Source organism: Anopheles ziemanni, chromosome 3 (assembly GCF_943734765.1).
Source record: "Anopheles ziemanni chromosome 3, idAnoZiCoDA_A2_x.2, whole genome shotgun sequence".
Lineage (NCBI taxonomy): Eukaryota > Metazoa > Arthropoda > Insecta > Diptera > Culicidae > Anopheles > Anopheles ziemanni.
The window spans coordinates 47,931,364-48,003,452 of NC_080706.1; the positions used below are offsets into that span (position 1 = coordinate 47,931,364).

The 72,089-nt window shown below is 41.9% G+C and overlaps 1 protein-coding gene across 1 annotated transcript; it reads left to right on the forward strand.

The window, feature by feature from the left end:
* The first annotated feature begins 28,076 nt into the window (after positions 1-28,076).
* On the forward strand, positions 28,077-50,557 carry LOC131288018 (protein sidekick-2-like). The gene is made up of 13 exons (XM_058317115.1): positions 28,077-28,164; positions 36,470-36,636; positions 37,068-37,194; positions 37,315-37,438; positions 37,783-37,964; positions 45,146-45,333; positions 47,067-47,181; positions 48,045-48,251; positions 48,340-48,617; positions 48,683-48,799; positions 48,881-49,026; positions 49,932-50,154; positions 50,258-50,557. The coding sequence occupies exons 1-12, from the start codon at positions 28,077-28,079 to the stop codon at positions 50,116-50,118; spliced, it is 1,926 nt and encodes a 641-aa protein (XP_058173098.1). The 3' UTR covers positions 50,119-50,154; positions 50,258-50,557.
* Positions 50,558-72,089: the final 21,532 nt, after the last annotated feature.

The window sequence follows — 72,089 nt, forward strand, 5'->3', positions numbered from 1 at the left end:
GGGATGCGGGATGGGGGTTCGCCGGGTGGTTTGGATCGCAGTCAAATAGGGGTTTGTCAGCTTATGGCCTCTCAAGCGGCTTTGGGGCGCGGTGGGCGGTTGGTCGCGCCTTGCTTCCTGCTGCATTTTTAATCTTTTCGGTACGGTTTTACCAGCCGGAAAGCTTGACGCACTTAAACCAGCGTCGCAATTTACTTAACAGTTTCCTACCGATTTTTGTTGACGCTTTGTATAATACATGGCAAAGTAGCGGCTTGAATTAATGAGCGTGAGAGTTCATTATTTAGATTCATTCGCGATGGAAGGAAAACGTTTACATACCTTTCGCATCTAAAGTTGAGCCTCGGATGATATAGACCTGCAGGGGAAACATTCTTAGAGTGGAACCATTGTGGGATCTTGGCCATTTTTTAGATGTGAGACCTCTTTGGCAAATAATTTTCTAGTAGAATCAATATAGATGTTGATGAATGTTGTGGTCTGCTTTGTTGTAGCGCAAGTTTCATTCATAGGTGTTATTTTAAGTTATCTTTATAGATGAGCAATCTAACGACTGTTAAAACAAAGTCTATCAAAGAGACTGGAAACAGATGAATCTGCTAAGACATTTTTCGGATGTTACGAGGTTAAAACTTAATATTGTGAAACAAGTTTGCGGTTACTTGTTGACATTTGGAACAATCTTTTTAGGAATAAAGGAATTTTAAGGAATGAATTTGATTTTAAAACCTTTTCAAATATATAAATAAATGTGGCATTCAACGTTGGATTTGCAAATTCATTTGTTAGGCTTGGTTTTGAAATTTCAGGAAATACTATTTATAGGTAGAGCAATATTAGCCATTTTGTGAAACCGTTTGAATGCTAAAAGAACATTCTTGCAGTTGAGTGCCCCTTTCAGAGGAATTTTATATCCTCATTAAGAGCGGTACATTAGTAATTGCGAGAGTGTGATCGCGGAAAATCTGACTTTCCTAGAAGCACCGATTTTTTCTGATGTATGTTTATGCTAAATATCCCATAACCTAATACCCCATTCACCTATGGTCGAACTCGAATGACAGCTGTAATTATTAATATTCAGTAAGAGAATGAAGTTGTACCCGTCAAATGGAAGCTTAGTCGTAATATCTGCCACTCAGTTCGTTTTAGTACCGGTCCTAGTTCTCCTAACCTATAACAATCGATGAATTTAACTTCCGTACGTTGGTGAATTAACTCCGAAAATAATTCGGGACTTTGTTTTACTCGCATAGTGTTGACTTGTTTTGTTTTATTCGGGGTGGTATATGTACTGCATTCACGTTTAAATATACGTCACGTCATTCGAAATGTGTATTGTTGTGCGGTATATAGTGCAACATTTTTCAACTCTTCAGTTCCATTGACTTAAGGGCTAAACATAGCATTCGTAGACCATGTATAGTATTCTATTTTTACAGTTAAATGTCCCGGGTGTTACATTTAGGTCAAATTGAGGTCCATTGTCAGCTCATTTTTACGGTTCTAGTTATTTTGATATCGTCTCTATCTGTTTCGGTCTAGAAAAAGAAACAGAACTCATAAATAGACACACATTCACATGCAATTGGCACATTCATAGTAATGTTAACGTAAAAAAATGTTCCTAGCGCACACCTTATTCGCGGTACTCACCATGTTCGAGTCAACCAACTTTCTTTAATTAGAAAAGGCACGCCAACAGTTGGCGTATTCCTCCGAGACATCCTCCGACAACATTCCTTGCGAACCTCATCTGAATACCGTAGAACCACTCGAGTCTGCGGTAGAGCTGGCAGGATATAAATTGCCTCCCTTTCTTTGCGTGTTGTATTTGCTTAAACCATAGAGCTTGGTGACTGAAAGCCGTAATTTAAAGGGAGGGAATAAATGAACGGCTTAACTTTAAGTTGATCTTTTTTTTCATTTCCAATAGGAATGGTTTATTTGTATTGGAATTTTGATATACAAAAGAATTGATGTGAAAGTGTTTAAGGGATAGCAATTCGACGCTAAGAAAGAAACATAAATAGCTGCTTTCTTGAAAGATTACTTAGAAAACCAATGATCAGATCTTCAAATTAGTCCAGTTTTGAAGTTCAGGTGACGTTATTCCCAGTATCATACTGAAATGTATGTAAAGGCATCAAATCAATAATGAAATACCAATCTGAATAACCCTGTTTGATGTTGAAAATTGAAATTCCTGAAAAGTGCATGCTGTCGAAAAAGGAACAGATCAATGTGAATAAATGCATTAATGCGAATCCACTTCTAAGCAGCTTGAAAGACGGAAAACACGACCGAATAGCTCTCGCGAAGAAAAACTACTCGAAGTGGCAAGATAAACGACCACCGCTAACGGTGGGAAACCTTTCAATCGCTTACTTCCGCCGCTTGTGAATGACGTGCCTTCCGATTTGTATCGAAGGTAAGAAAGCAAGAGCTCAACCGAAAGTTTCCCCTTCCCCACTCGCTCAAGCTGAGGCTAAATTGCATAGCAAGCGAAGATATTTGACCCAGGAATACTATTCGCCAGCACTTACTATTCCATCGGGACCTCGCTGCAACCCAGACCTCGTCTCAATGACGGGGGAGAATAATGAAAAATTATTGGTTGCAAGAATCGGTTTGCCCCGATTCCATGAACGGTTCCATTATTTTTTGCTTGCCAGAAATTGCTGCCGCTGCTTACCCAAAAGAAAACCCACGAAGACGATGTAAGAGCATCGCCCAGAAATATAACAGTGGCATTTGAAATATTTATTCCTTCGGGTTTGGTAGCGTACTTATTTTTTTGCTGTGGGGGTATATTCTTAGTGCCTTTCCCGTTCCTTTTCTATGGTACCGAATTCCTTTTCATCGGTGCACTTTCAGATGCGATGGAGTGGAGTCCTTGGGAGCATTCATCTTCTCTCGATCCGTCCGGCTAGCGGTGGTTTTTCCTCTGGTTCGCTTTCAACCGCTTCTTCCCCGCCGGGATGGCATCGGAAAAGCGCAGTGCATTCGAATGACGCGCCTGATTGCATCGGAAAAGGTTGCCTTCGGACAAGATATTCAAATTTACAGATTCAGAACGGCGGAAGAGCGCGAGAAGGCTGGACACCGAATCGGGGCGAGTCTGGCGGCGCTCCCGGCCTCCAGCCCCACAATGTTCACCCGATGGTGTGCCTTTCCTTGTTTTAGACATCCCTCCGGAGAGCTACTTTAGCTTGGAGAAATATTTTGATAAATTTCATCTTTATCCTACGGGAAGCATGTTCCTGTGGGTTGGGTTGCCAGGGCGAAGCTTCTTCCCATTGTTTGGGCAGCCACTTTCGCAGGAGGTTCTGGGACCGGGACGTTCTTCTTGGACGTCCGGTGGAATGTTGCAGTTCAGCTTTGGGCTGCCGAAATGTGGCACGGGTGCAAAATAAACACATTGAAGCCGCACCAGAGCGAAAACGGGACGACGGAATTACATCGGACAGGCACACAACGGGACCACATTGCTGCTGTGGTGAGGTGAAAATATTCCATTTATTTAAATTGCATATTGCTTATTGCCGGGGTTGGGGATGGTTACCGGAGGTGGACGCTCCGTTTCGGGGGAAGGGAGAAAGGGCCGAGCAATTCCACATCGAGCCGCCCCATCGTGGTCGCCCCGTTTCGACGGAACGGGCGAACCCATTTTCCAATTTACACTCGAGACTTCTTGTCAGAATTTCGAGCTGCTAACTCATAAATCTCGCCCTCAACAACGGTACCCGGTTCGCTGCGTCCTTCGTCCTGGCCACAAAGAAACTGATTCCTTGGGCCCGCAGCTTGTTTATGCTCGCATGGATGTATGCCGTCGGAGTGCGACTGCTTTGACAACGGCACAAGAGCAAAAGTCCACAAACAGTTGTAGGCTCGTTAGGTGACACGTGGAAATTAGATATCACGGGAAGCGTTTTACTACTGTGAGTGCTTATCTTGATTTGACATGAACAGGAACAATATTTGTCAACGAACAGAAGATACATGTTGGTATTTTCTTGTGGCTCAATAAACGAGGATGTGTTTTTCCTTTTATGGTCAAGAAAAGTGAAAAACAGAGGTCTGGTGTTAGTCAATATCAAAAAATAATCTCATTTGGTTTTTTTTAGTGTTTCATGTTGTTTTAAACTTGAATGAACTAAATTCATTCAACTATTTCTTTTAATAATTAATTAAAACAACTCATCCAACTCAACAAAATTATGTTTTCCATAACAAAATTTATCTACACGCCACGTCTGTTACGTACTGTAGAAAGGAAGCTAGTAGATCTTAACGTTCACCACCCGGCTGCACGCCACAACCGGAACCTTCCGCCATGCCCCCATATTTCCATCACCGAAGGGGATGTAAAAGAAATAATTCTTCACAGTCGAAAGCGAAGAAATTACAACCAGGAGTGCACAACACACATGAGCGCACACACTCGCTGGAAGCGTTACTCTCGGGACACAAGGGCATTCTGGCCCGGCATTTCAGTGTTACGATCACATTAAAAATGACGCTAAGGTTACTTTATTTCCTTTCCAACTTCAGCCGGGAGCCAGCCCGGGCTGACGGGAGGGCAGCGGTAGGAAATGATAGCATAAATAACCGGAATATTTCCACTGTCACCGGAGGAGCGCCGGTGTAGCGTTTCGCATACGGTTACCGAAATTGTTCGGTACGCCACGGGAACGCCACGGAGCGCAAACCTCCCTTAAATCATACCCGCTTCGTTACGTGGTGGAACGCGTTAAGCAAATTTTAGCGAGCGACATTTTCGATGGCGAAAGCCGACGAGGTGAAGAGCGTGTGCGAAGGCGAGCGGCAAGACTAATGAACGCAATTTTCCGAGGAGCAAAATGTCCTCCCACTATTTACACTGCTGTCATCGGTCGCCATTCGTCAAAGGTCAAAAGTGAATGCAGTGATGCACCCAGCGAGTGATTGCGTGGTTCCCGGGCAAATGTGTGCTTAACGAAAGCTCGCATATTTCCTTCGACCGACTGGACCGGTTTCGGCTTGGTTTGGCACTCGGGTCGACCGTTGGGATTGCGTGTTCCGAGAGCCGATCGGCTCCCCTGACTATGCTCTTTCCTCTTTACGGGCGGGTTTTTGGTGTGGCTCCGGGGGTCGTTCAGGGACTGCTTCTGAAGAGCACGTACCGAGCATGAACTGTGTATTTGTAGCGTTCTCTCTGATTGGAATGTCATTCCGAGCTGACCCTGCAGTCAACTGCTCCCTCGGGCAAGAGGGGGCGCAAAATGTACAAAATGCATCCGAGTGCATCGCTCGGCGAAAAAGTGAACACACTATCAGCGGGTCCGGTAGCGAACCTCACTTTCGATTTGCGGTGACGATACCGAAGCGCCGAACGACTGCTGATGCACTTTGATGCAGCGCCAATGCATCACCCGTCGGCTGCGAACGGAAAACGCTTCCTAACAAATGCACTAATCAATCGTTTGGCTTTTCCCGGCACTCGATTCCAGTCCACCCTCCTGCCCGCATCCGTTCCGTTACGGGCAGGAAATGAAGGAGTCATTTTCAATGAATGACGAGGTTATTTGTACATCGAGAGCGCGTGCAGATTGGGAACCGATATTGCGGTGGTTTTCTTTCACCCGACACGAGAAAAGACCCGTCGGCGCTTTGCTGCAATCATCAATCCAACCGGCAGAGAGGGGCAGGCTGAGGATGGCCATTGAACGATCGTGACCGTTTGCGTAGAGCCTGTTGATCGGTTTGAATGTGGTTTGAACCTGATGATGCTTAGTGCTCCGATGGTGCTTGGTAGGGTTGCGATGGGCTGGAGGGTTGACTAAAAATGAGAAAAATAAAAAAAAGTTAACAAGATACAAGAGAACCTTTTCTAGAGTTTGGTATTAATAAGCACTATGTAGGTTTGGTTCAAGTAGATCGAAAACAAAAGTGATGTGTCAAAAAATGATTAGCTCAATGTAAGACAATGTCATTAACTCTTTAAAAATATGTGCATATCTTTATAAATAATGCGGAAACTCTTTCTTTACAATCATAGCGTGGTATTTTTATTACATGCACAAACCAATTTGAATGAACCTTCTTGAATAAAATTTTTTGAAATGGCTGAGGACGAGACATTCATCGTAGCAAAAGTGAAGTAAATGATAAATTTATTAATTATATTATAGAAATTGAATCACACCTGTATTAGAATGTGTGCAGTAAGGAACTTAAATTAGAGTGCTTTTTCCATTTTATTTCTTTCCAATTTATGAATTTAGCTGGCTTCATGGCCTATATAAATTATATAGATAGACTTAAAATTAAAAAATTGTTTAATTTAAGAGATTAAATTACATTTTTAGATTAAAAGACGATTGGCCGAATCAGGAGACATATTAAAGTCCAAGTTGGAACATACTCATTATAAGCGATGGCCATCCAGGGCAATGGATCACGAGTGCAGAAAAATTACGACGTAAAGACATGCTTAACATAGACCCGAACCTGAAGGCTCTACTTGGTGCATAGAAGGCGATTTCAGATTTAAAAGACGGAGCATCAATTTGGCCAGTTAATAATGTTTGTAAAAGTACAATCTCAGAAATCGTACTCCAAGCGTACCAGCGTGTTAATGCCAAGTAGGAGGCACCGAGTCGGGTAGTCAGGCAGGGACGAGCCGTTCCACCAGAGCAGACGGGCAATGTGTAGATACGCGAGTAAAACTACGCTGGACAGCTTCCAACCGATCGATTCTATTTCTATGCACGGGTGACCAAACCACAGACGCGAATTCAATAAGGGTAATACTAGACTCCAGTACAATGATTTAAGACACAAAGGAACGTCACGGAATTCATTACACACTAGTGTCGCAAAGCTTGCAGTTGTGATGTGATGTGAGACTTCTTTTGCGTTAAAGCGATTTCAGAACATTTAGGAACAATTAGTGACAAAGAAGTCATTTGGGTCTCGAATAATCAAGTTTGATACCTTAAACTTATATTTTACTTAAAAGTCATTACAAATGCTTGTTCTGTGTAATACATTATAGCATTTGACAATATTGAACATCGTTTCTTATTTTGATCGATATGATTCTGCTAGAAAAAAACGAGTCCTAATTGTATTCCATCTGATCGGGTAACTACATCCAGTTTTCCATCACGAAATATTCCACGATAAGGCTAGTTTTTCATTACGGCAAAAAGCAAACCCGACGACCGTTATTACAAAAATCATGACACGGAACATACCTTCAGTTGTTCACACTGTGCACTGCAAATCCTCTTAATGAAATGGTAAAGAAGTGGTGTTTCTGTCACACTTCAAAAAACACCGTTCTCATCTTCGAGATTCGTTGGCCGCCACCGACGTTGCGCTGCCCGTGAAAAGGGTCAAGCGAAACCGAAACGGTTGAGCCAAATCCTTCGCGGCGGGCTTGAAATTATGAACCCACATAATGAGGGTAGGCGCAATGGCGGCGAGCCGGGCTTACGGAGAGTTTTAGCAGATTGGTCTCCGGTGTGCTTGTTCGCTTCGAGATAGAATAAAATTACCATTTGACCAACCCGTACATTGGAGGCAGGTCCGATCGGGCTGGTAGCAGTTTGGAGTTGATGAAAAAACTAAACATCTACCGAGTTGATTGCCGATCCTTTCGGCTGAAGCAAACAAAAATTCGGCAGAAAATAGCGGCGATGTTACCTCTGGGTAATTTGAGAGCATTTCGTACTCTTGAAAAATGTTGCTCTTTGAGGGGTATTATTGGAATGAAAAATAAAAGTCCACACTTCCAACGTTTTTGCAGATGTCAAATCATTGAAACTTGTTATAGAAACATTTTATCTCTACAGTAATTGGGATTCTATGGGTAGTTCAAAAGTGTACCTTTAATTAGATTTTCTCACTCACAACAAAAAATCAGACAGTAATGGCTTTAAGTTATCTTTTCTTGATACCTCTATTGATACGTATAATATATTAAACTTTAAACTTCAAACAATGCAACTATATTCTTTTTCTGTTTTGATATTTCTGAAACAAACGAGATGCAGGTAGAACAAAACCACGTCTAAACATATATTTAACTAACTACTGAGCCAGCCAAAACAGTCGCTCGATTATTGGAACTTAACTCAGACGCAACCGCTCGAAACATTTCCAATGTGCAACAAATTATCAAACGAGCAATTCAATTTCAGCAGCCAAAAGTTTAGCCCAAAATTTGCCTCACGGTTTTGCTTGTGAATATCCGGCTGTGAATACACCGGCATTGGTGAAATCTTCCAGGCGGGGCCGCTCCGCCAGAGGCACAAACTTTCGGCAGCTGTTCGGTGGAAGTTAATTTGTATCTCTAATTTACTTAATTGATTTAGTGCCGTCGCAAATGCAAATTGGCGAAAAACAGCAAGCCCTCGGGCGAAAACGGTGAAACCGAGCAGGGCGAGGGGACCGGGAGAAGCGGAAGCGCAGTGTCTCGGTGATAGGTTATGTGGGAAAAAGTACACAGCTTTCCCGAAACCTATTCATGCACAACCGCCGAATTGTTTTCGTCACGGTGTGAAAAGTTGTTGGGCGGGAAAGTTTCCTTCCGGCCCTTTTGCCACTGTAGCTACATTTGCTGGGTTTTTGCATGCATAGTAGAGTGGAAAGTTTTAATATGTTAATTTTGGGGCGGGGAGTTTAGTGTATGCTTTACCATGTCAAATAACTGTGCTTTAAATATGTCAGTATATTTCGTTCAAAAGTTAACAATGAACAATAAGGCTGGTTTGGCGTGGGATAATCCTAGGCTGAATCGTATATGAAAATACTGCTAGAGTACGTCTTTTGTTTTCGTTTTGATAGACACATTTACCTTCCGGGGCTAAAAGAGTTTATAAAAAAATGCACCATGTACGTTTCAGTGTTTTGTTTTATTTTACTCTCCATCGAATATGCATATAAAACTGAAAGATATCTCAGCACATTCTCTGCTGTCATATGTTGGGCGAGAATCGTCGAAAATTCTAAGCCCCTAATGGATGTTTTGGCAGCAACTTCTTTAGTTATCACAAAAAGTTGAGGAGGCTCTGCCAAAAGTTTCCTGTTCTCTTCGCCGCCGCAATGTCCGCCTTAGGGTTATTATTATTAGCAGATCCGAAACGATTCTCGGCATAAAACCGTACGGTCCATTACGAATTTTCCAACCCCGGTGCCAGCGGGGTGGGCTCCCGGAGTTCACTTTTGCCAGTGTGAAAACTCCATCATTACCCGGGTTGGTTGACGTGCAGACGGGACGCTCCCAGGCCACGAGCAGCGGTGCCAACGGGCGAGTGGGGGCAAATCCTAAGCAAACATAACTTCCGTCTGTTATGAACCACGACTCCTTTCTACCATGCTTCCAGCCGTTCGGTAAATATTCACCCGAGCGGAATAATTCTTTCGGCTGGCTCATATTCCTTCCCATCGCTGGGGGGCCGGGGCACCGGAAGTCGGCCGGTTCCGCAGGATGCAAAGGAACCTATGCCGATCATTCCAATAAAGTGCACTCCGGTGCTTTTCCGATACAGCTTATCGATTCCCGGCTATATTTTACGGCCGGTCCCTCGGCGTAGAGCTCGGATGGTAAAATCGGAGAATAATATGAGCACTAAAGGGCGGATTAGTGAAAAGCGCACGACCCGGCCAAATCGTACCGTATTTGCAATTGTTTTACCGGTCTATCCCCTCGCTCGAAGTAGGTGATTTGAAGAAAGGTTAAGGTAATGTGAATGTACGAGAAAAGGGAAAACAAAAGAACAATAATGCTACAAAGAGAGATGATAGAGAAAGTGCCACGTTGATCCTTTAACAGTAAACAACGATATCTTCCACCACGAATCACTGAACTACTTTAATTATGTTTCTTTGTAACAGCCATAACATCTCGATTAAGTTGAATGATTATAAGTATTCACCATCATTTATTTAAATAGCGCCCGATGAACGAAAATAAATTAGTTTACGTCTATTCCTTTTGAAGTGCTGTTGTGACAGAGAAACGAAAGATGAAATAGTAGGAAAATGTGTTCGCATGTGAAACATTGATTTTTGAAAGCTTTGCTGATGAGTTATTCTAAGTGGAACCTATGCATTTGTTACACTGAAGCTATCTAAGTCTTTCAATATACATGAAGTATTCTTAATCATGTGGAGAGTATCCTTGTTTTAATGAACCGATCAAACTGCTGCCCCGGCCTTGTGCGTGATTTCCGTGCATAACGCGTGATGAAGTACGCACATAAATCCTACCCCATACACACATACACACACACACACAGGTGCCCATCACTGCTTTCCATTCGCTCCAGTGGTTTCAAGTGATCAGCCTCGGATGAGATTCCAAAATAAACAATCCCAACCGGACCGAAACCATGCGGATGCAAAAGGAGATCGCCTTGCACGATTCGTGGCCACATCCACATCTTTTGGTGTGCCTCTCACGCTCCACCGCGACTGGCATCCGGTCGCCGCAATATTTATGACACAACCATGGTGGATTTGCTGTCCGGCTCGAATGCATCTCAAATAGTTCGCCGCGGAACACAGGAGCACAAATACACTCACCTATGCCGACGCTGGTGTCTTCTAGTGCGCCGGAAAGCACATGTCGCATTGAGCCTGGGCGGGTATGGGTGGACACCGGGCATGGTTGAAGGGGTCGGGAATGAATTTAATTAAATGTCCCGCCATTTAAACCGCCTCCACCCGTTTGCAGTGCCATCGTGGACCCGGCTGCTCCAATTAGGCGGGTCGTTACCGAGGTGCGTGGGGTTGTTTGGGGGGGAGGAGGAGTGTGGGTGAAGAAATTATGTTCATTATAATGTTTGCATGCGCGACATGACAGCTGTGACAGTTGTCCAGGGTATAATTGGGCGCCTCAATTATAGTCGTCATGGTACATCGTCAAATCGATTAGCAGGTCACATTTGCTCGTTCAAAAATAATTCGTCATTCGTGCGATTGCCATTGTATTGTCCAGGGCGATTTGCAGCCTCTGATCGCCAAGCTTTCACAATGCGATGTAAACATTTAGAAAGTGTAAACTGTATCTTTATGTCTACGTTTGAGATGAATGTGTGTCAAGATTATCTATTTTCTTCGTTGATTAATGCTTCTGGTTTTTGGGTAAACAGATTTAAAAAAAATTAAATAAATTTTTCCTTTAACCTTTTATGTGTTTTTTTGTTATTCAATGTAGTAACGCTTGGAAAGAGCTATTTAAAAATCGTAAATTGGGTATTTTCTGCACGCAGTAAACCGGTGTTGGTCAATTTCCCAACAACACTCTAACCTTACCATATTTTAGTTCAAGTGGGAAAAATATGGCATGACTAAAGAACATCAAAGTGCGCATGCTAGTGCCCGAACGATGGGGTGTGAAAATATGTCCTGTGTTGCCGTCGCATCATCAAAGGGGCTTCTCTAATCGTTCCGCTTCCAGTGTTGACAAACTTTTGAATAGTTTTTCCTTCCGTTTGGCCGCGGGAGGTGCACAGCACGCGCGGATAATCAGCGATGCACCCAACGCGATGTGTAGACAAGGGCGACTGGGACGTGCGCTTCAGCTGGGAACCATCCCGGAAGCGATTCCGGCGAAAGAAAAGTAGGTATCGCTCAACACGTTTCACGGCGCATGGAGTGTGCCCTGAACACACCGAATCAACAGAAGACCCCCGAGCATTTGCGCTGCTGCGTGGAAGCGTGTCACAAGTTTCTCATCAGGCTCCGGTGGCGTTGGCTGGTGGGCTTGAGCTGATTTTTCTTTCTTTTTATCCGGCAACCGACACAGTTATCAGCACCTATATCCGACGGGCATACGGTAATGGGAAAAAATTGGACACTATCAAGTCACTTTTTCCGACGCACGGAAAATGAGCTCACGCTTCCGGTACTCTGGGACGGGCGTTTGATGTTCCACGGGTACGGACTATGCTGTACGCTATGGAATTGCGTGAAAATCAGTGTGAAATGTTTGCTGCACCAACATAAACATTCCAAGGACAACATAATGACGTCGAATTATTTTCTTCCTTTAAAACACTTTGCTCCTTTACATAAGTTACCGGCATATACTCAAAGAAACGATATTTTTAGTACTTTCCGTTGAAAAATAGAGCATCATCAAGTTTTGTTTCTTATCTGAAAACGAAAATGCACAGCGAAAAGTAATTAAATTTAAACTGAAACTCTTCTCTTTAATTCACACTGCAATCCTAGTCAGTTAGATTGAAAATTCTTTTCCTCAGCCGGTCCAGCATGTCCTGCCGGAGCAATCAACCCATACCATTCCCGCAGGACCGTCAATCATTTCGTTACCCTGGACATCAGAAAAACGTGAGATGACTTGGGGATACAGCTCGTTAGTGTTCGTGTCCGGCGATGAGAGTGACATCGGCCAGCGGAAATAATGTGTTCCTGACACTGGTGGAAGATGGAATGACTTGTTGTTGCTAATGAAGCTTCTTCTATTATACCATGTGGAAAACACAATAGTTGCTTGTAAAAAATTTTCATTCAAATATTATCACATTTTATTATTGTATTTATAATAAAATGAGGGAAGGCAGAAAAATCGGTTGACGAGCGTGATTAAGAAATTATTAGAATAGTTTCTTTTAAATATTTGACTACTACAACGTGACAGCTGAGCGGTTAAGCCGGTTAGAAAATCGGCCCACGAGCGTCGAGTCGCTCATTGGACGGCTTGGGTTTAAATCACAACCGAAACCGGGCCCTCCTCTGTACGAGAGGACTGGCTATTTCCTATTTGTGTACAGGCAGAAGAAGCAGAAAAAGAAGTAGAATTTATTAATAAATTAGAACTTGAAAGATTTTATTACACAGTTTAACTAAGTCACCTACTTATTGAAGACAAAAGAAAAAATACCTTAAGCTCAGTAAGGATATACGATACAATATGTAGCTGGTAGAATCTCTTGAAGAGGCCGCACCATTCCCAATCGCTGCCAGATTGATGAATGCAAACTATTCTTCCCTTCAGCCATGCTGTCTTGTGGTGAAATATGGTCACGGAGCAGTAAGAATGCTGCGTTAGAAATCTTGAATATGGCTCCCTTTGTCTCTCTCTCTCTCTCTCTCTCTCTCTCTCTCTCCACTAGTGCTGTTTGCATACGCTTCGTAGAACAAGAACCAGGAAGCTCAGCAGAAAATCACCGACGAAACCGATGCAGTTCGGTGTTTTCCAGCAGCATGTCGGCTTCAAAACAGTTTGATCGCCCATGACCCAGCCTCTGCGGTTGGCAATGTGGTGAATCAACATTGATTTACAGAGTCCGGACATACCGTATTGCCTGTGTTTGAACGTGCACCGACAGAAAATGGTCGATTTGGCTGGCTCGCTGGCTTTCCGGTACGACATTATGGTGAGGCTTTTCCACCCTTCCTGCGCGGAGTTGACCCTGAAGCGGGGCAACTGATCGGGCAGGTGATTGCAGCAACAGATGGCTGCGATGGCGTTCGGTTGGGTTTCGGTCGATCGAAGGCATTCCTGGAATTGCGTAGCCAACCTGAGCGTAAAATGTACACATTTTAGTACACTGCACATCAGTAACCGACATCGGAAGGCCGACGCACATAAATCACGGCACTGCATAGGCCTGGAAAAGCCCCCTTTAACAGTTTCTAAGCTGGTTACAAGAAAGATACAGTGTTCCCAGTACAAAGCAAAAATGTTGCAAAATGTTGTAAGATTAGTTCCATTATTTGTTACCATAGTGCTTGGTTTTGGAAGTAAAAGAGCTTCAGTACACATAAGTTCTACGTATGATAACCATCTATAAGTAACTTAGTGAAAATAGAATTGAAACTTAAGACTATAACGAGATTTACTAGCCTAAGACCTTGGGTCGTCAGTGGTTTTGATGGTGTATCTCCCCTAAATTGTTTGCAGTAACTCAATCTACCGTAGTTTTCGAGGGCAACTCTATCAGAGTCATCAATGTTTTGAGCCCATCTATTTGAGGCTTGATACTGCGAAATAACCCGAAGCCATACTCCGCACCATCATAATAAACTTTCGAAAGCTATACCGAAGTTACAGTGTACGCAAGAAACCAGTTCTGGCAAATTCGATAGACTATGGTTGGCAAAGATCCTCGAGCGAGGATCTACAGGTAATACAATACTTTAAGAAAAATAATTACTTTGTGGATTGCGTTGACCAGCATCTCTTGGTGTGCTGGGTGGGTTGGCACTATTTAACAGCAGAGCTAAAGGTAAGATAAACCATCGCTGCGGGACCGAAGCGAAAGGATGTAGGGGCCCATTATTCGGAGAATTTATGAGGGACCTTTTCAGAAATTACGCAAACGGGCCACCTCGATGATGAAGCTCTGCTACGACGTTTACAGGACAGGTAGTTTAGGAAGATTCTTGAAGATGCCGCTTCAATTTCGGCTTTCTTTGAACGGCTGGTTAGGAGCAATGGTCCCGTATACGTAAAATGCCAAATATTAAAGGGTTTACTGGAGTCCTGTGAATATCAATTTATTGTAGAATATTGATATGAATTTCATCAAAATTATACCAATAGTATTTGATAATTTTGATTCCGCCTCTTTAAGTTGAACCCAATATGCGGGAGAAAAAAGCTTCTTTGAACTTTAAGCAATCTCGTCAACTAGCAAAATTGAAGCCATTTTCTTGGTATATTCACTTGGTACGTTAAGCTCATCTACCCCCCCCCCCCCCCCCCCTCCCTCCTCTTTTTTTGCTGATTTGCACGTTTCTTTTCGTTCGTTTCCTCTAACCCGCACTTATCCACACAAACTCGTACCACTGGCGACGACGAATCGCATTTCTTCGGACCGTTACGATTGTCATCTGCAGAGTATGAAGTGCAGCTGGCCAGCGTGCACATGACTGCTGCTGCTGCTGCTGCTGCTGCTGCTGCTGCTAGAAGATAAACTTTCCTCCTTACGCAAAGCAAAAAATCGGCATCCCTTTCTTTGCCCAATGCTAACTGAAATGACCGCCACAGGGAAGTGCAGCACTGTTTCGGCTCGATACTGCCCAATTGTCTTCCCTGATCCGGGATCAAGAGATGCTTGACGATGCCCGATGGGATGGTTTAAAGGAGGAGCGTACCAGTCGGTCGCACTAAATTCGGTTCCTCGAGCGAAAAGAAACAGTTTTTCGTAGAGTGTTGGTACGCTGGCCGTAGCCAGTTTAATGGGACTTTGAACTAATTACTCAAATAAAGTCCTTCCATTGGGCTGTCCTTTGGTTCGGCCCGTTCGTGGTCGGTGGGAACGTCCGGGCCCGCTTACTGGGCTGACTGCCGCTGAAGAACCGAGTACAGCGTGCAAACAGAGGGAATAGTTCACAGTGGAAGAAATTAAGCGTAATGGCTCCCCGAGAGCAAATCATACTGGCACGTTCGTACCGGGGACAGTTAGGTTTATTTTCCCATTTCCGGACCCGATTTGCAACGGTGCTTAGCCACTACTCTTTTAAAGCTTCTTAAAGGCTGGGAACATAAAATGAACATGGTTTATGGTATACTGTAGTATTTAAAAGTTTTTATAAGTTATGTTTTAAATGTTATACAACGAAAAGGACACAAATGAAATTGCCTCTGACATTGAAGAAAATCTACGATATGTTAGAACTCGTGTATAGTGAAGGAGAATTGTTTACTGCTTTTCAATAAAATTAGAAAAAGCACTTACTTTGTACACATCTTGCCTATACTAGCTTAAATAACATCATTCACAGAGTGGTAATAACGGTATTAGTAAAAACTATCTCGAGGCTTCAGACATTGGGTAGCAACTAATAAATGCTCTGTACTAACTTGTTCCAAATCATACATCAGCGTTTCTTTAAACCAGTAAAAAAAATCAGTCGTTGTTCTTAGTAAGAGTAAAGTCGATATATCCACAAAGCCTTTAGTGAAAAAGATCAAAACGTTCGGGCTATTTCAATAAAACACATTGGGCAGCATATTCTATTGTATTGATTGTAACATTGTAAAATAGTTTATGGCGTATGAGTTGCATAAAAAGTTGCATTAAGAGATAAGTGTGTGAAGTAAAGTATATACGAGTAGATTTTATTTTTTACAAAATTGTAATACCCTGAGTAACAAATATTTGGAAAGTAATAACATCATAGTAAATGAATAACATTCCAAACGAGCTAATTACATCTGGTTTCAGTCAGATAACAAGGGTTTGTGTAAAAGTTTCTGTGGATAAAAAATGGGCCCCGATATATTTTAGATTTTCGTGACCACAAACCAACACCACTCTGCCTCCTCCAGCTTTCTAAGACCCACTTCCTCTGAATTATTCCTATCCTACAATTTTTACCGATTTGGCATTCAATCTTTTTCGTACCGTCGCGTATCCGCACACGTCCCCAAAGGAAGCAGTGCAAATTAAGGACCCACCGCACGGGCATATATGTGAGAGCGTAAAAGTTTTCTCAACTCCTTTTCCGGCATCCTTGTTCGGTTGTTCCGGGATTGCTTGAAAAGGTGGCATAGGAAAAAGACAAAAGAAAAAGGTGTTCATCGCGTCGGGTTCCGCTACCCGTGCCGTTAGGGTGGCAGGCGGCGTGCATGTTGCGCCCGATCCGAGGAGCAACTTTTGTGTTGATTTATTTTGGCGCAGGTGCCACCGGGCTATTTTATTTTATGATTTAGATCAAAGCTCCGCCAGGTGTGAGGCGTATGTCTGCGCGGCCAAGCTACCGGGCGACGGGGTTTTTCCTCGCTCACTCGTGTTTGTCAATTGCTGTGGTGACGGCCGTAAATAGCTGAAAGCTATCGAACGTTTTCCGTTCCAGGCGCTGCCGTTGGCGACGACGGCTGGCGATGAAAAGTTTCCAGTGGATGATAAATATTCAACACAGTTTCCAGCACCTGCCACCAGCGTTCTGTGGAATCTTTTTTGTCCGCGTGAGGATTTAAGGAAATCTCGGGGCACTCATTTGGTTTCTGTTTTATTTGTTTTTATAAAATAGTGCTTTATTTTAACCATAATGATCAATGTTCGTTCCTTAGTTTCTTAGTTAGTTCCTTGAAAGAAACGTTTAAAGTCAGTCATGCTTTTTAAAGATTAATCCAAAAGTTTCTTTCCGATCGGTAAGGCCAACGTCACAAAATCAGTTCGAAGTCGAAAAGGCAAATGATTTTTTGGCCATTTTTTTGTAAACAAGTTTGCTATAAATACTGATCAGGTAACAAACAACCAAAGAGCTCCTAGCTGGACCACCTAAGAAGATTTGTGGTTCAACAAAGGGGTTTATTCTTCGGAAGAAAAAACCAAAGAAAACAAATCAGCCAAAGAACGTACGAGCTTCGTATGGAGACCGCCTTCTCTGGGGGGCGGTTAAATAATTAATCGACCAGCAATTCGTAGCATCTCACCCCGGGTGGAACCACTCTTGCATCTGGAGTATCATTTTTCTCCTGACGGTGCCCTCCCGGTTGGACAAGGCACGGCTGGCAAATCGCTGACTGCAAAGAGAATTTCTCAAGAATGGGGTGATGCCGCAGACCGAAAACACCGGGAAGGAAGTGCTACGCTCCGCGGGTAGCCGGCCCGGACGAGCGGGATCGGAAAATGGAGGCAAAAGATGAACGTATTTCACGGCTGCCCCCGAGAGTTGGTTTCACGAAGAAATGTAGATGCTCCCCGAAGCTGGCACGTTGCTTTGTAGGTCAAGCTACAGACAGGCGAATGTTCATTGTGTTACTATGGTGAAAGCAAACGAGTCTTCTTCGAACACGATTGCAACTCGTAATTCAGGTTGGTTGAGTCTATTTTGAACCATTGTCTTCCGACAATTCGAGACAAAAATTGTTTAAAAAAAGTTGTACTACCTTCGATGTCATTGGTTAACTTGGCGCTCGGAAAAATGCCTAAAGCTAACAACAAAAAGTACACCTACTATGCAAAACTACGAACAAATGGAGCAGCATGCAAATGTAAGAACGACATGTTTCGAATATGATGAACGACCTGTCGATGATCCGTCATACTTCTATCCTGTGTTGAACTAGATAGAAAGAAATATGTGCTATTCATTGTTGCGATGTGTTCCTAATTTTAGTTTTTCATAGAATGATAGAACTATCTTTTTCAGAAAGTTAGGACCATTATTCCCGAAGCTGTCACCAGAACGTAGTGAACCTTAATGATTTACAGCTGAGAAATTTTTAGTGACCAAAACTATATTGATTATGAAGAATTGTGTAAGGTTTTTGTACATGGCGTTTTGGTTATATACGTCCTTTTATTGAATTGTCCTGGAATATCATTTCTCTGAAGTGACATCGAACATTGGGGTTATTGTTTTTATTTTGTGTAAATTACTTGTGTTAGGAATCGTAATTGGAGTATAACTGATGCCAAGCAGCACGTCCGACCAGCTTCAGTGCAGTTCTGTGATTGTTCGGCAGAGCACTACGAACTGCTACAGCTATAGCTACTACTGATTCCTTGCGGCCATCAACCCGACAATGACCATATTAGAGCATAAGCTGATTAAATTTACATTTCATGAGTCCCCGGGGTGCAGTTGCAGTCTCACCCCATCCAGCATCATAGATGGCGGATGCGAATAAAAGCAGCCCCGGTGGAGCTTGTTTCATCCCCGGAATTTGGTTTTTAAATTTCCATTCTGCACCCGCTAGTGGAGAACACTACGATGGATTCTTCTTAAACCGACGACGGAGCGTCGGTCCTCCCCCACACGGTGGTGGATTTTCTTTCACCAAAGCTTCGGTGGAAAGTTTTCAGCCAAGTCCTCGCCCCGCTTCCTACTTTCCCATAACAACGGAGTCGGTCTGCTCGACTCTGTGTTGCGTCCCGTGGTAACTGATAACCATCGCCAGCGGCATTATGGGCAGAAACCGCAAAAGAGAAAGCAGCTGAAACGGGATACCAGAAGGTATGTGCCTGGGACAAGTTCGCTGGCACACGTTTCTTGTGCGTAGTGCTGGTTGATTAAAACTTTGAATCAGACAACCGAAGCCCGGGGAATATGCTTGTCATGTTGGGTTTTCCACCGGCAGCGCTTGGGACCGACGGAAGCTGACGATTGTGGGGCTTAATTCAATAACCTCGCCATGTTGAATAAAGGCCGCTCATACGAGCGCGGGAAATCGGTTGAAGGTGCTTCTGGATGGTTTTGTTGTTTGTGTAGCGCACAACAAATACCTGTAGCTAAAACAAACCGGAGCCTGTCTTCCCCATTTAGCATTCAAATTAATTAGTGCACCACAATTTCATTAATTAGTGTTTACCAAAATAAGGAATAAATTTTGTCTTAAGCCGATATCAAACGCTTCAGACCTGAATGATGCACAATGCAATTTTTAGATGTCATAAAATTATAAACTGTTATTCAATGCTATACAGCGAAATTAGATGAATTAACCTTGGTTAGTTTATCAAGTAATTTGGTAATGTTCAGCAAGTGTCAATATAACATTATCTCCCTTGACGTTGTTCATAAGATCTACAATGTAGTTCCACATCAAAATACAGGTATTACCGCTAGATATGAAAGAAATTGAAGCATGTGATTGAACTATTACATGGAAGTTATTAATAGTAACCATACATTTTTGAATAAAGTATTTCTTCTTGTGCGATACTATATTCTTATTATTATTATAGATGTTTAATCGTCACAAACTAAAATTTATCCCAATGTAACAAACTATACAAATTCTGGGGCAGTTACATATAAACCACACTTAACTGATAGAGAGAAAACCAAATTCCACACCGTCCGTTCCGGGTAGTCGGCCAGGATGAGCAAACACTTTTCGCAGTTGTTATCTTTTTAACAAACTTCCGCTTCGGTACCGGGTCGTACTGCCCATCGAAGAAGGGTTCCGTGTAACGGTGGTTCACTCGGGATGTCCGCTTCACAACGACACACGGACACATAACAGATCGTGAGGCACGACCGGGGCGGGCGTACGGCCAAGAACACTTTAGAGGTTTGTCGCTACTTAAGAGCATCCTCGTCAATCAGTTCGGTGGGTAACATTTCTTCCGTGGTCAAGCAATGAAGTAACTCGGTAATAGAATGTCAATCAATTCGTTTGCTCGTGCGCCACCGTGTACGTGACGGGACTCACCGATGCGGGTCCGGGCGCTTGTATCGGTTCTGGCAGCATTTTCTGGGCGAAAAGGCTCGCTACCCGACCGCCCCCCTCCCACAAGTGTGCTGCAAAACCGAAACGATCTATCTTTCGCCGGCGCCAAGTGTCATCCCGAGGTCCTGCTTTCAGTCGCAGAGGAGGTTTGACCCGCTCACAACCGCGCCCGTGCTCGGCCCCGATGAGTTTCTGACCAACGTCCGTTCCGTACCGCCTGTCCGGTTTTCCTACCGTTTCCCCCTTCTTTTCCCTGCATCCGCAGTGGACGGGGATGGGTCCAATTTATTCATGTGTGAAGAGATCTTTAACGGACACCGGAAGCCGAACCCCGGTTCCCGAGCGGACGTGCCTTTGCGGGCGAAAACGGCCAGGGCGGGTGACGATGACGACCGCTCACCTCGTTAGCTCGAGGTGGTTTCTGCAAAAAAGCGGGCTCGGTTTATTCAAATGTGCAACCGGGCGACGCTGACCGACATGACTTGGCCGGAATGGACATTGCCAGTGCCCCTTACATTGGATTTCAGTGCGGAGTCCACCCTTGTAATTAGATTCGAAGAGTGCTACCTCCTCTCGAGGGGTCCGATGGTGCGATGATGGTGCATGATTTACTTTTTCGATTTTTCTCTGATCTCTTTTCGCCCAATTCGATCACCGTGGCTTTGTCTTAGAAAACGTCTCCAAAAATGGAACGTGCGATGATTTGGCAGGTCAAAAGTTACATCATCTTTCATGCTTAAGGCGTTGAAATGGGAACCGAGTGAATCGCAGAATAACAAAGGAATGTGTTTTGTGAAAACAAACGTAAGACATTTCAGTAAAAAAAGTATATCTCTTCATTCTTTCTATTTTATTAATTAATTCAAATTTAGGAGAATCTTTTTCAAAACGGCCTTTCATTCTAGCCATATATAACTTCCTAGAAAAGTTAAATTTTCTTTTGATTTCAAGTATCTGTTTCATTATATTTTGTTTTGTTAGTTGATTCAACCATTTGCTTGGAATCATTCTTTATCCCACGATCCACACGAGATATATAATCCAAAAAGTACGTGATTAATCGTAGGTCCCCTAAAAGCTAAGGGTAAGGACGTGCAGCCGGCGGCACGTTGGTTTTGGCAATAAGATCAGATTTCAGCTAGTTTTCCCCTTCGCAGGGCCGAAGGAAATCCCTTCGCGCGAGCCGCGCGCATTCTGCTCGACCGTATTAATGGCGGTACGTTTCGTTGGACGCGTCGGTAACGAGACGTTTTCGTCTATAAAAGTGATTCGCAGCCCGTCCGCCACCGGTGCGGGGTGGAAATGACGTGACGCATTGTCGATTTACGAGCGGTCGTATTTCCCGGCCCGGTTCCATTTCCATTTCGCGTCCCGCCAGCGCTGGCCCGTGTAGTGGTGGAGCGCCTTCGATGATCATCGGGACACACGAGCTGTTAAACGGAGGGAGTTGATTAGTAGAATTAATGCTGCACTCCGTTCTGTGGTTGTCGCTGCTGCTGCTACCGCCACTGGAATGTAAAAGAATGCTCGGTACGAGAAGCAGTTCGTTTGTTTCCTGGATTTGTTTTGTTGCTGACGCTGTTGGCTGATCCGTTTGAGGGGGGTAAAGGTTTGGGAAAGGCGGTGCGAGGGGTTAAGTTTTTTACGAGCCCGATGCCAAGGATAACGGACTGCAAATAAAAGCGAACGGCGTCGGTACCGTCGGTGGACGGCGATGGTAGACAGGTAGATAATGGCGGAACGCCTACGGGGGAAGACCCGTTGCAAAGGTAATAAACACTCGAAGGCTTATCAGCGTCCGGGGCGAGGGTGACTTTGTGGAATTTTACGCCCGACAAGCTTGCTGATTGCTCTAAGCACGGAGGGTGAAAACCGTTAAAGAGAGCGGGCGTAGGCGGCAGCGGTACCGAGGAGGGGGAGTGTATTTATTGGCATCACAGGTCATTCCGTACGGAGTCCGCTGGGCTGCAGGAGAAACGAGGTCAAATGCCGCAACCATCTCCCGGGAGGGTCAATCCTGGCCTACTTCAAGAGATTGGATTCGCGGCGAGTTTTCCCCGCCCGAGGAGACGCGGCGCTGTCTTTCAAACCTTCTCAGAAACAATTTTCGCACACGAGCATTAAAAATTAACCCGGCGTCGTTTTCTCAGATTTTTTATTCGTATGATAAACTTAGAACTATGTGCGCTTGGTGAGGACAATTTGAGAAAGACTCAACTCAATAAAATTAATGCTATTCTGACATGAACATAACAATTTCAAGTTAGAATATTGTTAATTTCAGCTAGGCAATACTCTTTCCTATCACTGTTACGTGAAACTACACACATTCAAACAAAGATTCTCCATGGTAAAAAATCATTCCGATTTTCTACGTAACTTTACCGCTAGTTTTGTGAAATGCCATTCCATTAGCTTTAGTTTGGAGGAAAAACCTAAGTAATTGAGTTAACACATTTTCGGTTTTGAATGTTTCACAGTACGTTGTACATTATAATCCCTTTCAAGGGAATCCATTGACAAACATTTCGATAATCGTCGTTCTATGAATAATGGATTACCTTCAACATGTTAAATTTTTCTGTTTCGTTTCGAAGCTGAATAATACTATTTTTTTTTTATTAATAATACTAGTATTTTACCAGACACTGGACTTTGTTTTGTTATGATTCAAAACGATTCGATATTCATCATACACGAACGTTAAACAAGAGGTAATTGTTTATTATGTTGTTGGTATCACTAAATGTATTATACTCTTTTCAAAAATGTTAAATTGTAGGCTGATACTATGCTTTGTTAAAATTTTCCTCTTTAAACATTCAACTGATGTTTCCGATCGGTTTGGGAACAGTGGAAAAATGTGGTTTAATTTTTTTAATCAACTTGGCGTTAACGGAAAAGAGCATTCATGGTGCATTCTATGAACTACAAATTCTGCAGGCAGTTGTAATATTATGTATGTGTGTTATTGAAATAGTTTTCAAAGAAACTGTTCCTAAATACATTACAGTCCCTGATAATTTATAATAGGTACCGATTCATCTCTCCGTTGTTGTGAAATTCAACTACTTCATTAGTTTTTATGGGTTAACATAAGTTTTTCGTCCATACCACAGTTACTGGAGGCATATTTTTACCTTTGTATTTTCAAAATTCCAAACAACGAATATAAAATTGATTTTATGATGGTTAACTGTCTAACTTGTTTGTGGTAGCCCAAGCTCCACTAACTAGGGCTGAATGCAGTCCAACGCCCGTTCCTTTGGAAAATGTAATGGAAACATTGAGGGCGCCTGTTAAGCACTGGCGGCGACGTGAGTAGCAGTTCCGACACGCTGCCTGTGTGTAGTGGGAAGTGTACTCTAATGGAAGAAGAAGTTATCTTAATTTTTATCACTCGAACGTTACCAACGACCAACAACGAGCAACCGTTTTGGCCGGCCCAGGGTGAGTGTTTTCCAACCCGATGCGGTCACGAGTTGATCCGTGAATGGATTGGGTGGTAACCACTAAAAGCTTCTGCGGCAAGATGGCCGGCGGCCATCACCGAATTTACGGGCCGCAGGCGGGATTGGGGGTTGTTTTTGGTGATCAGTTAAAATTGCCCGGATAAAATGAACACCCTTGACAGCGTGACACACACACACATGTACCGTTCAAAATGGGCATCCCAATGCGCACTAGCCTTCTTCCCGGCCGGGTTACGTCTTAAAGATGTACGCGTCACAATGTGCTGGTGCAATGGTGGCAGTGGATGACTAACTACAAGATTGTGCCAGGAGCTATTGCATAACTTTTTCCTCCCAGTAAAGGTCATTATGGGGAAAGTTTGCAACAAGAGAATACTTTTCCCACCAGCACAAGTAGTGGAGGAAAAAGCTTGCCCCTCCAGCCCCGAGCAACGAAATAGGAAACATATTTACTCACCCTTACCTGAAGTAGCCTTGTTCCTAGGGGAGGTCGCTTTTGTAAAACCGCAAGGAGGTCAAACGGGTAGATTTCTTTTTTCCAACCGAGAAAAACTGTACAGGATGCGACAAACCCGGTAGGTTTTGAAAGGTTGTACATGTTTCGAAAACAAAGGCGGCATCTTCGAGGGCTTCTTTGTGAGCATGCTCTTGGGCTTTCGAGTACAAGTACTTTTATTTATTTTTCCTTGCAGAGGCGTACATACTTCAACACCTTACAACCTTGTGCTCTTGAGTGTAATTTCAAGTGTGCATGTAAAGGGTACACTTTGAAGGGCTGCATTCCTTTGAGGTCCAGCCATCGGAGAGGGTGTCCTAAAATGGCCAGGTTTGAAAGTTGACGAACAAGAAACAAAATACACATTTGCAATTATGAAACACGAGTGGTCCGTTTAGATGAAGTAGAAAATCATGTTACCTTTCAAAACTATGCTAAGCTTGTTTCCTTGTAGGATACTTTTGAATTTCCTAAACAAGAACTGTGTAAAAATGTCAAATTCCCAACCATCCATGATAAGTTGCTAACGGTTTAAATCGAATCAAGCACACTGATGTCTCAGATCCATTAAACTGGCCAAGTCCAAATAATTCGATTCAACTTTCCTTTTACCTTTCCGTACGTGATGCTAAATCACTAAAATAATTGAACTTGTCGGTGCCTTTCTTCTTGGCCGTACTCGTTAATTTAAACCATATATTCTCCCCATCCCAAAACGAGCTCGTTATGATGAGTGCATGATGCTGCCGGTGAATGCTGAATATGACGATGACAAAAAGCTCACTTATCACGCGTCCCCTCGTCGTTTTCTTCACCCATCCCTAAGGGGGGAAGGAAGAGGGACTGCGCCGGTCGTACACTCAGCCAAAAGCCATACATCAAGGAGTGTCAATGAAAAGGGATTTATAAGCTCTAAACGAATCGGCCCTGTCAACCGCGAGAGTTACGTAATCAATAAGAGAACGATCCCAGCTCGGTAGTTCTCTCTATTTATTTTTACATTCATACCCTTCTCTTTATATTCGAATGTGTTATTCTTCTCATGATTGCTGTTTTTGTCCTTTTCTGATTCCCGTTTCCTTCTCTACAATATCATTTCTTTATGTGCCTCCCTTTCGGTCACTTGTGCTTGCTATCTTTAGCCGGCTGATTCTATTTTTACACACCTTTCTACCTTATCTGGTTTCTATGAAATCACGGTAAGCGTTTTGTTTCACTCGTAGCTGGTGCTAGTGCATCCCTTCCGTTCAACAAAAACCGTATTCCGCCACCAATTGTTTTCCCCTCTCACTACGAAGTTTTTTCTCTCACGATTCACTTTTCTCACCGCGAGCATGAGTTACCAGGTGAGTGTTTTGTTGTGCTCGGGAAAATTATACTAACCGAGCCAACCGAACCACGTTTAGTTTCGCGTTACCCTTGCTCAAGCACGCATCGTTGGAACGGTTTGGGACAGTTGGGTCCGGTTTATACGAGGTTTGTAAAAGGCCACTGGACGGCTATCACGGGTTTGGCTTCGTTTACCACCGTAGTGTTTGTGCCGCGAGGATGTACCGTGGCAGGAAGTGGTCGCGTGTGCGCACACATGGCCTCTGGCGTGTGTTTCGACACCATGGCGACAGCTACCACTACCGTTGCCGCTTCGGGATGTGTATCTAATCTTGGCTGATAGGGTGTTCGCGTCTGTGTGTGAGTGTGTGTATGTTTGTGCAAGAGTGAAGTAAAAACAAAGGGCCTCTCGCAACGCTTTGAGTTTTCATTCGCAAACGGTAGCAACACGTCAAAGTGCCGGAGTGCAAATGGTTTGAAACAGCAAAAAAATAAAAAAAAACACCGAGCATTGCCACTCTTTGTAGAGGAAAATTGCCAAGCCAGTTTGAAAATCGGTCCAAGTGAAGTCTACCATCTCCACCACAGCTCGTCAGAGTGGAAATAAAGCAATTACGGTGGATTAAGAATTTAACGGGAAGGCAATATTAATGATGCCGACGAATGCGGTGATTATGGCGAATACGTCGTGATGATGATGAAGTTTATTATTTACGGCCTAATTCTATTTGTTTCATGTTGAAGTGTGGTGTTGTGCTTTGCTACTTTTGAAATTATTAATCCAACGAAGTGCAACCTACCTAGCGCTTTCCCCATTGGGAACGTGCAATCATTGGATAAGATGTGTGTGTGTGTGTGTGTGTACGTGTGCCGCTGCTGCGTACTGTTCATTCGAATGTTTATCCAAGCATGTGGAAGTGCTTGCATTCGCTGGCGGGAGCCGAATGCCACTGTATTGCCTGGAAGTACAAACAAATAGAACAGAATCTAGTAGTGCAGTGCTGTTTGCGTGTTCAGTTATTACAATCAGCGTTGAAATTCAAGTTTGTTTGAGTTCATTTTAGTTTTGCTTAAACGCCTCAGTACACTGCAGCCGGTGAAAAAGTACATTCAGTATCAGTGTCAGTGTTTATCGTGGAGTATACTTGATTCAATATTTTCCCCTTTTTCACGCAATAACAGCAACAAACCAAAATTAACGCTGCAAATTACAAGTAGAACATACAAAAGGCGAATGTTTAACCTTAACATTACTTCTGGTACAAACACGAATGGAGGCGCCTGGTTTTTTATGTAAATGTGATTTTGATATTTTTTTATTTTTTGATATTTTTCTCATCGAATTATATTAAGCTTTCATTGATACTGTTAAGATGATTTTTAAATTTCATGTTACATGTAAGATTATTTTTGGAAAATTCGGGCTCCAAATATTTCACTTTTGCAGAATGGAGACGCCTGGTCATTCATTATAAAATTGTATTTATGTGAATAAATTAAATCAGTTTATTCTAAACGATGTAACTTTTTCATATTTTTATTTTGTATGTGTTTTTCCACTTTAACTACTTTCACTTTTGTAAATTAGTTTTAACTATGGTTGATACAGTTTATGAATGCTTCTTTTTTATACTTAGCCAATAGCTCATTTTGCTAGTCAACTTAATAAAAAATATTCATATTACAGTGCTCAAAAATCTAAATCATTCAATAAGATTTCGTTATTCTTATATGTTGCATGCAATGTGTAGATGGTTTTAAGCATTTATACAAAAAATCGATAAAAAGCAAAATATGCACAAATGGTTCACGAAGATAAACTAAACAAAAACCCATACAGAATACCACCAATGTAGGGATTAACTTTGTTTTGCTGGGTAAAAACTATTTCAAACTTGTTTTAGTGAGTCACGATACGATCCTACTGCGGAAGTGGGTAAATCGGTCAAACTGGTGCACAGGAAACGGAAAACCCGTATAGCGTGGGGGAAAACTCAGTCCTGCAGTTGTGTTTTTGTTTTTATTCCCCAGTTTGCACCTGAGGAGCAACAACATTCGCCGTGGTGCGAGTGGAAAAACAAACAACGGTCCGGTGGTTTTCCGCTACCCATCAAACGGGACCAATCGACCGAGTTTTGGCAACATGTTTTTCCGTGACAGTGTGGGAAGATGAAGCTGGGCGTCGCGTGCGAAGCATCGGGTGCTGGCTGCGGCGCAATCGTTCCGCAAGTTTGGAAGAGCAAACAAATAAACAACATGGAAGTGAAATAAATTCGTGAATCGAAATTGAAACGAATCGTCCTGTCGTCGTGTGAAAAGTGCGGAGTACGAGGAGCTTCCGGAACAGCCGCTATCGGTGGACGACGGCATGCCGCGAGTGTTCGTGAACGTGGTACTCTAAGTGCGTGAGTGTGTGTGTGTGTGAGAGAGAGTGATCGTTAGAGCAGAAGCCGACTGACATCACCAAAGCCCACTAACCTACGAACTAGTGGCATGTGCGGGCATAGCAGCATTGGAGCATAGAAAATTTCTGTGCCCACTCGCTTGCACGTTTTCTCCATCGTTGTTTCTTTTTCTATCTCCACACTCACGGCGCCAGAACGGTCGGGAGAAAACACGAAACTGCACAATGACTAATCTCGTTAATTCCAACCTGGGATTTATTGTCTTTGGATTAATTTTTGCTTCGTTCTACGGGAGCGCGACGAGAATATTCGGTGAGTCGGCGGTGTGAAAAATAGATTTTCACATGTGGGTTTAGTTATTTTCTGCTTTTCCTTTTTTCATAGTTTCAGTTTGGTTTTTATTGTATCCCGAAGGATTTTATGGAACATTTTCTTATGCGTTGAAAAAGCAATTGGATTAATCTATTTTAATAGTCTTCATTTAATTCATTTAATCTAATTTTATTTGTTTTCAGAAACATTGCTGTTTTTTAATGTATTGGTGTAGCTATCTTTTTAAATTATTCAAAATGTGTTCAACAATCATTTTGCATCTTATCAGATCGGTCTTCATAAAATGTAATAGTATTTTCAGTTTTGAAAATCATAAACTAGGAATTTGGACTTTTAGAAGTCATTATTCGGGCAACACTGTCAAAACACTGGAGAGTGTTGACAATTTGTGATATAATTGTAAAATGAAATAATAGTTTAAATTGGATAAAGAAAAAAATTGTACTTATATCGCCAAAGTGCAAATTATTGTTTCATGCTCAATTTGCCATTCAACGTATAAACTTTAACATTGTTCCTTTTCATGGACCGATTGCAATTGGTAATACAAATTATAAAATTTCAACGTTAATAAGATCACAAGTCTTTTGAAGTTTGGATCTGCAGGTCAAAACTATTTATAACCAAAAAGAGCCCATTATCGTTCTTTAAGCAAGAGGCTCTTTTGTTCACATTTCAATATTTCTGATGCATTATATCGCTGTTATAATACCGTAGACAATTGTCAGAGGGAAGTTCGTTGTAAATCTTAACCATATGTTCTGTTCCCTTGTCGTTTATTTGCTCCATAACTGATAAAATACACAGCCAACGTTTACAACTGAGTGATTTTTATTTTCTCGCTTCAATGCGTTTTCCGAACTGAAACCATTGGGCACAGACTAAACAATGCAGAGTATGAGTTTACCGAAGGAAAGCAAATTTTCGTTATAGTTCTGCTATTGAAAACCAAGAAAAATGTGCAAACAAAGTTCTAACGAAAATGACAAAGGCAGGATTTTACGAGCTCCAGCAGTTTTCCGAATGTCGCTCTGCAATGTTTGCCTCTCTTACGGGTACCCCGCGCCCACCTGGCCACCAGACGCCAAAGTCCAACGCCAACGTTGAGCCATTCCGAATAATGGCTAACCCTTTTCAAAAGGGAAGGCAAAACTTTATTCTTATCCCTGGCCCAGCGACCTTCGCCAAAATGCGTCGCTTCGTGAGGACCCCTAGGCTTAAAGGTGCACAATCACAGCCGAATCGAAGGGAAAACCGGAACATGGGCCGGCAAGTTTGATGATGTTGGCGGTTTAAATGCGCCTCGAAGCGAGGCAAATCCTTTCGAAAGGCAGTTACGAGGAGAAGGAACTCTGCAAACCAACTAAGAACAACACAGGGCGTCGAACGGACGGAAGGCAGCGGCAAATGGAGCAGCGAAGTGCGAGTGACGGAAATCCCATAAAAGGAAAAGTAAAACGAGTAAATCCCTTTGTTACTTAGAGCTGGCAAGTACACGACAGCCGCTTGCCCACGGTACGGGTGCGATAAGGAAAGTTTCTCCGCTGGCCTATAGGGCAGGGCTTTTTCCCAGGGTTACTTGGGCTTCCGGTATGCCGAGCATGGATACTTGGGCAAGGAACCGACAGCCGGGCAGGTTGCTTGCCGAAGCCATGGTCGGAGAGTATGGAAAATGGAAATTATTTTGACAGCTGCCCCTGATTAGTGCGCTCGAGCGCGGTTGTTTGTTGTGCCAACGGTAGCACACACAAACACAACGTTGCACACTTACATGATTCCATGCGCGGGAGCCCGGTGTTAAAGGATAATGCGCCCCGTCCGTAGAAAGTTTCGCCGTAGGATGGCGCGCCGAGGGTGAAGTTAATTTGCAAACATTTAGGCGCGTGTGATGAAATTGTTTTACGATGCCTAGGGTGTTATCTGGGGCGGTGGAAAGGTCACGGTCGCAAAGAAATTACGGTTTGTTTGAACCACAAACGCGAGAAACTTGTTTTCCCCTTTTGCACAATGCCGAATGTTTGTTAATAGGGATAGGTTTGCCGGCGCCATCATACAGCTATGTTTAAATACTATGGGATTTGTTTTTGAAACGTTTCCGCTTCGTTTCACTATGTCACTTTGTGGTTAACTACTTGTAGGTAGCAAAAAACGTGAAAAACTTTTTTAGGAATGTACTAGGAACTAGAAAAAATACTAAACAGTTGAACATGTTTTCATTAATTTTATTAGCGTTCATCAGTGTAACACAACCTGAAAATTGCAAAACCATAATCTACTTTACGTCACAACGCACAATTTGGTTTATTTATGAGCACGGGACAAATCCATCTTGAACGCTGTTTTCTGTAAGCTCAAGAAAATGAAATACGTACGAATGGGGATTTATAGAAACGAAAACTTCAATATGCCGCTCGCATCTTCGGCAAACGGTAATTGAATTCCCAAGGTTTATCAAAGCAGTTTGAAAACGTCTGCCATTGTCATCGCATCAATAACCGCTGGTTGAACAATGATCAATGCCGTATTTCTCGGAACTCACATGAAAAATGTTCCCCTTTTCACGCTAAAAATACTCTGGTAACTAACTGTTTATAAGCTTCCCGCACGAATGTGCCCAATATTGTATAGAGTAGCTTAGTCTACTTCTTCTTCGTAGCTTTCCCCGCCGCACCAAGGCCATGTTAAAGAGCGTGTTCGGGACGAACCTGGATGTTGTAATCCCTCCGCTCTCCGGACGCAGTACGGAGTAAAGGAAAACATGTCACGACGTCGCCGTCCCGACGAGCGTCTTTGCATCGGACAGCTTTGGAGCGGTGCCGGCACCCGCCCCTTACCACCTGATTTTCCATAAGGAATGCGTCAAGGTAAGGCAACCGTTCACATGGTTCAGGCGCACAATAGCCCGGCACAGAAAACGATGAAGTATTATCGATTTACGACCAGGCCATACGTAAACGCTAGGTGGGCTAGGTTGTCGGGAGGAAACAAAAAAGACGTTCATTCAAAGGAGCTGGGGCCGACCGTTGTAAGACGGAAACGACGGATCGTTATTCGTAATGGCCTTTCTCTCGCATACCGGCTTGGTTGTGTAGGTGGCATTGGACGGATTATACGAAACGGATATTCCGAGCATTAGAAAAGGAATGCTATTGTTATTACTTCCAATGGATCGAAGTTTGATTTGTCGTGTTTGGAATGCTTGTTAAATAGTTAGTTGTTGCTCGTACAAGATCCTATGAACATTATTCAGCATGTTTAGTAAACCAGCAATGTTGGATTAGGAAAAATTGATTAAAGATGCTTAGAGTTTTTCACATGAACGATACGTTAAAGCTTTAATTACGAATACGAAGAACAGGACAGGGGTTCTAGTAATTCCCATAAAAGCGTTCGAACTACCTCATTGAGTAGATTGCATTTGCTTACTGAACGCTGAACTTGCAACGTCAATTTATCCATTCTTTGTGGATCGATTGAGGATCGATTATTATTAATATCATTCATTCTTTATTACAAGTTCAATTATTGTATCCACCAAGATTACCTCTTTGGTGTTTGTTAACTGCTTACGATGCAAATCCACACTACATTCGACTTTATTCAAATTAGCACACGAAATTTTATGTGCATATTTTCAGTCTTCATGTAAAATAAGCAATACTTTTAACTTTTTTTTATGAATTTTGTACGACTTTCGACTTTTTTTTAATTTTGTACGACTATGATCAATATTGAAAGTGTTCAACAAAATCGCCAAACACACGCACTATTATGAGGTGTAGAATTCAATTTGGGAGTCCGCGACAGCCGAGCGGTAGCGCCGGTTAGAAAATCGGCCCATGAACGCCAGAGCTTTTACCACCTCGACGGCGTGGGTTTGAATCCCAACCGAGTCCGGCCCCTCACCTGTACGAGAGGACTGGCTATTCACGTACACATAGGGTAAAAAGTCTCGTAAGCCTTTAACGGGGCAGACATGACCAACAAGGTCGCTACGCAAAAAAAAGAAGAAAAAGAATTATATTTAAAAAAAACTGTACTACAAACAATATTAAAAACCTAAAACGTACGCTTTGGCTGCATATCGAACTGTGGATCATCTACATACCTACAAATTGATGTATATTGTGACTCGCTTATTGGGTCTATACGTCACGGTTCTTTTAAACAAAACTTACTAAACGAAAGACTAAAATTTGCTATGTTTTGTTTTAGGATTTAATTTAACCAGTTATCAACATTTTAAATGTCGTACCATGTACGTTTTATGTGTTGAACCATAATGATGAGCTATGTTTATGATATAATGCAAAAGATGTATAAAAGGATAACCAGATATGTTACATTATCTTTACACAAACCCTACAATATTCAGCTCTAAAGTAAGTGGTAATATCTTTTAACTAGTTTAATTCCATTCGGCGATGGCGCAAAATGGCAACGAAATAAACTCAATGGATCATTTTCGAGCGCCAAAAGCATCTTGACTTTTTGATTCTGTTTTTCCAACAATGCTCGAGCCGCTATCAAGATAAACATTTATCTTCGTAACAGCAGAAGGATAAAAATTTGTTGCTCCGATATATCCTTTCGATCGGGATTGCGCGTGTGTGCCCTTTTACTGAATTTGTCTCAACCGGTTTTTCCCTGGTCACCGCCAGATGCGATAAAACAAAGCGGTGCGCCCCACTCTCGCATCTTTATTGAAGAGATTATGAGCTAAGAGAAATAAATTGCTTCTTTCCGGTGCCCTCGACAACGTCGACGCTGACGTCAACTAGCCAGCGGGCGCCTGGACACGAAAAAGCTGATTCGGCCACTACCAATCACGGCCGTCCAAATGCGGTCGGTTCCGTTTTGAAGATTGGGTTTTTCCGAGGTTGTCCACCGCAGCAGCCAGACCAGGCTTCCTACCTCCCCACCCCTCTCCCTCAACGGCCATTGCCAGAACCGGGCCGATCGGTTTACGTAAGAAGCTGAAATTGCTTTGAGTTTTTCTTTTCTCCGTCTTCGAAAATGTCGGTCAACCACCAACGCTGACACACAAACACACACCCATCCATACACACACACAAACGCAAGGCATGGCGCACGTCCAGAACGGTGAAAGTTTTATCGGATTGGGATCGCGCGCAGGAGTTGATTTGGATTTGCCTTGGATGTTTCTCGCACATCATCAAATTTTGAAGCAAAAAAGAGGAATAACACTCAAACAAAAACCGGTTGGAGTGAGAGGGGAAATAAAAAAATGCTATCCTGTGCTAGACGGATAAAAGAAAATCACCCTCCCACAACACCTAACAAAGAGAACTGTCCAAACCGGAACATGCTCATTGTTTTTCCGGTGTTGTCAGCATGATAGGGCTCCTTTTCGTGCTAAGATCCCTAAATGTATGGGATTGTGTGGCTGTGCGTGTGTGTGAGAGATGAAAGGCGGGACGGTGAACGTAGGAACTTTTCTCACAAAACTATTAGCAATTCAAATGCGACCTACTCCCGGCCGAATGATACTCCAGCGGGCTGGCAATGGCACCCGGAACCCGTGTCGAGAGTAAAATAAGGAGTAGAGTCTTGTTGTGTTTTTTTGGTTTTTCGTTTTTGGGACTATAGCCGGTAGCGTTGAAGCGTTCACGAACAAACGATGCGTTTATCTTTTTCTTTTTGTTTTCCCCTCTGTTCAAGCTCGTTAAGCCAAATCCATCCCAAACGCAACCGTTGTCCCAAAACGAAGGAGGTGAAAAATCCGAACGATTGATTCACGGCCAGCTTGTGGTGGAACCGTATTGTGGTGATTTTGAGGACCGCTTTGCTCAACCCTTATCAGTTTCTAAGCTGATGATTGTTTTCAGTGGCAGGAAATTATCCTAGAAGTGATATTTTTCTTGGAATCTACAGTTGAATTATTTTCATTGCGGGCGTTTTGATTCGAGGTTCAAACAATAGTTTGCTTCTATGTGAGTGTGAGTAGAAAAGAACAAATCAGAGGAAAAGCATTTAGTTATCAGAAAATTTTCATTTTATAAACCATTTTAGAATAAAGAGCTAGCCTTGAACCTGATTGAAATTAACAAAAACCTTTTTAGTCGACAAATCTATTTAGTACATTTATATGGATAATTGCGTTTTTAAAATTTGCTTGTTGCATTCCTGAGTACCCTTATTTGTGGTCTAAAACCAGGGGAAACACACTGGAATGCGGAAACTTCTTCCGAGCTTTCGCACGACACCGAAGCTATTCCACCTTTAAAGGTCTTCCCGAGGCAAATTCAAATGGCGCACGAATGTTCACATTTGCTTTTCATTTGCTCGGCTGCGCGGAATCAAATTATATCGCTACAGAATTTCGGTCGCCTGCTGCACCGGCGTTGGCCTTATCCTGGGTTTTATTTTCTTTTAGTTTTGGTTGGTGTTTGATTTATAGAGCCAGCAGACCGGTGTCTCGTTTCGGGCGGCGCTGGTTGGGTTCTATTTTTTGTTTGCTTTATTTCTACCCTTTTCCGGACGGGGGGGGAGGGGGGGGGGGTTTCTGTTTTTGTTTTGGTTTGTTTTTAATGCCAGCCAACCCGAACGGTCCCCGTCTTTTGGCTGGCGACACGGTGAATCGTGATTTCCGGTCATAGCACCGGCATGGCACGGCGACCAACACACACACACACACACACACTGTTACACCAGCGCATGGCCACAGCGTACATATGCACATTTGTGCTGCCAGCCGTGGCGGCTGGGTTTCGGGCCGGTCCGAGTTCGGGTTGACGTTGATTTATGTCGGGCAAATGGTGCCATTTTGTCGGTCGCATAATGGAGCGAAATTTCACTACCTTCCGACCTAGCCGAGTCGTGCCCATGCCGGCTCGAATGCGCTAATATGGCACGATGGGAGCAATAAAACGCGCAAAGGGTAAGGCCGGGTGGATTGCCATCGATCCGAGGGACAGAAAGTGGCGTAGGTAGGGAACGAGCGCACGAGAGAAACGGGAGGCAGGAAGTGCAGCATGTGACCGTTTTTGCAGCGATGGAAATGTATAATTTTTAATTAATTTTCCAGTAGCAAACGTGCTACACGCGTGTTGCGTCGCTTATGTATGACGCATTTGAATTGTATTTAACATATTCATGTTTCTTTAATTGTTTCCCAATGTGAGGACACAACATTCCGTTACATTGAAAACGTTTTATTTGGTAGTTTATTAAAGCCCCTAGGGAGGTACCTGGGGTAGCATACCATCGCTGTGGCAAAAATGATCCAGATATTATAGAAAATCTTTTGAGTGTGAGGACTACGGAGCATGAGATGAGGAATAAAAGGCAAAAATTAAATTCTCGTTTGTTGTGAAAAATTAACTATTCAAATGTATATGTTTCAATGACAGCGTGGTAGCTTCAAGTCCAACTGAATTTGTTGATAATAAGAAAAGAAAACGTCATTAAAAATTAATTCCATATTATATTTATACAATAATTTTAACTTAGTACTTTGCGACTAGACACAACAGAAAACTATTTTGAATATATTTAACTTTTTTTTATGTGGCTCGATATCCTCTATTGGGGCAAGGCTTTTCTCCGAAGAGAGTTTCGGCGACCGAAAGACGGTATATTATAGATCGGTGACCTGCCGCTCGTAATATCAAAGGGTGCTTCATTTATTAAACTAACCGGAGCGTGATATTTAACTAACTACATATAAATTTAATAATTTTCCGGCATAATTTCCATCCTTAGCTAAATAATTTGATATAGTAGTCAATGACATTTTGGTTTTAATTTGATGTTTAAGATAAGATAGATTATCAACACCATTTTCAATTTATTTCCATTCATGAAACTGATAAAAGATTCGATCGATTTTGTGCAAGTAACGCGTGATAGAATCACATCATATAGGCACATGATAGAAATAAAAGTCCTGTGTTCCCACTATATATTAAAATATTTTTTCCCAAACTTTATCGAAGCAGTTACGAATAATTTACGATGTGTCTGGGATGGTACAAGTCACGGACAAATGCAATAATGACGGATTATGTATCGTCCCAACGTTCGCCTAGTTTTCTATTGTAATTTTAGTGTCCTTTTTTATTCCTCTTTGGTTATAAACACAAACCGGCCCTTAAATGGTTTATGTTCCTCTCTACCCTCCGCCGATGCTACTGCTCAAATCGGGCTAAACATACCAACAAAGAATAGAGCAGTGTAATTAAAATGATATTTGTTGATTTAATCTTTTTTTCTTTTCTACTTTTCCTTCCATCCGTTTTGCCGTCGTGTCGGTTGCATTTAGATATCGAAAACATCCCAGTCGTCAAGTACGTGGCAGTTGCCGGTCGCAACGTTACGATCAGTTGCCCAGGAGTAAACGAGCACTCACTAATCGATACGCTCATTTGGAAAACCACACAAACGGTTGCGGAGTACGTTAATGGGCTGCCGCTGGTGAACAACCCGAGGGTAAGCTGGTTTAGTTTTAATTTCGTTTCATTCCCCGTTTTACGATCGAAACCAAACATCGAACCGGTAAAGAGTGGGGAGGTCATGGATAGTAGCGGTATGGGCCATCGTAAAGAAATTGAATCAGAAAAGCGGAAAGTGGCTTGCACCGGAAAAGTACGCCACCCAACTTTGTTGTATTTGGATTGATTTTCACATCGAGTATAAGGAAATGAGTTTGAACTACGAAACTTGGCAGAACTACTAACTGATTCGAATGTAACTAAATCAGAACTAGGTCAACATCGACGTAGCATAATAAAATTAGCATATTTGTAGCTTCTACTGTCACCGAGTTCAATTCCCCCATAAACAGAGCTGCCTTAGTCTGTTGGGCTCCATTAGTAAGCATTACCAGAATGAAATGTCCTACTTCGTCCACCCTTGCATAGATAACTCTTCTGCCGGACAACTTCAGTCTGCACATCAGCCCGACCAGCTCGGCGGACACGGCCGAATACACCTGTCTCTTCAACGATCGCCACAGCCCGGAAGCGATTGCGGATCTGCTGGTGCAGGGTAGGTCAATTTCCATCCCCACCGCTTCCGACGGCCGTACCGCGCCGGAAGTGGTAAAAGTCCTCGGGTTTTTAACCCTTCAATCATTTCCCACTCGGTCCGCTCCGTGTTCTCCTTCAGATGTGCCTGACCCGCCCGGACGCCCACTCGTCGTAAGCTTCACGTCACGTTCGGTCGATTTGTCGTGGGCCCACTCGCAGGACGCTCGGAACGCCCCCGTCACGAATTTCATCATCGAGACGAGGTAAATATTTGCGCAACACTTCCCAACCGTAGGCTGCAGGATCGGGGAACCGGTGCACTTTGGATTGTGATGAGCTTTGGGTACTACCAAATTATATCATTGCGTGTTAAAATGTTATCCGTTTGTCAGCGAATGGATTGAACTACCAATGAAGCATTATTGACGATGCTGTAATGGCCGCCAAAGGACTTCTTCTGAACTTCTTCAATTATCAAACTCATCTGAACTTGTTAGTTAATTAAAAAAAGATCTTTTGAGAAGTGCATCGCAGTGGAAAAGAGAAAGTGAAATGATTCCCAGTGTAAGTTTCATGTTCCTTACGTTCCGTCTTTTACATTTACTAGGGTTGGTGAAAACGGTGACTGGAATCAGGTGTCGCCCATCTACACCAAATCGAATCTGGCCTCCTATCAGGTGACGGGGCTGCTTCCCTTCACCGTTTACAGCTTCCGAATTATCGCCGTAAACGAACTGGGCCACAGTTTACCCTCGAAGGAGTCGTACTACTTCGTAACGCTGCGTGAAGGTAGGTTGACAAGCAATTAGAAGCGAAGAACCCGCTCGGCAAAAATGTCACGTCGCAGCAAAAATGTGTTGCACACCCCGCTTAGAAACCATCAAAACCCGCTTAGAACCCCATATTGACCCGCTTAGAATGCCCAGATTCTAAGCGACTCTGAGTTACTTTTTTGAGAGTGTGTGCGTGAGATGAGCTCGTTTTGAGCATGTGTGCGTGCCGTACCGCAGTATCCCTTGCGTAGTGGTGTTAGTGTCATCAAAATGCAGTCGTGTGTGTGAACACACGAAATGAGAAAAATTATTACAATAATTACATCACAATTTATTCACTTAAAAACTATAATTTCACGCACTACACACATGACTTTTTTTCACACATTTCACACGAACTATTTCACGCACCTAAGGGCAGCAGCACAGCGATGATCGGCAGCAGTACATTGTTCGATGTCCGGCCATCGTACGTTCAACGCACTTTTCACTTTTTTCGTCAGCCGGTGGTCTGAAAAACAAAACACAAATTACGGAGTTAATTTTATGATTTTAAGATCACTTTCACGCACTAAACTATAACTTACCGTGCACAGTAATGATTGGCAGCATTACAGCGGTGTTCAGCAGCAGCAGCTGCTGGCTGCTAACTGGGGTTGACGACCGGCTTCAGCTCCGTCAAGGTGGTCTGAAAAACAATAAAAAAATGATCTTTTATACGATGTATGCTTAAAATGATAGTAAACTGTACTATAGATTATGAAAATACTTATCTTTTTCTGTCGTGCAAACAATTTCCTCCATCCTTTTCCATTGGTCAATCCAGCAGCTTTTTCCGACTCCATCCGGCTTCATCCGACTTCATCCGGATTCGTCCAATCTGCAGCAACCGTGTATAAAGCAGCAGGAACTAACACTTTTTGCTAAAAGAAAGCAAATAACACTAAATACTTCATTAACATTTTAAAACAAACTAGTTTTACTTAGTTTTTGCTCCACGCACAGCACACACCACTGCTTTGTTTGGGTTTTGGTTCAATACTGCGAGCTGTCTAGGGATACTAGATCAAAGTGAAATTTTATTTCGGCCAAAATATGTTGGCCGGAACAAGCGGGTAAAGCATGAAGAAAACCTAAACCATCATTTTAAAAATAATTCATAATGTGTACTCGTTGTCAAAATTCATTTTACAATATTCGCACAGGAATTAAGGCGTGAATGTATAAAAATTTTTATATTTATCAAGACAGATTAAATTATGTCCGCTCAGCATGACGCCCTTCTTATTATGTAATATTTAGATCGGCATTTGCCGATGAAAATTTGAACGGAATCGTAAGGTAAGCTTCGAACTCATGAAAAATAACACTTATGTTAATTTTTACTTCTCTTTTGCTGCAACTACCATTAACAATGAACTGCGATAAATGTAATAACGCGATGGAGCTTTCGCATCAGAGTGTTGGAGTCCAAACAGAGCCCGGAATCTTGGAAGCGTGGTATTACCGCGTGACCACATTAGGCGTACCATACCAAAAAACTGGTACGCTCCTAGTGTCAAAAACCGATTTTTCTGTCAGAATCGAGCGATGCAAGTGTAGTCACGAAACCTCTCACTCCAACCCTATGCTTTGTCCTGCTCACCTTATGAATTCAAACTGAATCCAGCAGTTTACGGTTACAGATAGTAATTACAGGCAAATAAAAACAATAAGATTCGTTTTACCACATTGTTTCACGACTTAGAAAACATGAGAATATTTTTATCAACGTATTGAATGCTGCATAACTTCTTTCAAAACGAAATAGTTGTTGGATTAAGAACTATGACCAACAGAGCGGGTAGAAGTTTTAATCAAATACATCGTATCAATTATTATAAAAGAAAAAAACGATGAAAAGAAAACGAGTACGACGAGTACGAGGAAACGAGTACGAAAACGAGTGGAACGACAGTTGCAGCGCATTATTTTCATCCATGGAGTAAAGTTGTCATGTTTCAACAATATTATGGTACGGAAAAATAATAATAGCAGTTTTGAACTCCATCATGATTCTAAAGTATGCTATTTTTTTCTATCAATTAACTTTTTGGAGATGCTCTTCACAAATTAACTGATAATTGCTCGACAAGTCCTTACCAATATGAAAAGTCGAGCACTTCATCGAGCTCTGTCGAGCACACCATCGTCAGCCATCCCAGAAGTGCTGGGTTGCATTTGGTATGGTACGCTGGAGCTCGACCGTACCAAGTTTTTGGTATGGTACGCCTAATGTGGTCACGCGGTTATAAAGAATGTTTACGGAAGTGTACGTTTGCATTAAACAAAAATAGACAAATTTTAACGACTTTTCATGCAAAACCGGAAAACGCTAGCGATTTTTCGTTGGAAGCAAAATAAAGAGTAGCATTTCTTTTAAATTTAGAACAAGTTTTATAACTGTATCTTTTAAATTGAATCCGCCTTGGCCTAAACATTAAACCATCTACGTTTGATTGTGTGTTAAAACATCGAGCTTTATCGCGAACCACGTGACCAAAGATTATTTAAAGCCAGACGGCAACAAGTGGTAAAAAACCCTGGTACTATATGTTGCTTTTGAAGCTTAATACAGTATATTTAAAATATTTTGAGGTCCCTTAACTCTCATAGCGTGGCTGTAGAACACCATATCGTGATTGAAAACCAGCGAGAAGGCTATGCATAAAGTCGCTGTTCTTTCTGTCAACACTTCCGGCGTATGGAGAAGTGTATAGTGTGTAGTGTCATGCGGAATTAAGCATCTTAATGAGAAAACATCATAAACAGTACAATTCAGTGGTTTAGACATACCTGGCCACAGTGAATCATGTGCAAAGAGCATCGGAGAAGTTGAACGGGTCAAATGTAATCGAAATACCCCACACTACTATCCCTTCTTATGCCTCTCAACTACAACCAATTGAAAAACATTTACTTCAATTAAAGGTAGGACCTATTCCAACATTTTAAAGTCCAAATGGTGTAGTATTTGGCCATGATTGCCTCAAAACAACTGTAAAGCATCCTCACAAGATTGGTTTTGTCGGCTATGGCTAAAGTTTCGGCCAAGGACCGTATGGTCGGCTTACTGGCCGTCGGAATATTTTTTAAAAGTACTTAAAAGGTGCAATTTTACAATAAAATTCATTTCATTCAATTAGCTTGGTTGACTTTCTTCTTATTACCGATGAAAATTTGTCTAATTTTTTTAATGCAAATGTTATACAGACTTGTTATTTATTTACTTGTTTTACTTTTAGTATGGTGATGCCGTGTACCAACCATTGCTCTGCGTTGCAAAATATGGTTCAGCAAGGCGCAAGCAGTTCATTTTTTCTACTAAGATCTGTGCTGTGCATTCACGCCAAGGTTGATCTTTTGGTGGATGGCCGGTTTGTTCAAACTGCACCGGAACATTCTTCTTCTTCTTCTTCTTCTTCTTCGTCTGCGAGGATTTACACCAGTACGGCTGTTGAATCCAGCTTCCTGGGCCTTCGCCAGCTAACCTGGTGATGTAGACTTCTGTGGATTAAGGATCGGCAACTAAGGCCCTATGCCCCCACCGGAACATTCGGCCTTCAAAAGATCAATCTTTGTTTACGAACGTATTTCGACCAAAGACAAGTTAAAAACGTTCAACAAGAAACTCGTCGAACAAGATAACTTTGAGCAAATAATTTCTTGGTTGACTTTATTTCTTCGACCGAAATGCGTTCGGAACAACGAATGCATAAAGCTTTCTATGCCTTGCTCGATCCATATTTTGGATCGGCATTTGAGTACACGGCAAAAAGAATAAAAGGGAGGAAGATCGCCTTTTGCGAATTCGAAAAATTATTATTATCGAAAGTTTTAAAACAATTACCCGGAAAAATGAGAAGTAGAAACCTAAAATGTTTTGGGACATTTGAAAGCATGATGAGAGCATTTGATATCAGTGCACGCCAACAACCGAAATTGAGATGATAATAAGATTAAGTTTAATTATAAATGTTGATGATGCCCTTCCACATTCCCGTTCAAACGAGAGTGTTTTAGCAATTTATTTCTTAAACCACTATATCGTGCGCGATTTTCTGGGCTATTCACTTCCGTTTTTTGTAAGCTAACATTATCATTATCTAACAACTCATGAACATCAAAATGAAAATCATCATCAACATTTATGTTACTTAAATTACTTATTTTATCTTCTATTTTAACCACCTCTTACATGATATTATTTCCTGATAATAATGTCTAACTCTAATAGTTAAAAAGTATTGGTTTTATGCGATTTTTTTTAAAATTCAATTATAGAGCGTGATAGGCTCAATAACAAAAAAAAACGAAAAGTTCGTTGAAACATAGATCCAAATTAATTAATACAAAAGATAGGAACAAAGGGAAAAAACAAACCTTTCATTTTCGAGTAAGTGGAAAAAGTATTTATCTTTTGACTAATTATATTATTATATTATATTGGCTTACGTTAATGCTTTTGCTGGTAGTCTTAAGGGCTCATCTTGTAGTATGGAAGAATCTCTTTTGAATTGAATAATTGAACTTTATTGATACAAATGCTATATATGGACCCAGCAGTGCATCCGTGGAAGTTTAACATGGTTTAATTCTTATAAAGAGCCACACATTGGTAACATTTACCTTTTCACTACAGTACAGTGGTAAACAATACGCCAAACCAAACTTCTTCAGTAGTAATAGATGACTATTTCTGCTATCGTTATTTGGTTTTTCTGATTTGTTTTGAATATTCGACCGATTCGTTACCGTTCGTTGAACCTTATGCGCTCTATAATCGGATTTTTAAAAATAAATTTGCATCTATACTTATAGAAGTCACGGTAACACCAGCATTTGTTTCATCCACCAAATTATTTGCACTTCACAACATAATGATTGAACAATAATCATTCTTTATACTTACCAAGCGGCCATCTAAATGTAGAAACACCAGGAGGCAAGTTCATCTGTTCTCCAAAATTCCCAGCTCCCCATTCTGCTTGCGCTGCCTGCTCCCCTTCCCTCGTGAACTGACGGACACGGTTATAACTTTCACGGCGAATTCTATTCATTTTTTATGTGAAAAAAAACCTAGAAAAAAAAGGTCTGAAATTTTTAATCTTCAAACATTTGTAACTCCAAAACTTTTATGAAAACTAAACGCCTACTCACCTAGCAAGCCTGTTAAATCTTTTACACAAACACATACATTCAAACACGATGTGTATACACGACGCGGGTGATTGAAAAATATTCGAAGTAGCATAGAGAGAGACGAGAAAAAAATTTGATCGAAGGAGAAAGTAGGATGGCCTACTCAATGTATCGACGATGTTGCAAAACGATTCAAAAGTGTGGGCCAAAGGGGGGGAGAAACGGAAGGAAACGGGTGAAACGTAGCAGAGACACTCAATTTTTGAGTGATCCTTGCCGGCCGGGTGTCTTTGCTAGTGTAATCGGTGCTGAAAAGAGACCAGCCATCTTTGTTACGTAAGCCGAAATTCTTCGAACCGTTTAGGTCACCAGTCAACTAACGTTGATTGCTATATAAAGCAAACAGTTTTAATGACGCTAAGTAAATTTTTGGCGTTAGGTAAAGCAGAAGCTTCGGGTTTTAATTGCATTTGAGTAGGTTTCGTATTGTATGAATTCTACACGATTGGTCAATGAAAGGCAGATTCGAAAAACATCTAAGCAAAACTTTTACCATGTTTCTATTCTGTTCAACCAATTCACCTTACACCACCGAGTCGTTGAAAATTAGCATCAGATGGAGTTTCGCGCTTGGATATAATAATTGTAGAAAAAACATGTTTCCTCAACAAATTGGCAAAATAAAATGCTCGGCATACGCCCACCACCCATCATCGGCCTAATCCCAACTCCGCCGTGGGAACCGCGTTAACGCGCCGCAAGCTGTCAGTCGGTGCCGGAAAAGAATATTAAAACCCCTAAACCAATTCGCATCACATGGGTAGGGCTCCCCCAAGCCAGCTGAGCCTCAGAAACTCCTTCCTAACAGTCTTGCCCCGGAGTGGCGCGTTACGTGTTGCTACTAAAAAACAACGATACAGCGCCAAGAAAGTTAATAACAATTCCGGAAACGCTAAGTGTGATTGGCAAATGGGTCGCTCGCACACCTTCGAAGGTGTTTCGGGGTTCCTCTCATTCACACCCCGCCCTCCGCACGTCGGCGTAGGGGGGCGTCATTTAATTACAATTATGGCATAAATTTGCATAAATTAAAATGATTCCTTCCGTGGCCTTTTTGCCGCAACCGCACGAGCCGCTGAGGCTGGGTGTAAGGAGCTGTTGTGTGTACAGTAGGGTCGGCGGCCCGTTTAACCCTTGTATTTGTTTTGACGTTCGTTGATTTGTACTTAAGGATGCAAACAAGACAGGATGAGGAAAAAAGGTTGTTTAGTTGCTTTTTCGCTAGAGAAGGGAATATTATGTTCGAGCTTAACTCGCTTTTTCAGCCATGTGCTGAATGCCGTTCGCTAGGTGATTATTATGCTTTCGGACCGACAAAACATTATTTTGAATGATAATCTGTTGTTTAAATGACTCAAACGAGCCAAACAGATTATTTTCATTCTATTAGCTCCTTATGGCAGAGTTGAAAGAACATTGTTTGTTAAGGTTAGCGTGGTGGAAACTCCACATTCTACTATCCGTAATAAGCAAGCATATTATAGCAAGATATTTTTACAAGCTGTTATACTACAGTAAAATAGAAAAATAAGGGAACACATTCACCCACAGAGGTTAGTTTTGCAAAAGACACAAATTAACATTTCAACTCGAAGAAAAAGTGTTACCAATTAATTTTAGAAGCTCATAAAATATAACATTCAAAAAGATCGCTGAAATGACGACAATATAGTGGAATAATAAGAAAGACAAAAGAGTTTATTGTAACAATATATTTAAAAAAGAACAAATTAAATGAGTAGGTAGTATAATACTTATTTTTTAAAGTTATTACACATTTAATCTTAATGTAGGGTTTGAAATAAAAGTTGTTTCATTTCATTTTCTACTTAAAAGCCATGTACAAGATGTACTTTGTTTTTAGTCTAAGCTACCATACACAAATATTCCTCATTTCGCAACCAACACGCTAAAAAAACGCTAAATATTGAAGTACACTAAAATCAACATTCACAGCACCAACCGGAAAGCCGGTAACGACGATAGCGCACAACACATCCGCCACCTCCGTCTACATCTCGTGGAAACCCCCACCGCCGGACACGATTTTGGGCGAGTTCCTCGGCTATCGCATAACGTACCGCACGCGCGACCGCCACCCGGACGACGTGAAGGAGATCTACATCCGCGACAGCACCGTGGAGGTAAGTGATTCAATTCCTTCCCTTACTCAACCACACCCCACAACCCACCGCTTCCCTCGAGCGGCGTGATTGATTTTGCGCCCGACCGTGTGCCAAAGTTTTCCTTATCTTGTACGCTCCTTGAAGGTCGTTTGGCTTCTGGGTTCGATAACGTCCCCGTACGATGTCAAATCAGGTGACATTTTCTCATTTTCTTGGCAGCCCGCAGCATGGTCGCCCTAACCGGTGGGGTTTGACCGGAGATTGGGGGATGGACAGAAACGTAGATAAAATGGTTAAACCAAACTGTCATTTTCCGACCCATCGAACTTTGGTCAGCGACTGATAGGTTGTCTGTGTAAACATGGTACGCACTTATCCGGCTAGCTCCTTCGCATTCAAACGAAACCATCGAAAGCCATAAAAAGCTTCATTCGGTAAAAGTGATGAAGATAGCGTCTCAACAACAATGTGCGTGAATAAAGGAAAACTTTTTACAAAAGCATTACATTGTGATCTCATATGATGGCACATTTATTAAGCATTTTGGAAAGGTTCCCAGTGCGATGAAATGTGTGAAAGCTTTTCACAAAGACTCAAAGGACTTTTTTTTAGTGCAGGTTTATCCCTAATCCCCAATCACTGTCAGCTTGATATTAATGTTTGCCGAAGGGGCTGTTAATCAAACATTAAATCAACATAACAAATCCGCAACCTGTTTTAATATTAGCACATGTGTGATAAAGTTTTTGATCGCTGAATAAATTGGAGAGACTAAAAAGGGAAAAAAACGGCATATCAAAGAAATAATGTATGCTGATCGGTTTTGTGTGATTTTTTTTTCTCATTTTCTGACTCTTGTCAAACGCCCCAGATATGATTTATTTTACGAATATTTGATAGAATCTCAACTGTTTCTATTAGCATTCAATTCATTTTTATGCACGCTTACGAATTTTAATGCCTCATAATTTATCCCCTGATCTTGATTTACAGTTCGTAATGTCGCATTTCTTTTTCTGTCAGGCCCCGGAAAGAATGGTGGAACATGCTCCATCCACCATGCTGTGGCTACATGGCGGGATGTTTCTTTTTTGCTGTGTTTTTTTTAAAGCCCTAGAAATATTCTTCACCATAAATAAATGCACGTGATGGGTGATGCGACCATCGCTTGCGAGCGACGATAAATCTACATAATTTCGCATTATTCATAAACTCGGCTCCACACTCCGGCCACGTGTCCTAGATCGTTCCATCCTTCGGCGTCGTTCGCATCGTTTGCGCCCGGTATCGTATCGTTAACTTCCGTTTAACATCGCGCTATCTGAGCGTTCCTGTACGGAGCTCAGGAACGTTGTTGCGTTTATTTTTTTAAATTTCAGTCGTGCAACAATAAAACAACCTTACCCTCCATTTGTTGCTATCAGTGTATCGGATGAAGGGGAGGGTCGCAAAGAATGGAACCGTTTTCGGGGAAAGGGTCGCCATCTTGCCGGGTTTAATGATATTTAATGTCACGCTCTTCACGGTTCACGGTTGACCGATTCGGAACGTTTAAAGTTGAGGCTTTAAGGTTTCACCGTCGGTCACATGCCGCTCGATGAGTCCGGTTCCGGTTCTTCCTTCCCAAAGGGCATCTTCCATTACCACCTCCACCCAACTACATTGTTGCTGTTTTTTTGTGTGTTGATTTTCAATTTATCCTAAATGCTCCAACCAGCCTCAGCTTATTTGCATTCTGCGTCTCATTTCAGAGCCACGAAATACATAACCTCGAAACGTACACGCAGTATCTCGTGTCGATACAGGTGTTTAATCCCGAGGGATTAGGGCCTCCGACCACCGTGCTGGTGATGACGGACGAAGGTGGTGAGTACCGGGCGAAGCAAATGAGATCGGAGGGATTTTTTGGGCGCCGGATCGGCCTTGTAACGTTCGGCAACCTTTGTTTCTCATTTCAATATTTCTTATGCGAGTCTGAGGAACCGAAATCGCAGGCGCCTATTGCAGCTTGTTTATATTCAAAGGAAAACAACATGTTCAAAAATAAATACAAAAAAATATGCAGATACTGTGATAAATGGTTATCTCAAACTCGTTTTAGAAGACATTCTGAAATATATGAAGTTGACGATCAAATAATTCAATTTGAAGAAAGTTCGAGAAAAAAATCTAATACAATAATAAATTTGACATTTAACTGTTGTTTCGACAACGTGTGGATCAAGTTCTTCCACCAGATTCAAAGATAATTATCATAAACAGAAACATCAATAATTTGTTAGCCTGAGAATGCCGCAGGGAAAGTTCATGTACGTGGCGGAAACAAGTAAAAAATCGACGCTGGCAAAGAAATCGAGAGTTAATCGAAACACATTAAACAAATCGGCCGGGAAAAAAGGTCTTCAACAAACATTACTGTGTATTACTTTTATATCGAATGGCAATGGAAAAGATAGGAACGAGGATGGAAAACTAAGAGGCGTGGAAAGATATAGAAAAGTTTTCTTTGATTTCCCTTCCAAGCGACGCTTTATGCAAATAGCTCGCGGAAAGTACACTTTCAGCAAACAATCTCTGTCTTCGCCCGCGCCAACTTTCCCAAGGAGCATTCGGATCGCTGGGTGAAGTTTTTAATTGGTCAATTTCTTCGTTCGTTTTGATTTTGATCGCGCTTCGTCCACTGGGCTGGAGTTTCTTTTTAATGGTGTTCCCTTCCGTCACTTACGTAGTTCCAACTAAGCCGCGGAACCTGAGCGTGCTGGAAATAACGTCCACCACGATTCGCATCAGCTGGCTCGAGCCGGAAAAGCGGAACGGCGTCATCCACGGCTATCGGGTGTACTACGTCTACCAGAACCAAACGCTGCTCCACCTGCCAATCCTGAAGAACGACGCGGCCCAAAACGCGGTATTCTACTATACGCTAACGAACCTGAGTGAGTATGGGGTGTCCCCCCAGCGAGTGGGGCGCTTGCAAACGTACAGCTTTAACGATGGTGTCCGCGCTTTCGCCCCGTTTCCTAGAGCCGTTCACGGACTATCGAATCATCGTGACGGCGTTCACGCTCAAGTACGACGGCGAGCCGTCGGAGGTTTCGCTGCGAACCGACGTCGGCGGTCCGAGTCCGCCGAGGGTGCAGAACCTGACGTGCCACTCGCTCGACACGCTGTTCTTTAGCTGGCGGATACCGCGCGTCTACCACGCGTCGATCGATTTCTACATCGTCAACTATCGCAACCTGGAGTACGACGACTCGCACGAGATACGCATCTCGGCCAACGCGTCCATCGTCGAGACATCGGTAAGCCCCTCTAGGCGACACATCCCCGTGCTTCGTACCGACTGTATGTTGTGCGTTTTTTTCAGATGATCATACCCAACCTGACAACGAACAGCGCGTACGAGGTGAAGGTTCGTGCGGCGACCGTGAGTATAGTCAACCCGAAAAAGGTGGTCCTCGGCACCTACAGTGAGCCGATAAAGGTAGGTGTACTGCCCTGCGGGCGTTACTACCTCGCGACACAGCGCATCCTCACACTCGCGTTGGAATTTCCAAAATTACAGATTACACTGAGGGTGAATTGTGAGCAGTATCAGCCGCCACCGTTGCGGCACAATCCGTACGTGGACCAGGAGCTCGTGATACTGGCCGGCATCGTGGTTGGCTGTTTCGGTCTATTGCTCATTATCCTCGCGATAGTGCTGTGGAGGTATGTATTCACAACACGCAACAGCCTTCTTATTACTTTAACTATCTGTTACGCATCGTTGAGATGTGAGTTAAAAATGTTGCCGTTGTTTATAATTTTATCGTATTTATGTGAAAGCAACTTACGTTGAAGAGTCGATACTTTTAAAGTTCATAAAACGAATGCATTCATAACCGGTGTATCATGTTCGTTATATTTTTGTATTAAGTAATAGAGTGTTTTTTATCAACGTTTTTTTTATAGGTGTTGTAACATTTTTATCAACCACCCTTTTTTTTAATTGAAATTTCATATTAGGTTTATTCATCATTAGGTAGAATCACATTTCATCATTTTACTAAATTGATATTTGTGGTGCTTAAGGTTAAGATTCAATGTATGTACAGTAATTACATTGCAAGTTTTACTTACCGATGATTGAACGTTGTTGTTCAATGGAGCATTTCGTTGGCATGTTTCATTATTTAGTTTCCTTAGATGAGTATGAGGAATGGAGGTTTTTATTTCTTCTTCTTCTTGGCGTAACGACCGTCTTCGGTGGCTAACTAGCCTATTTCCGTTTGCGTACTTGGTCCTCTCGTACAGAAGAGGGTCCAATCTCGGTTGGGATTCTTCGTTGGGAAGCTTTTTATATATTAGTTCAATAAATGTTCAATTTTCAATAGTTTACTTTAATAATTGCAGTTTGTTTTCTCCTGATTTGAACTTGGACCACTAAATGAGAATAATTTTAGTTACCTTTGAAAAGTAATGCGTACAAAATAAATATTTATCAATAATTCACCAATGTGTCAGTCATAATTTGTTTGAACTTTTTACTTCTTTTTGTAAAACTAAAGGTTTTTCGTTGTAAGTAATTAATTGGAAAACACACTGCAACGAATCATTATGCTTGCCATTGCTAGGAAATGCTTCCACACGACCTACGAGGGTGGTGAGCAGCGAGCCACGGAGCGGAATGACCACAAGCCAGTGCAATCAAACGGCTGGAAGACGTCCTGCGACTCGAATGGCATCGTGCAGACCTCGATCCCGTCGGAGGAATACATCAACGGGCAGCAGCAGGCGATGATCGATCGGTTCCACCGCTAGGAATCTCGACCACGCGCAGCAGACGACTGATTAATGGTAAGCCATTCTGACTGTCCGACTACATCTTGTGGCTTTAGGCCACAAGTTGCAACATCAGTTTCCTTTCGCTTTTTCCACTGTTCGGTTTCTCTTCCCTCAGTAACGCACTCACTGACGGCACAGACTGCAGGCATGTCGGCCATAGCGCTCCCGCACGCTGTCGGAATCGGAGGCTAGCGTGGGATGAAAAAGTACCTGACTAGGATAATTTAACATAAGTCGTTTAGGTATCAGCAGCACTAGTGACGAACTAAGGAAAAGGAGCGTGGCTCGAGACGAGGCGAAAGCGATTTTCTTTCGATGCTGCGTTTTAATTTTTACTTATTTTTTATCGGCCGATCCGGGTAGTTATTCAAAATTCACTCGATTGAAAGTTTTCACTCGACCGGTGGAAAATTCATCGCGAGCCACCCGTTTTGTCAGCCGGTCTCGGGAAGTCGACCAGCCGCCCGGTTTATCTGCATTGAAACCGCCTAGGGTATTTATTAGAGCGAACATCCGCATTGGAGTGCCATCCGGCGGCAAAACTTTCCCTTTTTAGCCTTTCGTTTCGTTTTCCGGCGGTCTGCGGAAGGAACTGAAGATATATAAATGAAAGACTTAGAACGTTTTGTTTGCGCACACAACTTTCCCCTCCGCCCAGAAGGAGCGGAGATTAGCACTCGGATGCTGAAGGAATCGAGAGGAGCATTTTGCTAGAGCTTTGCGTAGCTGTTTTCAAACGTTTTACCGTGGCTTCGACGAAAAACTGTCACGCTAGCTGTGAGGCCAATCGAAAGATAATGTTGTGTGGAATTTAAGATAAAAGAAAACTAAAACGAAGAGATATCATTACGAACGCCTGTGTACATATTATGATTCCTGATAGCAAAGCAACGAAGGTGTAAATTGATAGAGCTAATAAATTGAAAAATAATGAAAAAATTAGTAAATGTGGAGTAAATAAAGGTGTACGTTTCATTTAGAACCTCATCCGAAAATACTATTGTGACTTTGTACGATAATGCTACTACTATGTTTCTTTTCCATTCCTCTCTTTGTCCCATCAGGAAGTATTCATAAAAATAATAATCATTTTTCATTTTTGAATTATTTCCAGTATATTCTGATCCACATATTTCTTTTTTCTGTTTTTATTTTAGTTTTTAAATGTACATTGATGAACATTTTCCAGCATCTGTGATGTTATTGGTTGCAATGTATTTTATTTAATTGTTTTGATTTAATTACTATTCTTCTCACACCAATCAATCCATTTCTATTGCATACCCCATAACAACGTGTTTAAAAACGTTCATCTTCTGCAGCTGTTTCCAATAATCCTCATATACGCTCGATGCGCACATTTACAACTAAATGCAACACTCACAAAAACACACTGTGCCGCTTAGTGCAGGGATATGAATTATAAATACACCGTTTAGCAAAAGTGCAGTGCTTGCAGCGAGGTGGGAGGTTGGGTGGAACGCGTGCTCAAATTATCAAAGTTATTAGGTTTATATTGCTTTTTTTCCATCAGAACTACACACGTTGCCTCCATGCCCTCGTTTCTGCTCCCACTTGATGCGGTAAATCCAATCAATTGCATCAATTTCTGAGCGCATTAAAATTCTAGTCATGCCCGCGCATTAAAACCGGACCGACCTCCCGTGCACTTAATTACCGACTGGCGCATTTTCGGTTGGCTGGCGAACACATGGCTGGGACAATTTCGGGGCGAAGTGCACTGCCCAGCCCGCGAACCGTGCAACTTGCACTCGACTGCACAATTTCCAACGGTCGACCAAAACCAGCTGAATCGGCTGACTTTCGGACGAACGGACGAGTATGGGGTTTTAATTATTATAAATGCGATCTTCGCAGCGCAACGTGGTCAGAATTTTGGTGTGTTTATACTTAACTGATAGCAAAACGGGTGCATTCTTTTTAAACACTACTTTCAACTTTTTTTTCATTGCGCTTAAAATCTATATTCCAAGGGTTTTGGGCACCATTCCCCAAATGGTTAGTTATAAGCACATGTAACGGATAGAAAAAGCTCACACGCGCTAAAAGAGGGAAAAACCAGCTAAATTGCAGCATACATTAATGACGAGCAGAGGACACGCACGAGCGGATAAAATCGATACACAACTGCACCGTCGAACGGTTTCGATGTAGGACGAGTTGTAATTGATTTTGTTTACCTACCCGTCGCATCGGGTGCTACCCCGCGTCCTGGTGCAACCCCGGCTGGTTCATCTGTAAACATAGCAGTGCGCCTCAGATCGGTCCGGTCGGCCAGTAAACTGTGTTCGATCGTTTATCTACTGAATAATTCACCCTAGTGTTTGTGACTCGCAGGATGCAACTCGGTGGATTGAATTCGCCAAGGTGCATCCCTGAAGCCCCGAAGGCTCACAGGATCCCGGGGTCGCGTAGCGAACATGGTCTAAACAACACACTCACACGCTCCCCGTCGGACGATGTCGAGCGAGCGTTGCATATTCATGACCGGGGTGTACCGCAGCCGTCGTAGGGCAGGTTGAATGATTGGAATGCAACGAGGAATCTGCCAAGTATCGGAGCAAAATTCTTGCATGCTAATGCTGTGTACTGCTCACTGGGTATTCCGATATTAATTCCTGCAGCTTACTGGGCTGTTTTTAGCTAAAACAACATAGCTTAGTAGTGTTCTTGGTATTTCAATCGTTCGTGTTCGTTTTAGGTTTCTGTAGAATTAGTCCGATTAAATGATATAAATTGGATTCAAATTGTTTTATTAGATGCATTAACATCATATGGACAAACTAAAGCATGTTTGTAATTATTTTAACCTTACAGATTAATGATACGCTTCGTCGAATCCACGAATAATTCATATCAATTCACTCGAAGGCTACATGGTACGGTTTAATGTATATAAATCATTCATTTTTTGTGAGCCGCTTCTTTCCCATAGCCTTGGCACGCTGTGATAAGAATGATTGTACGAACGTCGTCTGGCTTTTTCGAGTGTTCGCCCGGTTATTGTTTTCTCTTGTCCAAGCAGTGCCAGCTTTTTTTATCCCTCTTCCAATACATCGGACATTATGCGGCGCAAGGAATAGCAGCACGGTAGCATAACAATCGTGCTCGTTAGTGAAATTGAGTCTTAAACCACAGCCCTCGGCACGTCTGTGTTGGGATGAGGTTTTTTTCCCACCACTTTCGCCGTCAGATTGAGCGAAAAGGGGTGTTGTTACAAAAACAAACCAGACAAAAAATGTATCATTTCCTGCGATGTTCTGCCTGGTGGCAGAATGTGTCTGTAATAACGTTTCCACCCTGATAAGCGCAACTGTACGATTTCGTTTCGGCTAAGCTGAGTCGTTTTGGGGTGTGCTGGCGAAAGAACTATCAGCCATAATATCGCATCTTTTTCTTGGTACCACCGACTCCAACATTTTTGCTACTGGCACTGGTGCGCGTTTACGTGGTCTTTCACTTTGCAGGTTCCTACACAATTACGACCGACGGACGGAAAGCAAAAAGCGATGATTGACGTTTCTGAAGCATGAGCAGGTTGTGTTTTACTAGCAAGTCGGGAAAAAATGGTATTCCGTCTTCCACATAAATCCTTCAGGCTTCATGAGTGGCCTATCAGCTAGGAACTGTGGCATCTGAAACAAAATATTTTTCAGGAAAAGTATATTCCGAGTTAGTTCGTCAACTGAAACAGTCGTGAAAGTAAAGATAATTGTACTAGCTGCCTCTGAAGGTGTCGCAATGTTACAATGTTAGACTACAACTACTACATTCAGTTATGGCATCCTTCGCTGGACTATTCGCTGTGTGTTTTGAGCACACAGTAGCATTCCCTAGGTGTCAATGATATGCTCATAAAAAATCAAACAACAATCATTTCGTAACACTACAAGATCCAGATCTTATTAGCCTTTGTTGTGATTAAAACTGTATTTTTATAAATCAATATCGGCAAATGTTTTGGAATGAATTCACGACTAAACAGTCGATCAAATTTGCCCGTTATCAGTTATGATACAAATAAGCAGTTTCAAAAGGTGTTTCATCTTTTTCAAATAATTCTCCTATTTTTTTCAAAGTTGATCTTTACGCAAATCCACTCATCATAGAATGTAGAACGTCAACCTTACCTGTTTTTTCTATAAAATCAAGTGGTATCTTTTATCATTTTTAATAAGGCCCCTAAACCATGGCGAGACGGAGTTTTAATAGAACTAAATTTGTCTATTAATATCCGAAATATCGTAGGACCTACACTATGTCTTTTTGAACAGCCTGAGATTGTAAAGAACAGAAAAGACAAACACTCTGCCAGCGTATCGATCTTTCGTCAAATATGAAAAATGAACGGTAATAATCAAACTTTCAATGACTTTTATAAACACTGTGGGATGTTAGATAAATATGCAGAAAGTACATGAAATTTAGAGCCTCCTCTACGGGTGTATGAGTTGACATAAAAAAAATAAATGAGAACAACTCAGAATACATTACGAAAATTCAAGAGCAGCAACGTTTCATTGTAAATTTGAAACAACGGAAATAAAATTAAAATGAATTTCGAGAGTCATAACCAGTGCATAAGGTTCCATTGTTATTAATTTGATATTTTTTAAAGCAGACAATTTAAAAAACAGTTTAATTCAAGTAGAAGTTTTTGCATTATTAAGTTCAGGTCTTATCAGTATTATTTGAATGTACAATTTAGCTGACTTGGAGACATATTGTAATAAGAAACTAAGTTTTGTTTGTTCATTCCAGAAACATTTGTTTTCAAAAGTAAACAACCAAACATATTTACTTACTGACCATCGTATAATTTCAGCAGCTACGCTACAGTGTCTTGATTGCCTTAAATCCTTCTCAAAGCACAAAAGCAAGCCTCTATTCCGAACACTTTTCCAACGAGTACGGTTTTACCGGCTGAGTGATTTCACATTGTTTCCCAAACGTTCCGGGTTTCCCGACACTAATGCTCTCGGGAACAAACAAACAAACATCAAAGCATTCACAGGATGAGGATCGCCATGTATTTTCTTCCACCCCTTTTTTTCGAGCTCAGTGGTCCTAAGCTCTCATATTTGCAACGGGGTACATCAAAAGTCATAGTGAAGGCAACGAACAAATACTTTCTTCTTTTCCGAGAAATGCAATTCCGGGTGCAACACTTCCTTTAACCTGCTGCCAATGTACGTTTTATGCAAATTAGAAAATTACGTCTGAAGCTTCTCATCCGGTCTTGCAGCAATCCAGCTGCAAGCGTGCTGAGAAGGCGGTAATGCTCACTTCCGAAAACGAAGTACGTTGGTTTTTAAATAATTTCTTTTTTTAGACCATTTTTATCCTCTCCTCACGCCAACTACTTAAGCTCGAACATCAAAGCACCAAAAATGTATTCGTTCATCGTTGGTCTAAGCTTCCTTCGTTGCGAAAAACTTCAAAAATAAAAGAAAAGAAAAACTATAGCCACATGGAATACAGAACATGTTAATTTTCACCACTCTATGGTTTTTTTTTTTAAATTCTTTTAAAGCTCCATTTCCGGGTAGCGTTGTTTAAATTGGCCAGGAACACATTTTGCTGATCGAGCCAAAACTCTTCGCTTGAAGTCGTGTTCGTGATATGGTTTCGCTCGGCCAGCCATTTTTATCGGTGTTTCCGGTGGTTTAACTACTCCAATAGACATCTACCCCTTCGTAGCTCATTCTTCAAGACACCGATTCAAATCGGTAGCCGTTCGGTCAATACCCTGCACCATAAATCATATTCCGATTCCACACCAAACGGGGCTGCTTGGTACGTGAGGCGAGTTGTGCAAACAGCAATGTGCGCTGGTTTTTACTAACGAAAAATTAGTGAAGTATGGTGCAATTTGTTGGTATCTTGATGGCAGGTTAACCCAATTTACCTAACTACCCACGCTGATGTGGCAGGTAAATGTTTGTCTAGCATCAAACCTAGGTTTAGGTGTATTGAACAACTAAGCTGCACATGGTGTAGAAATAGAAGGTTGAACTAACCTACGCTGGGCCAGTTTGTAGGGTAAAATTAAAAGATTAATATTAATTCAATATCGTTATAATGGTCTGTTTCGTATAATGATGTTTCTGTGAAGATAGGGAATGAATTAAAGAAAGTCACTGTTTGCACGCTTATTTATGCACATAAAAATAAATGAAAATACGTAGAAATCATAAACCAGTTAATATAACACTCTGGATTACATTTTTTATGTTTAGTAATACTTTCCCAGTCTTGTTGCTATTAAACTATGAATAGGTTCAGACACAATTAGTGCCCATCGTAAAACCTCGTACAATAGAGTAGCACAACAAATGGTACATATCCCTCGGCAGTACATAGTGGGAAGCATAGATAAAACTTCGTTTTTTATGCCCATCAAAATCACTGGGAAATTATACCATCCACGTAGTATGGCCCGTTGGAGGTAGCAGGTATTCGCTGGTTACCACAAAGAATGTATTTTGCGGCAGCATTTATGGTTCAAAAGGGTCGATGTTTTCTTTTCATACCAAGTGATTAAATTACATATCAACGGAAGAAATTATCAGATCGTGACCGAAATGCAAATTCTAGTCGGATTAATAGTAAGGTTAGAGAAAATAAGAAGATTAATGCCACACTTTTAATCAACCTTATTTTTCTACCAACTTTCGTTTGATATTGTATTCATCTGTAAAAATAAATTGGAAATGGAATACGTTTACAGAGAAAATTTTTCTGGTAAGACAAATTTATAATAAGATTTTGTTGATTATCTAAATAGGAGCTACGTTTATTCTTGTTGTATTCGTTCCCCACTATCTTGTGTTAAATCCGCATGGTTCAAACTTCGACCTTTTTCCTTGTCTTTCGCTATGAGCCGAAAAACGAACATTCTCAAACCAAAAAAGGAACAGAAAATCAATCCAACAAGCACAATCGTCTATAACAGCGGTTGAACCAAACCCTGTTTTCCGCTTCGGCTCATGAACCAGCGTGCTCGTAAAAGTGCGTAAAATGTAACATCCTAGAATACCATTTCCCAACATTTTGCCAGGAGGGCCAAGCCCTCCGAGCACAAGCGCGCTTTTTCAAGTTAAATATGTATGCTTTATAGCACATGCTGGCACAGCAGACTCGAGTACATGCTTGTGAGTCATGTGCAATAACCAGACGGTATAAAATTTAATGGTACCTTCAGAGGTTACGACGGTGGTCCATTGCTGGAACAAAGTGTACAGATAGCATGCATGGTAAGATTCACCCACAGATGCTGTTTGCTGCGTAGGAGGATAACGAAATTTTAACGTTTCAAGATATAGGAAACCCACTAGTAACACCCATCGATTGTTATAGCATTCGGTGGAATAAAGATTGCATTTTCTCCACACATCGTTTTTCAAGTGGCTAGAATAATGGGTTTTGATATGGTCAAAAACAGTTAGATGTTTGGAATACCAGACCAGAAAGTATATAAACAAGTAGTAAATAAATAATCGTTAGATTCGCAACCTTTGAAAAAAAAATCATGTTTTAGTTCGGGTTGATTTGAAGCAGAGTTTTCATATAGTTTGAGAAAAAAATATGCTAACTACTGATAACCAATAATTATGATTACATAATTTATTTTGTCAAAGCAGTGGGCAAAAAGGAGACATACTTTAGATTCTACGTACTTTTTAAAATTTTGACTGAAAATTAAAGACTGCATGTATTTTACTTTATTTTCAAAATTTTGACTGAAAATTAAAAAGAGTATGTATTTTTCGAGCTTTTCAAAATTTTGACTAAAAATTGGCTGATATCTTGAAGACACCTACATCGGAAAATTTGTTATTTAGTTATCCAGACAGCTATTCATTCTATTCTTTTGTTGGCACAAGTGAAAGTCTGCTTGATTTTTTAATGAAATAAGGCAAGCTAAACTGTATTTGCTTATAGTTTAGGTTTACCCTCAGTTCTCCTCCACGAATTTTAACTAATTTTTGTAGAACTTGTTGAGGCCACGCCGATTTCCAGTGCTATTTGTTATTCCGAATCAACCTTTCCCCGCAATGTTCTAGATTTTAAACACTTCTGGTAACACCTTTCATGCGAAGCATTGGTGGTAGCGCGTATGTACGTACAGCCAGTCACAAAAGTTGCTGGTTCAAAGTTTCACTGACGCTTGTTTGCTCGTACCGACGGTGATACGTGTCCACCGGAAATCAGAGCTCTCGGCTCTTCCCAGGACACGTACACCAACACCTCATGATTAATGAAACTTTCACCCAACAGTTCGCTCAACGGGAAGCTACTGTTCGCTCGATGCACTGTACCTACAGGGCCTTCTCAGGGTGTCTGCTCTTCAGCTTTTGCGTCAGGCATATGGCAGCTCTGTATGTAGTTCTCACTTTAAGAATGGTTGATTTGACGGTCTTGCGCGAAATTTAAATTCAATTTCACAACACTTCGCTACAACCTTTGGTAAATTGGTTCCACTGCGAACTTTAGGATTTTATTTTTCTTAGAACCTAAAACGCCAGAATCAACTATTGTGTGTACCTCCGTGAGGGAAAAAATCTCAAATTCAATGCAATGATTTATGTATCGCTTTAGAGAATGTTTTGGGACAGGAAATCTTTTGCTAAGGCAACAAAACTATCGATTCGTTGATTCTTATACCAACCCAATATTATCATCCACAGCCTCCCTTTCATTCTTTCGTGTCAGACAAGTCGCATCGCTTAGTAGCTCAACGATTTGCCATCTCTTATTCTTGTCACGCAATTCAAGTTATTCGCCATCAAACGTCACTACATCAACAGAAGCTCATTAGCGGGCCTATCGTCGATAATGGTAAACCCTTCCCTTCTCTTTTTATGTTCCAATAAGTGTTTATAGGTCAAAACCACTAATGATCATACCACTGCGAGGAAGCGATGAAAGGTTGCTTTGGACATTCCAAAAGGTATACCAAGTTCGAACCAAACTAGCTGTCGACAGCCAACTTGATAAAGGCCCGGAATCCGGCGTTAGATGCCAATGTCTGACCTCTCTACATTACAAGCTAATCGACCGCCTCCGACTTGATTAAAAGGAGTGTCGGTGTGAGAGTCCTTAGATTCAACGGAAGCGTAGAAAGCAGCGATTCCGACTGGAGCAAAGGTCGTTGGTGGACGCTGCAGTTCTTGAACGGTGTCTGAGATGTCCGTGTGTCTCCTTCTTTGGCCGGTAATTCAATTTTGGGAAGCCGATAACGATCCAGACGACCCGCAGTAGTGGAGAAGCGCCATGACGTGGCAAGGATGGGAAATTAAATTAGCCAATCGCTGCCTGTGCCAGCGTGTGTTTTGCAGGCTGTTTTATGTTTTCCTCAGCATTGAAATCGAATATCGCTCATTGATTCTCAACGTGGTGTTTGATGGCAATTTCCCCGCATGGCAAAGGTTCTACTTTTGGTCACGCCAACGATGTTTTTTCCTTTACCACTACGGGGTAAGCTGATGGTAAAGTTCCCAGCTACAACACATAACTGATTTTTTCCGTCACCATCGAAGGCAGCTGCAGCTGACGAACGAAAAATTTAATAAATCTTCCATCGTGGGCGCCACATGGAGTCGATGCTGGAAAAGGATTTTCTGTTTTTATCAATTCTGCCCTGTTACAACAAAAGGTTCACAGAACCGTGGCTCTAGCACTGCTTGTGATATCTTGAGACTAAAACCATGGTACTCGTCTTGGAGCTTATAGCGAATCTGACGGACTACTGAATCTGATAAATTCAATGTTTTAGTTTTGACCGGACGATGGTTAATGGACTACGAAAAATGCCAATGAAACTTGAAAGCAAAATATCTTCTGCTTATTTTGTGAAGGAAAGGACATTATTGATGCTGAGCACACATCCGTTCTTATTATTTTTTCGACCGTTTAATGTTTATTCATGTTTTCTAGGAATATAGCCAATCTAAAAAAGTACTGTTTACCTCGTGGAAACATATTCATTCGAAATCCATTTCATTTATACATAAATATCGATTTTAGGGTCGAACGGATCGAATCAGATCAAAGGAGGACTTCTTCTTTTGAAAAAGAAACTTTCATATGTGTATCGAAAATAAAGAATTGGACAGGATATGAATTCCTTGAAGATAAAAAAAAAACTCCTTCTTATCTTTCATTTACAATTTCTTGTGATTATTCAGTTCGTAAACATCGGTTATTTCATTGAAGTAAATATTCCTTTAATTTATTTACCTTTCGTGGAGTTTTATATGTTGTTTGATGTCACAAATAATTTATTTTTACAGTTTGGTGTAACGGGTATGACGTTACACATGTGATGTAAAAAGTATTCAATTTCTCCTTTTCTAGCTTACACAACTGTCAAAGGACAATGTTGAACAACTGTTCGCAGGGAAAACACACAGAAAATTACTCCTGTCTGACATGCTAGTATTATTTATCGTCGAGAACAGTCATAGGTAAATTGAAAAGAAGGAGAACGTTGTGAATGGATGAACGATAATCGATACTTCGGGAATCATAAAACAGCCTGGAAAACACACACACACACACACGCTCGCAAAAACAGTGTGGTAAATTTAATTTCCCATCCTTGCCTCGTCTCGGTTCCTCGCCACTACTGCGTCTCCATGGCCTCACGATCGTTATAAGCTTCCTAAAATTGAATTACCGGCTACAGAAGGCGACACACGGACATCTCGAACACTGTCAAAAACTGCAGAGTCTACCGAGGACTTTTGCTCTAGTCCGACACTCCTTTTAATCAAGTCAGAGGCGGTCGATAAGCTTGTAACGTAAGGAGGTCAGATATTGGCATTTCACGCTGGATTCCAAGCATTTCAACTTGGTTTTCGGGTAATTTGGATCTGATTTTGGAATGTCCGTACCTATCATCGCTTCCTTGCAGTGGCATGATCATTTGCGTTTTTGTTCCACAAGACACTTATTGGAATGAACATTTGAGGTAAGAGAAGGGTTTGCCGTAATCGACGATGGTTCGCTAATGAGCGTCTATTGATATAGTGACGCTTGGCGGAGAATAGCTTGAATTTCGTGACGAGAATACGAAACGATAAATCGTTAAGCTATTAAGCGATGCGACGTGTCTGACACGAAAGGATGAACAAGTGGTGGTTGATAAAACTGGTAGCCTGATATAGTCTTATCACGGAATAGGCAGTCAATATGTTTGCATCCTTTTTGGATATCAAAATAATTCACGATTCACGGTCAAAGAGATTATGATGCACGATTACTTTATTTGCAGCCGAGCATTAGCCGGAACTTTATTTTTCAATAGTTTTTTTTCCAAAATGAATATTGCATAAAAAAGGATAGATTATGTTTACCTAACTCCACATCAATTTTAATTCAGCAAATTAGTAATCTGTTCGGTTGGTGCTTTCAACACGTTTACTAGTTCATACTAAATATTTGAACAATCATCTCACCGGGCAAAGTACAGTTTTCCGATCGCTCTATCCCCAAGCTTTGAATTAACTTGCACATCGATGGACACCATACCACGAAACTGATTGTTTACATATGATCATTTGCATATGAAACAGCTTTTCGCGTTCTCACCCAACCTGTTCGCGCCTGCCGAAGCTGCGGGGCGATTTAATCAATTATTCATTATGATAATAGAAAATGTCGCACTAATTAATCGAAACGCGTTACGCGGACTGGATATCCCCGAGGGACACTTGATTTCAATGGTTTGTTATCGAGGCTAACGGTGGTTGTAGTGTTATACGTCATGCTGCCAGATTCGCTGGGTATCAACAGTTGTTTTGTGTTACCTGCTGGATAAATTGAATGGTTCATTATGTTCATAAATTTATTTCACCCCTGTTATCCTACGGGCTATATTTTTCAATGCTTTCAACAACGGTTGGCGCATGCACGTAATTTCAATTTATCTATTATGAAATCACGTCCGCTTGTCCATGCGTTTTTATCCATTTTTGTTATGGAAAATTGACCCTGATAGTTTGTTCTCCGCAAAACAAAATTGGAAGGGAATTCATTGTTGAAAACAATCCGTGCTTAATGATCCCCAATATTTGGCTACCAGTTCCATCGTTAGCAATCCTTTATTAACAACAAGTTATTCCAACTCTTATCTTTAACATAAGTATTATTTCTTACCGTTTCATTTATCCAACGCCTTACGCGGTTACGCAACAATGGGGTTATTTAACTGCTTTCTCACATTCCCCACAGAGCGATAAAGATTCGTGATCCAACGATAAATCTGTTTAAATTATTACCTCAACAAAATCATCTCCTTACCAATGCGAAATTTCGCGTTCCTCGACGACTTTGGCTTAGTTGTGCTCGAATTTTAACAAAAAGCGGTTGTCTGAACCGAACGTGAAAAGCTCCCTTGAGATGTGCGTGCGGGTGGTAAATGCCACCAAAAGCAGACTTTCCCCACTAGCGTGCTCAGCTGAGGGGCGTTGTTTGGCAGAAAGTTGGCAGAAAAAAAGCCCTCCAGCATTCTTGTAATTACCAGCACGTGATGGAACTGTCTAAGGGATTGGAATTCGGCATTACTGAGACAAACGGTTAATGTTTTATGGATGGCAACCGGCTGGAGGAATCGTATTTTCACCGTACTTTTCATCAGATTCCATGTAAAAGGGGAAACCTTCCGACTGCGCTAACGCACGCATGCCATTTTACATCAATTACCTTTCAAGTTGATAAAATGTTGAACGGATTAATTCAGCACCCGTTTGAATTCCCATTTCCACAACAATAAAGCTGTGTGGAGCAGATGCGTTGTTGATTACCAGAATGATTAAGTCTTTCCCGACCAACCTTGCTCCTCGGGCGGCAGACCGACAAAGTACAGTCGAAAATTTAGCATTTCCAATTCTCTATCCTCAACCTTTGGTGAAAAAATCGTGCTCTCTACGCTACATTCGCGGAGCCACTGAAGTAATGTTCCTTTTCCGCCCTCCGGTAATCTGAAGTAAGTGGGCCAGGTTCTAAGAAGACACTGTTGACAATGGAGATTACAATAATTAATTCATTTCTCGACGCTCACTCAAAACCGTGCGCTGCTGTTGACACATGAAAATTAACTGCGTCAACACTTCTGGAAAACTCCATTTCGTGTGGCTTTGGGGTGCACACACGCGTCATACGCTCTTTCCAGTTTGGCCTGCGGCTTTGACGGTGAAGCAAGCGAAATTAGATTAACAAACACGAGCAGCATTTAAAAGGGCTAGTCGAGCGTCGAAAAAGCTCTTCCGTAACGCACGGTATACCCTTTTGCTGTGGGTGAGGGTGTCTGCCACGCAGAGTGTTATTTTAAGAGAAGATTTTCGTGACAGAAAACCAAAATACCGGTCGTGGATCTGGCGTGGTTGAGTTGAAAAGGATATAACGGACCGCAACCTGAAGTGCGACAGATTCTATCAAATCAAACCACGCACAATAAGAAGTTTTTAAATAATGTAATGCGTACTGGAATAATCTGTTGATGTTGCTAAACATTTTTCAACCATTGGTTGCTATATAGCACAGATGTCGGAAATTATTTAACATGCCACAAAATAGACGACAAAAAATGTATAAGGTTCAGTTATACAATTATGTACTTCACTTTAATCCTCTAAAGATCCAAATTTCATAACAAGGCTAACTTGACGGTGTACCCGTTCCCCGGTGGTTTGAATATTTCCATAACGGCCGTATAGAATGTTATTAAGTCGTCCGAGTTGATTGGAAAGAATTCCTGCTCCGAAGAGCCTCGACTAGCAACGTACACACTGCATCCGAAACGATATGTTTTCCTTTCAATTAGTGGCAAGCGTCGCCAAATTTCCATCGATAATAGCTTGGCACACGTACCTACGCCGGGCAGACACGTTACGGTACGGTTGGAAAATCGATACCTTTGCACGGCCGGCTCGAGCGCAGCGATGCACGACGATCGCCGTGGAACGTCGCTGGCGTACGATTCACCAATATATTATTTACCCCTTCGCTGAAGGTGAAATTATGCAATTGATGTCTTGCACGAGCTGGTCGGACATTTTCAAACAGTGCTGACCTGAAAAACAAGGTACCACCGGTAGGTTTTGTGTACAACGAAGAATCATGATTGAAGCGATTTGGTAAAGCAAGATTGCTTTTCTGTTCTAGGTTCTTAAAAAAAGCATAATATAAAAAAATAAATCAAAACTGAAAACATACCTTTTGAGCCACAGCGGTCAATGTTTTCTGCCACGCACTGTCGATGACAATAGCGCTCGTTCACGATTAATCAATTCTTTCTCTCGCAGCCACAACAATCCGCTTCCGATGGTGCGATACAGCCTCCGCCGGCCAATCGATTGGAAAAGTTAGAGCATGGTGGCGATTTAGCAGTATGTTCTTCGAAATTCACCACGGACTCTCTGTTGACGAAGGTTTCCAATAAGCAGCATACCCATCGAGGCGCGGTTACGGACGCAGGACTGACGCTACGACCACAATAACTCATTTCGGCATATTTTTCGTTGAATTTCCAAAATTTCCCAATGTTGTTTCCAATTCGCTAAACCCGTGTCGGGCGGTAGACACAAACTTGGTGTTCGTATAGACAAGAGCTTTTCCAAAATTGCATCGAAAGCGCGCCGTTTTGAATCACCGATTCACGCCTCGGAGCATTTTCCCACGATACTTGGACGCAGTACGAACATAGCAAATTGAAACGAACGGGATACGGTCGACACAAACGTTCGGGCCGAAATGCTGGCAGACGCGGTTGCTACAAAGTTAGAAGCGAGCGTCGGTCCTACAAACGTCCGTGTTAGCCCTGAAAGCTGCTGTAAAATTCATTACCGTAGTGCACCTGAGTGGAAAGTATAATCCGAATCTGCAGCAGCTTTGATCCAAATCGAAACCTGAGCAATGGCGAGCAATGAAGATATTGTTTTGGTTCGTTATTGGATGATTTGCTTTCATCTTGTAATGTAGAGTATGTACTAAATACGAAGAAATTCGTTGTATGTGCTGAAAAATAAGAGGCAACTGATACTTGTACTTGGAACGCTTTTCCAGCTCTAGCGCATGAAGGATGCCTAAAACATACGTAGGAAAAATGATCAGTTAAAGCTTTTGAAGCGTGGCGTTTTGTAGCAAAATCCGATGTTACTTTACAGGATGCTCATATTTTAATTACAGTTTCCCACAAACTACAATAAAGAGATGTCGATAACCACATATGAACTTTTCAATTCAACTTTTCACGCGTACCGAAACTTTTCACGCGTATCTAGATTATATAGACCTACGCCAGCTGGACACAAATTGATTGGCTTTTTCGCTGCGTCGTGTGAAGTGGTGTTAGTTGAGGTGAGTTAAAAACTGCGTCTAATTAGGTGCTGCTATTCACCAATAATACTGATTTTTCGCCGTACCTAGCACGCTGAGTAAGACAGTATTTGCGGGTATTTCCGATGAATAACGCACATGTAATTTATGCATAAACTGAATGTCGAATGTAGCAAACGTGAGCAGAATGCAATCTATTATTAGCTAAATGATAAAGTGCTTTGTGTTGTCAGTAGTAAGAGTATTTTCCTGTCGTGCCATGCAATGCAATATTGCAAATAAGTGAAAATAAAGCTAGAGTTTCATTTGATTGCGCCGCATTGCATTGTATTGATCTTCCCTTTGATTGTTTTAACTATTAGTAGAATCAATTTTATAATATACCACTTAAGATAACGCTTAAACACAAACACCATGCAGAAGCCTACTACCTAAAATGTAATTTCCATTGTTAGGAACATGTATAGCAAAAGTTAACAAAATAACATGCCACTAGTATGACTCTACTATATTTACAAATTTCAAAACATTGGTTTTGATTTACAGCTTTTTTTATTATTTGAATGAATTTCTCTTCAATTGCTTCAAATATAATATGTAGCAAAATAATTGTGCAACTTGATAATACGTCATAGACATAACAAAAAGCTTTTTTTTTCATTTGGCTTTGTGCATACATACGGTTATTTTAAAATAGTTTAAGCTTCATAAACAGTTTCTTAAAACTGTTATACCTGTTGTTTCTTGATTTTAAAATTAACCTTATTTTAAGCTCTACAACAAGAAGTATCACTGTCAGTAGATTTAGAAGTATCAGTTTTTTATTTCCATTAGAAGACAGTTTATTTCGAAAGTGGTTGTTGTGAAAAGTGTCCTGTAAATAAACCAGATGTTCTTGAGAATTTCCTTAACCGACCAGAAGATAAGATGGCGTAAACGTAGTTGATAAAGCAAGTGAAGCGATGAGTTGAAGCCAGAGTAGATAAAAATCTTAAGTGCGAAGCAGATATATTTTCACAATCTTCAAAAGAAAACCGAAAAAACCAACGCCATCTTTTGACGTCCGCCCTGGAAAGCGTTATAAAACAAAATGTGTCCCCATGCGCTCGCCAACCTTACGTCCCCAAGCGCACGGAACAAGAAGTGGGCACTCCGCACTTGAAATGCTTCCCATTTGCCTCTATCTATTTGCACTATTTCCCCGTCCCGGTAGCATGGTTTTACGCGTTAGCTGCAATAATTATGCGCACGCTACACGTTGCTTTAACGGGATTTTTTCTCTTTATTTTTTACTGGTTCATACTGGTCCGAAAAGCCCCTCAATTAATTACCTTCATTTTTTTCGTAGCTTTTTCCTCGATTTCGTCTTTTACCACGCTTCTAGGGCACTTTTTAATACCACTTTTTGCGTTCCGACACGATAGCGAGCCTTTGGCTGCTTGCGGGAAGCACTAGTTTCCCCACCCCTAACACCTCCTCCTGCTCTTTGTTATTTCCCAACGTTTGCCCCGCTCCGCCATGCCGCTTCACCTTACCGGTTTTATTATTCATACTATCTAAAGGGACTTAGGCGCGCGGAAATAATTCTCTGTCAACTGCGTTCCACTAATCAGAAGAAACGTCGCACGAACGTGGAGAAGGCCAAAAGATTAAGCTTCTTACGACTCTTACGGGTCGTCGCATCGCGTCAACGCCGGCGTCTGAAGTGGGAACGTTTTTGTGCGGGCTTTCTCGTCTTTTGAAGCCACGCCAAAAAGGATGTCCCAGCGGATCGGGGAGCTAGGAAAAAGGAATAAAGGGTATGTAGGGTGCCACGGTAGGTTTTCCCGGAATATCGCTGCTCTCCGTCACTCTCAGGTCACACTCTGCGTCGACTTCAACAGCTCGAAAGATGATGTGGTTCCCAATGAAGTCGGAACTGCGACACGGTGCTGGAGTCAACAAATTCTCGGGAAATTCAAGTAGCACGCGGCGTCAGCATCACACAGCGTTTTTAAGCAGAGAACTATGGCCTTTAAATGTAGCATTATGTGGGGATATTTCTTTGCAGCGTCCGAAGCCAGGTTCTTTGATCAAGAAAGCACAACTACAGCCCACAGCGAGCTGCGTGTGAGCGGCTTTGATTCTAGACGCTGTAATTCCTTACTTTTTATTTCACTCGCTTTTCCATTGTTTCGTCGCCGCGTGCCAAGTGGGCACTTTTTCAATGTGCCAACGTCGCGCACCAGGCAAGGATTGACAGGCGAAAGCCAGCTCGCGCTTTATACGCCACTAAGGCTAATCCGGCGTCCAAAAGAATTCATTTCACTGTGGCTCAAGTCGTACCGTCATCCACACCACGTGGTGTACCGTCTGCCGGGTCGGATCACAACTGCGTCGCATTTGGCAAATTTAAATAATAAAAGGATTTACTTAGCGAACTTTGGCCGTTATGATTCGCGACCCACCGCTTGAACTCACACGGTGTTTTTGTTAGAGTCTGGGGGAGCTTTCTCCCCCTATCCAGTTCCAGGGGGTCCTTTTTTCCTATTCTACTGATCACTTTTATCCCGATGCGGTGTTTTGTTAAGGATTGCGAGTACGCCAACGAGAATACATTCCGTATAGCCAACGAGGAAAAAGCAAATTACAATCGACAGAGCAGCTGCGCGAAACGTATTGAGAAGAAATGCTTTTTGTTTTTAACCCCTCACGATCTAATATGAGAAGTTTTTAATGCTAGCGAACTGCATCAGCTGTCCAACTCAAATTTCGGTATGAAAGTAGTTGTGTGTTTGAAGCGTCTAGTTTTATGAAAATTAATTTAAAGTTGGTATTAAAAGATCATTTGTACTTTTGTTGCCTCTGGTCCACAAAGTATTCATAATGTTTAGAAACAAAATGTTATGCACACGTAAGATGTGTACTAAATATGTACTCATCAGGATAAAACAAGTTAAGTAATTGTATACAACTCAATAGACTAGCAAATATAAAATCTATAAATATGTATTCAAAGTTGTTTTTCCCCTTTCACCCAAATGTAAGGGACACCATAACACAAGGGACAACATTTGTGTGCTCAATTTGTTTCTCTCCAAGACAGCTGCTATCTTCATTTTATATAAAAGTCAACGGATCGGTGAATCGTTAATGGTGAGAGTTATTAAATTTTTAATTTAACCATGATCGTTTTCCCGGCTGCTGCTGGTTGCATTTCCGCGAATGCTTCCCGCGCTTTTATAGCATTCCCAGTGTTTGAGCAATTTCGGTACTGCCTTTTTAAGCTAATAAATAATTTGAACACCTTTGTACATTTTTTCAGAGAAGCTACTCACGGCGTGCTTTTGTCCTGTCGGAAGGCGAGTGACGCACACACTGACCGGCGCCATGTGCGGGTGTGAGGATTCGCTTTGTTCTCGTTCTTCCCCCTTGGGACTAGACTTGTCCGTATCGGGACGACTGGGGCGATGACGGTTGCATCGTTTGTGAGTGAAATTCTTGCGCTCGTGGGGCCCCGAGTGTTTCCTGCCGGAGCCAAGGGTAACAAGAAACTGATTGGCCACGTGAGTCCCTTGTTGCTGTGACGCCTCACGAAAATTTTCCGAGAACTCACTTTTCCAGATGTTGGAGAACTTTCCTCCGATCGTTTAAATAGAGGAAAGGAGAGAGCTTAAAAGAGCGCGCGTTTTCCAAAACGACCAGAACTAGCACCAACCACGGTGGTACAGCCGATGCCGCCATTTGCTCTCATTACATAATCCCGCTATGCTGCGGCCGCCTAACAAACTCGCTGCACTTTTGGAAGTGTTGTTAGAGAGATCTATGAGCGTGCCCGATTTCGATGGTCGTAATTCTAATTCCACTTTGAGTTCCCCACAGGTTCATCAAGCCGTCAGAGCAACAAATATACTCCCACTTGAAAAAAAGAGAATTTGTGTGCAGAGATATGGAAGCTTTGAAAATGATAAAATGCGAACATGAAACATTCTAAACATAATAATATTCCAAATTTAATCATTAATACACGTTTAAGCTGTAAAATGAAAAGCACTTTCATAAACTGGAGGAACCATTGTGTAATTGTGTAACGTGTTATGAAAAGTGTAAGCTAGGTTAAATTTTTTTTTATTAATGCCAATATGCTTCTTTAATACTAAATTTGTATTAGTTAATTAGGTACAGCTGTTCCATTTCGAACAATCCGAAAAAGAGGTATGGTAAACACCCCTCCAAGAAATTTAATTTGTGGTTCGCTGTGGCATGGATCGCGTTTCCAAAAGTGTATCAACTTCCGCTCTTTAAATGTCCCCCGGTTCCCCTTGACTGCGGTTGGACCATCTTAATCTTCTCGCCACGCCAGTCGCAACACAAAGAGCACCCATTACTCAATGGAGATCATGACGGTGAAGTGCAGGTTTGGCGTCGTCTGTACGCCAAAAGCCGAAACTTCTTCCCCCTGCCGGTCTTACCTTCTTCCACCATGCACCTTTGTCACAAAGAACCCGGAAGGCTGTCGTGCACAATGTTCTGAGATGTTCGCACCCAACACCGCACGACTTGGTTTCAATTTTTAAAAACAGGAATAAATAAATTTCCGGCTGCTTGCTTCACAGCTGCATTGCGTTAGCCCCCGAGAATGGAAGCAGGCTTGCCGGACGACTCCGGTCCTGGCTTTCAGCACACCTGATCCGGAGACTTAAAAGCGGGGTTTCCACCGGTAAGACGACCCATTCCGGGTTGCCACTGGGCATCCGTTTCGCTGGCGGTGCGATGATTTATGCGGCTTAGTGGAAAAGAGCAATATTTTACGCACGGTAAGACTCGGAACAAGCTGATGGGGCTTACGGTGAAGCGTACGCTTCCGTTGCATTGGTCATGTTGCACCGGAGACGCTGCGTGGGACCGCACGATTCGTACCGGCCAGTTGCTCCGGTATTTGCAACACGCTTTTAGAAACAGTTCAAGAACGTACGGGAACGAAAATTCTTCAATTTAGCTTTCTGAGTGTTTAAATAAAAGTATTCTTAGAGCAAGGCTGGGGAATATTCAACGCTTTTCAAATGTACAACGTTATACAATCGAATATTTCTTGATTAGACCACATCTCTTAAGTGACACCTTTAAAATTCTGAGTAGATGAGAAAGCAGGATAAAACAGGTTTCTTTCCACAATGTCTTGGTCGCGAGAAACGGCGTGCTTTAGATAACCATCCGACAGCCGTACTTTTGTATGCTCCGTAGATAATTTTTTTTTTACAATAATAAGGCAGAAAAAAGTGCCAGTACCAACATAAGATTTTAAATCCGGCATAGATGACAGCGCATAAATCATTCTTACAGCCAACACTGAGTAAACAATTCGTTGGTGTTCTGCAAACAAACCATCACCGCGATAAGAGCAAAGCCACAGGATGGGCGACGGGAAAACGGGTCTGAAAAAAACATACACCCATACAGATACACACAAACACACATACAAAACCGAAAGAACTGTAAACGAGTCCATCTTGTTTTTTCACACTCCAAGATGCGATGCACTTTTTATCGTTTCGCTGTTTCCTTCAGGCGCGTGCTTGGGTTTCTTTAGAAAGTTGACTTTCCGCTGCTAAGTTGGTTTGTGACAATTTCTTATCGTTGCTTCTCGGTTCGAGACATGTTTATGTTACCAACCATGCACATTGATCGTACACGTTATTTTATTATTGTTGAGCTACTGGCCTCCACCCGTTTAGTGTTGTATGGTTTTATGCTGATAAAAATTGTATTAATTTGCCACAACAACACCCTTGAATGTAAAAACATGAAAATCGGTAGACTGAAAATAATTAAATAAATTTACGTAGCTTTTGATACACAAAACAGTTGTAGCTGCTGTGTAATATTTGTGCCAGTAAGAAAATCTGCTTGTCATATTAATACTTATTGCATATAAATTTTATTTGGGACTACTCATTTGTCCGTGGAATACCCAGTTTAGCTTACTGGCTTTTCAATACCACTCTATCAGAAGTATGTTTCTTTGGATGGATCTTTGCAAATACAATTATATTCCAAATGAAACAGAATTCAGTTCAAGAGCGCCCAAGAATCTTGTTGAGCAATATACACTTAAGCATTGCGATACCATTGTCTTGACTATCAAAAGCATCTGAAGCTGTTCCACATTATTTGATCAATCATTTTCCGAAACAAAACACACAAAAACGTTTTCCAGAACACCAATCTTGGCTGAGAGATTCTAAAACCGTTGTTGGTATCTCACAACCTTACCTTACCTCGAAAAAACGCCCTTTTCCTCATAGCGTCATTCCGAGGTAGTGTTATTTGATCCTTCCGAAACAAAACAAAAATGCGTATATTAAAAAGGGGGAAAATCTTTAATCTCCATCTATCGCCAACGAAGACATACCAGATATGCTGATGCGGTTTGCGTAAGAGCTCGTTTTTCATATTCATACCCCGGGCAATGTTTTTCGTTTTTCCGCCAAATACCTAGTTTTTGTCGTTACCGTCGCCCGGACTTGTTACTGGATGCGTAGAGCAGCTTTGCCGTTTCCACGGGTTTGTCATCGTTAGTGGGATGAAATATATTCTTCGTGCGT

Coding starts and splice junctions, on each gene's coding strand:
- LOC131288018 (XM_058317115.1), top strand. CDS start 28,077: ATGACTAATCTCGTTAATTCCAACCTGGGATTTATTGTCTTTGGATTA. Junction 37,439..37,782: donor AATTTCATCATCGAGACGAG/GTAAATATTTGC, acceptor TACATTTACTAG/GGTTGGTGAAAACGGTGACT. Junction 48,800..48,880: donor CCTACAGTGAGCCGATAAAG/GTAGGTGTACTG, acceptor CCAAAATTACAG/ATTACACTGAGGGTGAATTG.